The sequence below is a fragment of the Cupressus sempervirens genome, chromosome 8, assembly GCF_028749045.1.
Source record: "Cupressus sempervirens isolate cs-2001-9-10 chromosome 8, ASM2874904v1, whole genome shotgun sequence".
NCBI lineage: Eukaryota > Viridiplantae > Streptophyta > Pinopsida > Cupressales > Cupressaceae > Cupressus > Cupressus sempervirens.
The window spans coordinates 19,381,068-19,453,156 of NC_143125.1; positions in this window are offsets into that span (position 1 = coordinate 19,381,068).

The following is a 72,089-nucleotide window of genomic DNA, read 5'->3' on the forward strand; positions in this document are numbered from 1 at the left end:
AAGTGAAAGATATTATGTTAGGAAAGCCTACACGGGATACATCCTGATAGATGATGAATCTGGGAGTCAAGGAAGTTCTCAGCCATATGGAACAAGATGAGATTGAAATCAGAACACTTCAAAGGTAAGCTAAGATTTTAAAGGAATATTTAGCTGAAGTTATTGGTCCTCTTGATTCTAAATGCCCTGAGGAGAATTTGGATACCATTCTTAGAGAAGGAGAAGGTGTACATCTTAGTCCATTTTTGAGAGCTTGTTAGGATTGGTGGGACAGTCTTGAGGATAAGTGTGTGACTATAATCATAGGAATTCTAAAGTTATTGCATGCTAAACAAGAGAATGTTGATAAGATTGTGGCAATTTTGAGGCAGGACTTCAGTATTATGGATGAGGTACGGGTATGGAGCAAGGATTTATAAACTCTACAGGACGCAAAAGGGAAAATGTACTACATTTTGATTGATGTATATATCAAAGAGGAGTTAGACATGATAGATGATTGGATAGAAAAGATTGCAAATGGAAATAAAGTGATGGAAACATTGCATGATGAGATACTTAGGCTCAAGGACCAAGCCCGAGAGCAAATTCTGGAAGCAAAAAAGTTGTACAATGATGCATGCTTGAACATTTTTGAAGATGAAGAATGACAGAAGCTTTTACTAATTGAGGTAGTTGTGGAAAATTTTAAAAAGACTTTAGAGGTAGCATCCAGTGATGACGGCATCATACAAGCCTTCAAGATAGAGAAAGCATTGTTAGAGTTGGACACCAAACTCAAAGATTTTGTAGAAACTTGAATTGAGGTGGACAACTATAGACAGAAGGTCAAAGACACATATGAGGCTTTGGATCTTCCAGATGTTGCTAAGATTACTAGGATTATAGAGAAATTCAAGGGCAAACATCCAAACATATCTTTAGGATAAAGCTGAGAAAAACTCAGATGTCAAAATTTCAATTTTGTCACTTAGTCAAATTTTGAGATTTTGATCCAGTCGAGATCTATAGGTCCGCAAGTCTGTAGCTCCACAATTCAGAGGTACGCCGACAGTTAATTTCCAGTCCCAAAAATAGCACTTTCCATGCATTGTGAATGCATTTTGATGGCAGTTTAATGTCAACACATGCCTAGTGAAGGGGCAGCTTCTATTTTTGGTGTCTCCATGCACTTCTACTTTGACTGATGGCTTCCTCCTACTTTCTCTCTTATGCTTTCATTATTTTTGACGTGTAAAAGGCTCATGCATCCAATTAATGAATAAAATATGGGTGGAGTTCCTCTAAGCACCAGTTACATTATCAGTTTGTATATATTTAGTTTGTTTTAAATGTTTTAAAAGCATTTTATTGCATTAAGATATCTCTCACTCTCAACACAAATTAAGGAGATGATTTCTTATAAATACCCCATTGTAAAATGTAACAAGGGCCACTGTTATTATGCAATAAAATTATGCTTTTGGTGCTAGCATTTAGAGTGTAGTTATTCTTGCCTAAATTTTTCATTGTTTTGTGGATTTTATTCATGAGATTGTGATTGAGCCAAAGGTTTATTGCATTCTTTCTGGTTGTGAGATCTTTTATTTTTGTTGTTTGCTACATATATATGAATTTAATTGATGTAACGAGCTTGAGAAGAGATCACCTGATTGTATCTACATAGCTTTTTGTCTCGCATGAGCGCACTTTCCATGGCCTTGGAATTTGATGAAAAGTGAAACATCATTCAATTTGTTAAAGATTCTCACTAACGATTGCATCAGTGGATTCTAGGAAGCACTGCTGCTATTTTCATTGGTTTCCTACCAATTTCTTTGAAGGTTTAACTCGCAGGGTGTTGTGTTCTATGGCTTATGTCTATTTAGGAATTTCAATTTCAAGTTATTTGATTTCATTTTATTTGCTCTTAGTTGCATTATTTTCTTTGCTAACCCCCTATTAGAATAGGACCTCATATTAGTTGCATTGTTAGAATTGCATTCATTAAAAAATAGGAAAATATAAAAACATTGTTCTTTTTGGTGTGATATTTTGAGATAGCGAATAGATTTTACTTCAATTCTGAGATAAAAGTGTTTTTAGAACCAGCAAAGGCCTCCTTGTGAACATTCACATTTATCTTCTATTGAGCAGATTTGGGTATGTCACAAGACAAACACTGAACCTTGGAGTGAATCCTTAAAAAGATTTTCTTTTCAAGAGAGGAATTACGCAATGGATTCTTTCCATTGACCTCATGCAAAATGAACACCCAATAGTATGGATCTACGATCCAAATTGAATCTCAAATTCTTGCTTATATTTTGCATTTTTCTTATTGGTTGCATGCCTTCAATATTTTTCTAATTGGTTGCATGCAAATTTCATAGGGAATACGAATGACTCATCCTTATCCTCTTTCTCCTTTGAAATTTCTCTAAGTCGGCTTCAAAAAATGATTCACATCTTAATTTGTGTAGGCACAAATTCTTATGCTGATCCTATGTTGCTCGGCACATGAAGTATTACTGATGCTCAACACATACTATTTCTAGATTGCTCGGCTTTTACTACATTTCTTGGTTTGCTCGACACCTATTGTGCCATGTATCACTTGGCATATATTGTTTTAAGTTGCTCAAAATCTAAATGATTCTATTACTCGGCACCTGAATGATTCTGTTACTTGGCATGTGTCATACTGTAATCTACTCGGCACTAACTATGACTCAGCATCTATTATGTACTCGGCATGTATGATGAAAATGGTTAAGTGTGTTGACACTCATTTGTCAATTCTATTTATTTGACCAATAGGGACATGATGAGGACAGCCTTTGAAACAAGATTCAAAATGGTTGAGGATGAGCAAGTCCTATTAACACAAATGACATCTATTAAAAATAAACCCGCCATGAGTATAATGGATTTCATTGCAACTTTTAATAAGATCACTAGCAGGATCCAATAGCTGATAGACCTACTGTTGGCAATCTAAAAACATTTTTCATAAGTTTAATGCCACCAGTTATCAATTATGATTTGAGGATGGTTCATCCCATAGATTTAATGGATGCACAAAAGAAGGTAGTTGAATTTGAGGATGACTTGATCTCTACAAGAAAATGGAAGTGAGAGCTCCAAACCAAAGGAAGTTCTAGTAACACTACCTCATCTAATGAGATGACTCAAAGTTTGTCAAACAAGTTGGTGGCAATAAAGAGGCAATTACCTAGGTTTAGTCACTCTTACCAATGGAATTATCAAAGTTTGATGGAAAATTTCTATAGCTTATGGGTTCACAACCATGGTTGGTGATTGAAGTGGCACCAAAGAAAGGAAATATGTGTGTGTTTCATCTAACAACAGATCATGATAGTGAAAGCTATCCAAAAATTGATCGCATGATGTAGTTGTTATCCACTAATGAGTTGAACACTACAACTCCTTGCTCTAAGCTAGATTTGTACTCAAATGGTGACTCTAGAAATTTATTTTTGGAGTATGAATTAGACTTAGAGCCAAAGGGTGAAAGCTATTCAACTATTGATGGAACTTCATACATGGTACTAACCCAGAGTCAAAAGTTGAAAAACTAATCCCCCAATCATGTTATAGGAAATGATCCCACATCTTCAAATAGCACTCACATTTATTAAGGAGCATCGACATAGTCCTTTTGATTTATCTAATTTGGTAAAGAGTCAAAGATTCAAATCTCTCCTATAGACTATCTAAAATCTCATACCTTTGAGTTGAAGAGATTAGTAGATCATTGTAAAGGAAGTGCTTCAGATTTAAATCATAATGTTACCACTAAGGAAGAAGATGAACGTTTGACATCTAACCTATTTAATCAAGAGGACTCCACTATCTTGGCGACTTTCCTTGGGCAAAATCTTGACCCTTTTACATCTTTCTATATATCAATGGATGTAAAATAAGTAATTGCCTAATAGATTTAGGTGCTTCAGATAATGTGATTCCTTTTTCTATAGCTAAAGCTTTGGGGCTTACCCTCACTAAAGTTCATGGGAAATATTATTCAATGGATGTTAAAAAATTCTTGTTACTTGGACAAATCAAAGATGCTCAAGTAGCCCTAGCCTCACATCCAAAAAAAAACTATTGTTGACTATTCTGGTTGTGGATATTCCAACAAGCTATGGTTTGGTCTTAAGCAGAATTTTTTATAGAGATTTAAGGGGAGAGATAAAACTTGACTCATCTCAAGAAATTATACCTATAGGGAGTAAGAAAGTGAAGTTGGAACCTGAGGAAAAGGTGAAATTTACTATCTTAAAGTCAGATGATCCTAAAGCATAGATTCTCTATCAAGAACTAGAGTTTGGCAATTATATGTTGTTTAATAAAGATACTCTAAATAAGCAAGAAATCAAAGACCCAGAACTAAAATTCCTCAGTGAATAAAAAGAGTCAACATCTATATGGACATTTGAATTTGATGGAAGCTACTCCTTGTCAAGATCTAGCATAGATGTAGTGTTAATACCTTCTGAAGGAGAACCCAAACCCATGGCTTTTAAATTGGAGTTTGGAAATACTAATAACACTACAAAGTATGAAGCCCTACTACTTGGGATAATAGCTACAGAGAAAAAAATTATAAAGATCTTGAAAGCCTAAGGTGATGCTGAACTCATTGTGAGACAAATTAAAGGGAAATACTTGGTGAAGAATCACAAGTTGAAAAATTATAGAAATAGAGTTTGGGATGAAATAGAATTCCTTGATGCTTTTGCTATTGAATCAGTACCAAGGGAGATGAATACCAAAGTAGATTCATTTGTTTTTTTCACTTCCTTGTTGCTATCTCATCCTAAATTCAAATATAAGAAATATTAGGTCAAAATTATGAAGTCTTCAAAGATTACAAGAGTCTGCAACGTTGCTAGAAAATGACAAAGCTACTTGTAAAAACTCATCAATTGAAGAAAATCATGGAGACCTCAACCATGAGCAAAAAGAAGGCCAAACTAAAGAGGTCCTATTGTGAGGTAATATCATTCCCTCGTATTTTATATCTTTGGAAAAAAAATTTAATAGACATGATGCCTAAATAAGCAAAAGAGGATGGAAAAAGGTCCTACTACTGGTAAGTATGAAGGGGTGAATATTAAAGATGCTCATAATCCCAAAATGATTAACGTTGGAAAGTGTTTCGCCTAAAGAGAAGGAAGCCACCAAACAAATTTTCATAGAATATCAAGACATATTTGCTTGGAATTATGAAGATTTGAAAAGTTATAGAGGTGGGAAATAAAGCATCAAATTTCATTGAAACCTAACATAGTCCCTTTCTGACAAAAAAAGAGAAATTATAATCCAAAAGTGGCAGATGCTATATTCTAGGAAGTGGACAAGATGTTGAAGGTGGGAATCATTTATCCCATCCATCATTCCACCTCGGTAGCTAATATAGTACTAGTTAGGAAGAAAATTGGAGAAATAAGAATCTATATAGATTTTAGGAATTTGAACTAGACATATTTGAAAGACAATTTTTCTCTTCCTAACATGGATTACCTACTATAAATAGTAGCTAGATCTGAAATGATGTCCATGCTCGACAGATTCCCAGGATCCAATCAAGTAGAAATGGAAGAGAAGGATCAACTAAAATGTCTTTCACCACTCCTTGGGGTATGTTTACATATCATAGGATGCCCTTCAAGCTCATTAATGTTGGTGCCACATTTCAAAGATGTATGAGTAAAATGTTTGTTGATCTAAAAGACCATATTATTGTTATATACCTAGACAATCTCATTGAGTTTTCCAAGCAAAGAAAAAACCACATAGAAGATTTGAAGAAAGTATTGCAAAGGTATCAAGAACATGGAATCTCCCTAAATCCTTAAAAAAGTCCATTTTTTGTGTGACAAAAGGAAAGCTTCTTGGTCATATAGTTTCTCAGGAGGGTATCAAAATCAACCTTGAGTGAGTTGAAGCCATTCGAAGGTTAAGCCTACCAATAAACAAAATAGGAGTTAAATCATTCTTCGGGAAAGTGAATTCCTCAAAAGATTAATGCTAGATTTTTTAGAGACTACTAAATTAATTGTAGACATGATGAAAGGAAATTCAAATTTTAAATGGAATGAAGCTGGGAAGCAAGCCTTCCAAAATATGAAGACTATCATTGCTAATGCTCTAGTACTATGTCATCTAGATTATAAATTAGATTTCATCATTTACTATTATGCCTTTGAACACACCTTATCAAAAATCCTTATGCAAGACAACAAAGAAGGGATATAGGCCCCTATAGCCTTCATGAGTATACCTCTAAAAAATAATGAGTTGAAATACTCACAAATTGAAAAAATTCCTTTGCAGTAGTTAAAGTGCTAAAGAATTTTAGATTCTACATCTTGCACTTGCATTCTATGGTTTATGTTTTGGATGTAGCAATAAAAAGTGTTTTAATGCAACAAGATGTAGGGTGTAATGCCAAAGGGAGGTGGATAGTGAAAATGAAAGAGTATGACATTGAAATCAAGCCTACTAAGCTAGTGAGAGGTAATGCCTTGTGCAAAGAAATTGCACAAAATAGAATTTTTCAAGAAACAGAGGAATGAGGAGAAAAGCAGTTAGTATTAGCAATAGGGATGCAATATTCTTGGTTCAAGAATATTACTCACTTACTGACATATGGAGAATGTCCTAAAGGCATGATGGTAAAACAAACAAGAGATCCCAAGATGAAAGTGGCCAAATATGTAATTTGGGATGAAAAATTATTTAAGAAATCTATAGATGGTACTTTTCTCATATGCATAAACAAACAACAACAACAAAAGTTGTTGAAAAATTTTCATGATGAAGCATGCAATGGACATTTCTCATCTTCAATCATGACTTTGAAAATATTGAGACAGTGTTATTACTAGCCTAGAATGTTTAGGGATGCCTACTGCTGGGTGTCAAAATGTGAAAAATGTAAGATGTTCACTAGGAGAGCTTAGCTAGCCACTCTCTACCTCTTAGACTTGTCATCATTCAAGGTCCTTTCCAAAAATGGGGCCTTGATTTCATTGGTCCTATCAACCCAGCGTCTAGTGCTAGCTACTAGTATGTTATAACTATGACTATTACTTCACCAAGTGGGTAGAGGCCAAAGCAACCAAGAAAACCACTTCTTAAGTATTTTGTGAATTCATCAAGAAAAATATATTAGTTAGATTTGGTGTTCCCATCAAACTGGTGGTGGATAATGTGGCATATTTTTCTTCAGTTGAGATCTAGTAACAAAAATCTAATGAATATCGTGAAGAAATTGGTGTTCGATAATCAAAAAACTTGGAACAAGAAAATTTATGAAGCAAGATGAGTAGATAGGGTAACACCTAAAAGGGAAATTGGTATATCTCCTTTCAAACTAGTCTATGGGATCGAAGCCAATCTCCCATTACCCTTAGAATTGGCTATGAGAAAATTGAGAATAGTAATTAAAGATGATATCTATAGAGATGGTTTAGAAAAGAGGATTTTGTACTTGAGAAAACTTGAAGAGGATAGAGAAGAAATCATAGATCATATCACACAACACCAAATGCATGTGAAGAGCCTATTTGATAAAAAGGTAAGACTATAGAAATTCATGGTAGGAGATAGTGTATTATTGTGGGATAAGCAAAGGTATGCATAAGAAATTTGATATCTTGTGGAAGGTCCATTCACTATTCATCAGGCTTTCAAGAACAACTCATTTAAATTGGCCTATCCAAATGGAAAAGTGCTATCCCTAACATACAATGGTCAAGATTTTAAGCTCTACCAGATTTCACATTGAGAACAGGTAACCCCTATATTGTACTATACTTACGTTTAGTTCCTTTTTGTGTTTTCCTTGTTAAGTTTCCCTTGCTTTCCCCTTTCCCTTTTTTGTTCTTCCTTGATTTATATTTGGTGTGTAACCACCTTTTAATTTTGCAAAACTAGGGATTTTAGGTTCCTTGCTTTGCTATGGTTTACCCAAGTCTTTAGATAGAGCTAGTTGTTGCCCCACTTTTCATCCTACACCTAAGTAGTCAGAGTGATTCCTTGTGTCTTAGTAATTTCCTAACTGTGTTCAAGTCTAGGTCTAAGTCCCCTTAGGTGGAAAGAGTTTTCATCAAATTTTTCATTTTCCTCTTCTCTGCACTTCATAGCCAGGTGGTTTTTCCCTTATGTGCAGAGTTTGTGTGGGTAGCTTATTGCCTAATCTGATGGAGATTCATATTCCTTGTGCAAAGATCATCTTAAAAGATTCATCTACTTGCAATCCATAATTTTCTCATGAAAATAGAAGCTTTTGAAAATCCAGACTTTGTCTTCTCATTGGCAAGTTTTAAACCCATAAAGGTAATTTCCCATAAAGAGCACCAAATGATGCAGTTGGATCAAAAAAAGAAAATAATAGGGTATCCCATGGAAAATTAATGCTCCTCTTATGAGTATCTACCTCAAGGAATTTTTAGGATTCATCAAAACTCTTATAATCATCCTAGGTAGAAAACTCAAAATTGGTTTCTCCTCTACGAGTTTTCAACCCATGCAGTCAATTTTCTACATAAGGAAATTTTGAAGGAAAGGAAACAAAAGGTAGGTCCCTAATGAATTTTTACACTCCTTTTAGGAAACAAAAGGTAGGTCTCTTAAATCAAAGGAAATCAAAAGATAGAGTAAAAGGGAAGCCTGGGTGGAGAAATGGAAATTATCTTCTCCTCGACAGGTTTTCAACCCATGAAGACATTTTTTTGGATTTTAAAGAAAATCAAGTTTGCGAATGGATTGGACCCAAAATTTGTGCACAAAACTTCTCAAGATGAGGATAGAAAATATTCTAACTATTGTGGGAAAGTGTTATTAGGAAAAATTCAACTCAGAGGATATTTTCTCATGGAGTACTTTATTTGCAACTTCCCAAAACTTAAAGGGATATGGGAAAGTATGGGAAGATAGAAAGTTACCGTTGGGCCAATGGAATAGTGAAAAGACACTGAGATATCTATTAAAACCATGTATTTACTATTTCAATGGATCTCTCCTTCAATTCATTTGTGTGGTACAAATTCTAAAGATCAACGAATGAATTTAGGTTCCTATATAGATGGAAACATGAACAGTTACAAAAACCACCGCTCTTTCTTGAACTATTATTTTGTTAAAATTGTACAATGTTTTCAAAAATATATTAACTATGAATTTTCTATTCTTTTCATTTATTTTGATTCAAAATTCATTCTCAAATAGAAATGGCAACTAGATTCACAGGCTTCGATGGGTTGAACAGAATTAAGTCTTCACTACAAAATTTCATGGATACTTCTCTTTATTTCTATGATATGCAAGATTTTTAGAAGAGATTGAGATCAAAACCAATAAAGGCCATTACTAAGAAGCTTCAAGGATGAGGGATTGTTGAGGCAGCTAGTTGTCTTGTTATAGTCCAGGCTCCAAAATTAATCTATGAATGCATAAGCCATTACAGCCCAAACACCAAACAGATCGTATTGTGAGATGACAGAGTGTCGATCTCCATTGATGGGAAGACTATGGTGAATTGCCTCCAAGTTCCAGAGTGGGAAGAAATTTCAAATTTGGAGTAGCTCTTTTCTAAGTTCTCTATGAACAAGATGATTTGGAGAAAATGGATCATGCAATCATGGTTCTAGAGACCACAAGACGCCAAGAGTAAGGTTCCTAAAACTCTATTTGGGACTAATCTCAAACCTGAGATTATCGACATCGTGGTCCTCTTACATAGATTGAAAGGTGATGTTGAAGCTTTAAACTTTTTTGAGAAATATTTCTTTTTGGTGCAAGTCATTTTCTCTGATACCCAATATATTAATTGGGGTGAGATTCTATCCAATCTGCTTGCTGCTGCAAAATTCTACAATGCATTCCACGTGTCCTCCTTCCTCATTTACATTTTAGCTTCTTTACAATTATGGACAAGCCTACCAAGGGTGGAAAATTTTATTGATGATGTGAAGTCTTATGAATTCTACCCATGTTTACAATTGGAAAATAGTTATACAAAGTATATAAGAATTAATGATGCATTCACCATGAGAATTTGTAGGGAGCTCTAGGGATGTCTAGAGAGGAGATTTAGTCCCGAAGCTATAGCAACCATTAGCCAATTTGGGATTTATTTCATCTAGTTCTCATCCTTTTCATATTTGTGTCTTGCAGCTTTTGATGGCTTTCCCTTGAAGCTGCCAAGATATCCTAGTAATATGATCGTGTTGATCAAGATCATGCAGCAAGAAATCTAGGTGAACATGTTGAGCGAGACTTTGAAGAAGAAAGGGTACAAGTTTCCTATGAAGGTGGGATCTTTTAGTTGTGAGTCTCATTCAGATGCAAAGAACATGCTAAAGTTGTTTGAATTGAAATATAAATTGGAGATGTATGAGGTCTTAGGACCTATGTTTGATCTGAATGGATATGCAAGGGAGGTGTTACAGATTAGAAGTGTGATCAAACACATCACCACCATTGAAGACTATTGGGTTGATCGCAAGGATGAGTTTGAGATTCATGATCATGCTTTTACCAAACTTATAGTAGATCAAGTGAGGATGTATAAAGTTGATATCAATATTGAGGGAGTAGAAGATGATGGATAGAATATGTACAATAACACCTATCTAAGAGAGCTAAGAAATACTCCTATTAGCTAGGAACCTCATAAAGATACTAGAGAAGAGCTAGAGATCATGATGGCCTATATTATTAAAAGGACTTGGAAGTGGGTCAAATAGACCATAGCTACAAGGAGTCAAAGTAAAAGTACATCTACTCAAGCTTCTCTAGCAGTTGCCATGGCCTCTTCTTCTCAAGGAGGCACATTATGTGTAAGCTTAGCTATCACTCAAAGCCTATCTCAAGCATCAAGTGGAGGTGATCAACCTCCTAACAAGAATATTCCTTTGGCTAAAACTTGTCATGATGGATCCCTCCCAATCATTACAACTCCAAAAAAAGTCAAGAGGAAGAAAGTAGAAGAACCTAAAGATACTATGGCTACTCCAATCCCTTCATATCATAGTAGCCCAATTCTATCTGCAACTATTATACTTCTCTAGCTAAGTAGTCCTCAAGTGTAGGTAGAAGATTTAGGAGATGGAGGAAGAAATGATAGTGTATCCATTAAGTCTAATGAGGCAACCAAGAAGACTTCAAAGGCAGAAAAAGGCCAAGATTATTCAAAGCTCATTTCACAAGCCCAAAAGAATCCCTTCTCTTTGACCATGAAAGCAATCACTCCAGTCAAAAGTAAAATGTTTAGCATAGATTCTCTTGGGATGGCCTCCAAAGTGATAAGCATAGATTCATGGTTGAAGGATACTCTAGATAGGAAAAGAAAGAGGAAAGATGAAGGTGCCCCCAACAAGGATACCTTATCTCTCATGGTTCACTCTAGGTTAGCATTGAGTAAGGTCAAGAAACAAAAGACCTTGTCCATCCTCAAACAAGACCCTAAAATAGGCAATCTAATAATGGAGATAGCAAAGCCTACCAAGGAGGGAAGGATTGAGGATATGTCCACTGATGATTTTACTCTGCATTCATTAGATCTTGGGGAGGCTAAACATGATACCAAAGTTGGCTTATGGAAGTCAACAAATGAGGTGATTGAAGGACAGTTGGAGAGTCTTAAGTTGTCAAAGGTCCAGATGAAAGTAGAAATAGAAGAATTGAATGGCTTTATTAGGTAATTGGTCACCCCATTGGCAAGCATATCTAGGATTCCTATTACTAGTGATCCTACTACTATAGACATTCAAGCACTCATCTCTCAAATCCAAGAAGACAAACATTTTGGGTAGATTGGTAGAGGGTAGAGTGGGAAACTCAAGTTGAAGGGACTCTCCATTATAGAGAAAATTGGCAATGCTATATTGAGGCTAGAAATAGAGAAAGACAATATTTCATCAAATAGAGCCACTTTGGCTGTGGAGAGAATAATGAGTGAAGACTGCATCTCTTTGCTAAGAATGATCATTTATATGAAGACTAAGGAGATTTTAGAAACAAAGATCTTTCCTAAAAAAGATGAGCCTTTATTTGAATGGCTTAAGAGTATAAAATTCAAGTCCAAAATGATCTTAGCAGTAGAAGAATGGCTCAAAGAAATCAAAGTTAAAGTGAAGAAAGATCGAGATAGAGATTATGAACTCCTAAAAGGCTTGCATATAGACTCACAAACTAGCAATCAAGGAAAAGGAATAATTGGAATATCTATCATGCAATCAAACTTCTCTAAGTTCATAGATAGCTTGACAGATATATCTTTTGATCATCAGAACAAAGTTTTCAAACTCTAGAAAATTGGTGGCTATGTACACATGGCCATGGAGGAAATACAAGATCATTTGAGTGATGTCAATGATTTGGCCAAAGAGCATTCTAAGTGGCTCTTGAGATATACAAATGTACACATCCATAGGCATGAAGAACTAATTCCAATCATTGTAGCTGCTAAGACCTATAGGAAAAAAGCAGAAAAGGGAAAGAAGGCAAAGTGACTCATTTTCTGCCTCTTTCATATTTTGTTATAATCATTGTAATAGACAAACTTGCTCCTTGCCATTTGTAATTTTTGAGGAGATGAACCAATTGAACTTCCTTTGTAATGATCATCCTAGAACCCTATATGTATTTTAATGAAAGATTAATAAAATGTTGGCAAATTTTGGTGTGTAATACTAGATGTTGTAGAGTTAATTGAATGGTATTTTGTGTCAATTATTTCCTATTCCATTATGTTAGTTGGTAACTGTTTATTTATTTTTTCTCTTTTATCCAAATTAAAACAAGGAATGAGCAAAGCTTCATTCCCCCTTTTTTGAGGCAACGAACTAAATATGATAAGTATTGTCATCATAGTTTCAAGAGAGATCCTTTAGATGTTCCCTTCTATTTAATCTTTCTTCCTTTATATTTAGTTTCTTACTGAATTAGTTAGCATTAGTTGTTATGCAATATTGAATCTTAAAGTCTTATGAGTTCATAAGATGTGTGAGTTCATAAACTTAGTTTATCTTCTAAAATCTTTTCTTGCCTGAGTTTAGCGGGAGAGAAATATAGCTATATGAGATTTGGAGTTTCATGGAGCTAGGGAATCTTACTACTATGTGACCTATAGAAGGGTTGTGCCTCTAGGATAGGGATTGCTCAACTACTTTGAGAGATCCAAGAGGTTAGAGGGAGTGGTACAACTACCAAATAGGACATGGGTACCACTACCACAACTTCCTCTCATACATGAGGGAGTGAGTCATTCATAGGTCTAAGTCTAGATCTAGATTTTGATTTCCATGTTACATTTGATGTATCATTTTGAGAAACATGTATCTAGATTTTGGTCTCACATTGTACTTGTACTTATTCATCATATATATGAGATATTGGATTTGATATTGCATTGTGTAATTGTCTCTTTCGCACTCGTGTGATGGATGTTCATGTATATGTTAGAATTTGTCTTTATGTTTCCATGTGATGTTGTTATATATGCTCATGTAGGCTCATCTTCTATTTATTTTTACATGCTCATGGATGTATGGGTTTATCTCTCCCATAAATGTGTTAGCTCTCATGTTATGATATAGACTTGTGATTTGAAAACTTAACGTTTGGATAGATTAGATATGATGATGAGATAAACCCCTTATGATCACAAGAATCAAAGAAGTGTCAAGTTGATGAGACTGAAAAGGAGTGAAAGACATTGATCAAGAGGAAGTGAAAGGAGGTGAATGTAGTTTGCTGATGTGTTGATGAAATCTAAAGAGAGAGCTATCTCAACATGCAAAATGCAAAAGCTAAACTAGAATGAGCCCTATAATGCAAGCTAGTATTAAAAAGGTGCAATTACAAGGGACACATAAGCAAGCTCTAAGTTTTCATCATTGAGCCTTATTAGGGACATCAACAAATTATATAATCACCACTACAATAACTATGAGGATATGAATATGATCTATATCAAATAGGTATGTGGGAAGCCAACCTATGCATCAAAGGCATAAAGGTCAAGGTGACTAGTTCAGTTATATTCCCTAAGTTTAATATAGCAAGATTACACATGTATCAAAGCATAAATGCTAGGATAACCCCCAAATGCAATCTTGCAAAAAATAGACAAGGATGACACGTAGATCCCAAATGTCAAGTAGGACAAGCATGAATTCTCATGACATTTGAGATTAAGAAAAGTAGACCCTTAAGTAGAAAACAAGATAAACATGCCTATGCCCCCATTCCTCTATTCCATGACATCCTTGAGAGATTATAAGGGAGGAAACACTCAAAAAAGGAACTATCATAGACAACACACAAAGAAAATAAAGTCAAAAAGTCCCAGTAGGTTTGATGTTTGAGAGAGAGAGAGAGAGTATGTGTGTGTGTAAGTCACATTATTATCTATTGAGGACTTGAATCTACTAGAGAGAAACATTGCAACATCCTAGACTATAGGAAAGGTATCCAATAAGTATTTAGAAACACTCAATGTCAAGGTGAGTGTTGAAAAACATTGTTGAGAAAGTTTCCAAAGGAACACCTATGAAAAAAGAGACCAATAAGCCAAGCAGCTTGTGCTACCTAGACCTAAATGAAAGTTAGTTCAAAGCTAGTTGAGGAAAAGAGAAAATTAATTGAAATAAGAATACAAAAAAATACTAGTAGGCATAGGTACAAGGGTCTCAAGTAGTGTTTGTTTCGAGGTTTTCACCACTTTGCAAATTTGATTTATTTTTTCTTGCTTTGTTTTTTTAGGACTTTTTATGATTTTTTTGTGTTTTGAGATATTTAGTTGTTTTGGGTGATACATCAAAGCACCTATTGCTAGGTTTTCACTATGATGATAATTTTTTTAGAATCATAAGATATGTACAAATTGCTAATATCTACATGAAAAGATCTCGTGTCTTTGGCATTTTTGACAAAGAGGGAGAGTTTACTATAAATTACTACAAGTATGAGAGAAGTTAGTACTAGAAAAGAGAGAGATCAAAAAGAGGAAAAGTTACACTAAATATCTGAAGAAGAAGAGAGATTTTAGCATATATATAAAAAAGATAGATATTGATAGAGGGAGATATTTCAATACAAGGTATTAAGTTTTTTGTTTTTTTGGTATTGTTGTTGGTATTGGTTTTCCATCAATACCAAAGAGGGAGATCGTTGAAATGAAGAATATTGTTGAAGTATAGAAATGACCTATCATGGAAAAGTCATTATTTTGTCACTGATGTCAAACCTTCTACTTGCTAGTGAGACAATTTCTAATTTGGTCTGAATGTTATCATTTGATTGATTGATGAAGAGGATTTGAAAAGAAAGGATAAAAAGAGTACCTATAGAAAGGTTGAGTTATATGGTGTATAAAAGGAGCACTAAGACCAAGTAATACTTTAATAATATAGTATAATTTTTTATCTACTTAAGGCTATAATGCAAGGATACTTGAGCAAAGACAAGAAGAAGGCTAAGCAAGGAAATGTGCCTACTAAGCTTGATCGAGAAAACAAGTGGAACTTGAGAAAGTCAATGCAGGCCAAGCAGAAAGTTAGTTGTAACTGAACAAATTTAGTATGTGTCAAGAAAAGAGAAATCTAGTAGGTTCCAAGTGAAAGAATTTTAATGTGTCAAGCATTAGTAAGGCTTGGTGTATGCCAAGTAACCTAGTGTTCACCAAGCATCAGAAGAAATTTATTTTTGAGTAAACATTTTATTGTCGAGTGCCATTAAAATGAGTTTGATCAAAGATTTGATGAATTTGAGTTGAAAAAGTTGATTTCTTTAACTATGTGAAGTGTGGGAAGATAAGTATGATGAGCTGGTAGCACAAAATTCAAGATAAACCATTTGAAGACAAATTTGAAGAGTATTGTAAGGGAAGTTTCTAGAAGGTAACAAAATGGAATAAAGGGTAGATTCAATGAATCTGACCTAACCCTGAGACAAAGGATGGTGGTGAAGTGGAAAAAGATCTAAATTTTTATATAAAGAGATAACACGCCTGAAGAAAAGTGTAATAGTGCGAACTAGAGACAAACAAGGAGTCTTGAGGTGTTGCTTCATTTGGTGGCCGAAGGAATGAACCTCCAATTGGCATGCTAAGCATGAAGGCTTGAAGGGTGAAAAAGTTGATAGAGATGAAGGAGATTGAATGCCAAGAAGTATAGAGGATTGAATAAGAGATCTATAATCTATAAGTGAGTTTTTTTTTTATCAGAGAAAGTCACGTTGTTGCTTTTTAACAATTGTATCTATCTGGATAAATCCTTTGGATTAAAGTTGACCTAATAGTCATGAGTAAATCCTTTAATAGGGTGAAATTCTAATGGAATGTTCTAAATTCACTTAACAAGGATCATTCCTAATAGGGTGATTGAAATCCTTTAATCAAGGTCACATTTAATAGTGTGCATTGTAACCTTTAAGAGGCTTGGCTCCTCATAATGCTCCATTGAGAAGAGTGAAAATTGGTAGCATGTTACAGGTGGTTTTCCCAAATTGGATTTCCATGTAAAATCCTTGTGTTAAATTGTGTGAATAATTTTGTGGTATTCCATGTTTAGATTTCTATAAAGTTCATTTGACCTAGGATACTAATATACTATGGTTGAGATATTCGATGATCAGTGCATGCACATGTATTTGTTAAGTACTGAAAAGTTTTATCTGTACATTTAGACCTTGGATAACTAATTCATCCCCCCTATTAGTTATACTAAAGTATTCCAATGATTGGTATCAAAGTGTTTGGTGCTTGTGAAAGAAATTTTTTGAAGGTATTTGAAGCTAAAGATCAAGATGTACAAAAAGCAGGTACTCAAGTTAAACAAAGAAAAATTTCTTGCATGGCAAAGTTTGATGAAGTTGCATCTAAGAGGACTTGGAGATTATGTATGGAAAACTATCACCACTAAAAATGTTGAAGTAGTTGGGGCCCTAATTTTTGACCAACTAAAATAGAAGAAAGAACACAATCAAGTTGTTGGGACTCAAAATTGAAGCCCTGATTTTGAGTAAAATCCTAAAAATCAAGCCCTATAAGTGCTTTTTGATGCATGTGTATTGGGTTGTCCATTTTATGCCTAAAAGGTGTTTAATGTTTCTAAAATCTTGAATTCAGTATATCTACTCTTCCTATGAAGATAAGTTGTCATTCCAAGTCATTTTGCGAAGTTCTATTTCGAGCAATGGCCAAATCCAAGCTTTTTTGTCTGTGTCAAACAGTGATAGGAAGTTGTGTTTGAAATTTAATATCTTGCACCCAGTAATTTTTCATGAATCTCCACTTGTTTAATATCCATACCAAAGAACCTATGTTTCAAATTTTGATTTTTTTTATATTTTTTAGCTAGGTTTTGAATCCCTCAAAGTTGGTTGTTTATTGTTGTCGCACTGATGCAAATTGTTCAGAATTCTAGGAGGCTCTGTTTGACTTGTTATAACTTTGACCTAGTTGACCAAAATGAGAAAATTACTTTTTCATTTCAAACTAGAGGTTAGAGGCTTTCTATGTTTCAATTTTGAGCTTATGACGAATCTGTTTGTTTAGTTTTCGAACATGATTCCAAAAGTAATTTGCAAAGTTTTAATGGTGCCAAGAAGTGCAGATTGGTCGGTGCCCCTATTCATGGTATCATATCTCTAAATCCATGATAGGTGAGATCAAATGGATTGCACCGATGTTTTCTACTTTGAAAATAATTTAAGTGTGCCAGTTTGTAAGTCTTGATGAATCTGTCTGCACACTTTCCCAAGTCCATTCTGTTTGTGAAAACTACTTTTCTGTCATTGTTCCCAACTCTGCAATTCTGAGTAGTCCACTTTGACCACTCACCAAATGTGTCTAGTTATTTTTCATGAACCCTAATCCCAGATTTATGTTTTCCTCATGAAAATGAACCAATTCCCTAGTTTTTGTGCCCTCAAGTGTCAATTTTCCCTATTTTTAGAGCCAATTCTGAACACGATTTATAATTTTCTAACATGTTTTCTTGCAAACAATTTTGAGAGAGAAACTTTGATAGTTAATATATTTTGACTAAGAATTTTTCATGAGATGAGATTTGACAAGGTGCAAGAATGCAGAATAAAGAATCAGTGTGTTAGATCCCAAGGCCTAATCAGTTGTTTGGGTCAATTTTTAAAGCTAGTCAAAAGACCACTTGGCATTAAATTGATAGTTGGCAAGAAATTTGTAAATTGAGTTAAAAAATGATGGTTTAGTGATTAAGTTTAGAATTGATCAATAGTGGACGTTAGTCAAAGAAATTTAAGAAGTCAATTGTTTGAAATGCAAAAAAAAAAATAGTTGGACCCATTTTGGGCCCGACTAACTTCATCGGATTGATAAGATGTTGTGGAGATTGGTGATATTACAAGTGATTGTAATAATGGTAACTAAAAAGGAGATCATACATTGGTATTGTGTATTTAAAATTTTCAATATGTTATCATTATACATGTCTAATATTAAATTGAAGTATCCCAATGCAGATTCCATCAGTTGGGATCTCCATAAAGGAATAGAGTAGTTGGCATGGAGAAGATTGATCAAGAGAAAAAAAAATGATGCAATTCCCTATGACATAAATCTATTATTGACAAAAGAAGAAGAACAGAAGACCATTATTAACAAATCATTTTTCATTAGAAAGAGGAGACAAAAATGACCTTAAAAGCTTGTAGAAAATGATGATGCCATCACCAAGGAGTTGGAAGGCATACTAAGCAAGAGTGGAGACCTCCATCTTATCTTGTAGCATGTGCAGTGGTATCATTGTTATACTAAGGCCCAATGTGTTGTTATAAGACTATACAAGCATGTCATAACATTTTATTAATATTTTATAATGACTTATAAATAATATTAATATATTATTTGGGACAACAATGACATAAGCAACTGCAAGGAAGCCGTTGATTTACATGACTGTAACTTAAGCCCCATATTCACAATGAGGAAGATGAAACACCAAAGGCTTGGGGTTAGAAATGGTTAAAAGGGGGCAGTGGCATTTGCAAAGGAAGTTAGAGACATAGAAGCAGGAAGGAGAGGATGGGTTGTGGTAGGTATCCATCAAAATAATAGTATATGAATGAAACAATTTTCTTTCTCTTGTAAAGTATATAAACAAATCTCTTAGAAATGTTCCCCATTATGTATGTAATAACATGCACTATTGATGGACCCAACTTGCAAACAAATAGTAGAGCAACACAAAACTCTTGCCCCACATGAATTGGCCTTTTCATATATTACACCATGCTTAGACTCTAGAAGCACTGACACCCATATTTTAAAGTATATGTGATTGATGGATATAGATATGAGACATTTGGGGCCTTGAAGCAACTTAAGTGACCCTGGGATACTTTGATATCTAGATCTGGGATGACACTTTTTGGTGAATTTTGTTTTGAATGTTTTCCTATAGCACTCTTGAAACATAAGCATAGGAGATCAATAGGACTCAACCACCCTACTTGAACAACATTTTTTGAGGCCCTAATATTCTATTACTAAATGAAAAATATGGGGGTTAGTCAATGAAGTGTTACAGAGACCCCTAATGCACATTTCCATCTGGCATTTGTATGCAATAGTATGCTTTTGAAACAAAAGGCTTTGTATTTTGTCCCACACTCACTAGGGGATTTTCAAAAGTTTAAATACCCAACCACACAATAGACTAAATTTCTTAAAGACACAAAGGTTTTTGAAGCCTCAAACTTGTGCGGGTCCCACCCAACAAGTGGAAGAGTAAGATAGAGTAAATTTTGACCAAACACATCATCCAAGAAGATGACATCAACATGATGTGGGACCTGAGGATGAACCAATAGTTGACACGTGGCAACATGATGACACATGGAAATCCAAGATGAAAGGTACAAGATGGCGACACATGGCACATCTAATGATGCTCACTATATTGCTAAAGGAAAGATGCTCAAATGATAACCATACAACATGGCAACCAGTTGATGTGGAGGTGACATGGTGATGACATGGATCGATGATGTGGTAGGCTAATATGGCATGATGACTAGGTGCTAACATGGACTAAAGTGACATGTGTCATTTGGCTGCTATATCATGATGATGTGGCACAATGCTAAATTATCATGTGACATGGAAAACATGTGGTGGCCACATGGTAGTTGTCAGGTGACTATGTAGGAATCAGCCATTCTAGTGATGGCGTGTGTTAGAAGGTTGGTCATCCAAGTCTAACCTGGATGAAAAATGGAGGGAAATTTTCAAAAATGCAAAATATAATATTTTATTATACTTTCCTCCAAAAATCATGGGTAGGTTAATTTTAAATAAAATTTGATTTAATTCAATAGTTCAGACTTAAGAAAAGGTTAAATATTTGCAAATGAAGTGCAATATGAAGCCATAAGTAGAAGTTGATTTTCAAAACAAGATTTTGAGAGTTCCTAATAAGCCCATATAGGAATATTATATATTTTCAAAATTGAAAGAAAATAAACTTTCTATTTTTGGAGTTTGTTTTTTCACAGGAGGTCACTGGTTCAAGGTATGCAAGGATTTGTCTCAAGTGCCCAATTTTCAATTTATTTTAGTTGAGGCAATTCAAATCTAATTTCTAGTGAAATGATGAATTGAATGAACATAAAAGGTAGCATGAATGCGATTATGGGTGAGTTTTATCATATCTAAGTGAATTAAGTGGAGGTTTATTAGCATTCTAGATGCATTTCAGATATTTTAGTAGCAGGATGGTTTGTATCATTGAGGAAAAGATATTTTGTGTTTGTTACAAAATAATGATGAAAAACAAATTAGATTTCATGGGTAGCAAGATAAGAGAGGTTTTACAATAGTAAAGAATGGAGATTCAAGTGGACAAATGTCACTTTGAGATCAAATCTAGGATTTCATTCTTCCTCTATATCTTTTTCTTTCTCATCCATTGTAAGGGTTGGCAATTTTCAATGTGATACCACATTGTTGGTTCCAGATTTGTCTATGAAACCACATTGTTGCATCCAAAACTATAATTCCACCACATTCTTTGGCATATTTCTCTTGTATGAATAGAAGTAGTGAAGATAATATAGCTAGTTCTAATCTACTTAGTGGTTTTATGAATTGTTTTAAATGCATTTGAATGTATAGTTTCAAAAAAATGAATACAAATGAGTAGGAATTTCTTAGTTTAATTATAATTCTAATCTCCTATCTCTGTAATTTGCAGTCCTATGTGGTTTAGGGAAAAAGAACTAAGACCCATTTACATCCCCTTAAGGTTGAATGTCTAATATATATCTTTTTGTTGGAACAAATGGCCAAGTAAATGCTTGATGTGTTTGATAGGGTTCCTAGTTATTTTGAGAAGGATATTTCATGAGAATAAGGTCTCTATGAACACTAATATCTGATTGACAAAGTAATAAGAAAAATCTCATATCATGATGTATGGAATATGCCATTGGTATCACAGATGTATGTGATTCATTTGTAGAATTGCCTAATAGATAAGGCATTGATTAGCTATAGGATCAACTTGTTCTTACTACTACATATTTGGGGTTTTTCTTAAATCAACATCTTTAATAAAAATCTTTTCCCTTTCATGTTGAATAGCTAAAAAGGATGCCCTCATTCAGCTTGTGGATTTCATAGAGTTGCAATTCGCTACTTCATATCTTTTTCATTGCATAAGTATAGGAGAAATAAGGGTTTTATCTACTTTTTTTAGATTCTATGTATGCTTAGACAACTGGTACCATATAAATAATCTATAGGTCCACTTGCCTCAATTTTGTAGAGCCTGAAGTAGAAGAAGGGTCAAGCCTTATAGTTGGCCTAGTGTCTAAAATGGTATGCTGAAGATGGGAAGTAGTTTCTCCTAGATGTATCTTATTCTGATTGGGGTAATTTGAAACTGATATGTTTCAAAATACCAACATAAGAAATGTTGGAGATTGCATCTACCCTAAGTTATTATGAGTTTGAAGCCATCAAAATATGTATCACTTATAAAGGAATGTAGGATGCCCTACAAAATATCTATGGAGGAGACAAGAATGTTGTTAAGAGCCAAAGAAAAAATTCTACAAGGAAAATTTGATGAAATAAGAATGCAAGAAGGTGAGACTATAGTCTAGTAGTGTGCAAGAATCAAAGATGTTGTAAATTCAATCAAAGGAGAAAATGGAATCATTGAAGATGAGATTGTGAATCACCAAAGTGTTAAGAATCATGTTGCCCATGTAATGTCTTGCCTAGAGATCCTTGGAACAAGGATTCAATACAAACCAAGATTTATTTATTTATCACAATTATAAATGTACATGACAAAAAAATACAGCGATCACAAATATCACAATGGAAGACTTCACCAACAATCCCAGCAACCAATGGATCTCCAAATGCCACTACCTAACTAACATGACCAAACTGAAGAACAAAAACCAAAGATGACATCAGAATACAAAATCTTTGATTTGTTGAAGCATGGAATCACTAGAATTCCTAAAGGGTACTCAAAAGTCCAAATTGAGTAGAGCTAGCATACAAAAATAGAGGGGAACACTAGTTTTTAGCCTCCTAACAAATGGTTACCAAACACAGTAGTAGAAATAGAGCTGAAACAATAAAATAGGAGAGCCCTACCTCATAGCCAAAAGGGAAAAATGGGAATCTAAACCATAAAATTAAAATCTTGTAGAAGTAGCTAAAAATCGTGGCAATCCAAGGTCTCCCTGAGTTGGATCCAATGAGACCGATCTCACAATGATCTCATGCTCATAGCTCCCACAAAAAACAAAAAAGTAAAACCTCATGAACAATATTTTGGCTTTTACTCTCAAACATTCTAATTCAAAAGTGAAAAGTGAAGAATTAAATTTCTTTTTGGATACTTATTTACTTTTTGAGTGAATAATCGATTAGGGTAAATAACCAGCTAACCTAGTTAAACCCTGAATCAACCCAAACAAAAATAGGATATTCCAAGTAATTAGAATTCATCTATGGAAAAGCTACTAGAACTGAAAATTAATTAAAATAAAGCCTGAAAACCTAAGATCACAAAAATTTCCTTAACAACTTTTGTGACAATGCGAACCTCTAAATGCACATACACATTTATAGGTCTAGTCACATAATGCAAATGAGTCTAGATTTATCAAATCACTAGAAGCTTTAATTTAAACATTTAAATAAGATACGTCAACCATATAGGGATGAAAATTGTACATATGAGTAGCTAAATCACTAACTCCATATGCCACTACCAGGGACATAAATCTTGCACACAAAAATATATGATCAAGTGCAATTGCATATAAAAACTTAGCCGAAGCAATAAATGCATTAAATCATCTAATTTAAACATATATTCAATTATACTAAGATTATCTATTTACATCACTCATGCTCACATATGGCATAATGAAGTAAGAATGAAGTAAATAACCATAGCATTAAATCCATCACATAACATAATCAGAGATATGTCCAAATACTGGATAACTAGATATCATCATAAGACACATTGTCATCTCAAAGTGGCATCATCATGAAATATGATCAATTGAACAACATAATAGTCTAACATCTATGATATTGAAATCAAAGTATAACATTTGACCCTAAAATCATCTCAAATGTAAAACATAACATGAGGAACAAGTATCTCTTAGATCAAAATATAACAACATAAATATCTACAGCACATAACTAATGAATCCAACATAGACAATCGATTTCTAATTATTTTAGAATTTAATAATGGTTGTTTAAAAAAAATTAAAAGGCACTTAAAACACATAAGTGAACATAGTCATATACATGACTAACCACTACTATAGGAACCTAGTCCAGTATAGCAGGATAATAATACACAATGCAATCTTTGCACACATCTTAGGGTAATCACAAATTGACATCATGATACCACATTGATCCTGGTAATCACTAGCACAAACCTTAGTGAAACCATATAAGACATCATAATCTTATAGATCAGCCATAAGCATAATCAAAGCAACTAATATAGTAACATAAATCCAACCACCTCAAGGGTGTAGACCACTCATGGTCCCAATCATGATCCCTTCTCAAGGAGAGATCAATAAGGTTACATCCATTAGGATGACTCATAGAAGTCAAATGGGAGAGGCACTACATCATCCCCCGCCCCCTCCCCCCCACAAAAAAAAAAGTCTAGACTTACTTCTAGGAGCCTGTAATCCAAGAATAGAAACAAACACAACAAGTGCAAAATCAAAACTGAGCAATAGGAATGACTCAACAACCTCTTCTTAAGTCAAAAAGAATTCACTCCAACATTCACAAACCTTCTTGTCAACCCCCAAATAGGTCAACCACAAGAGAATAGGTGTCACACTGACATAATGTCTTCTAACAAGGAACTTCTTATGTGCTAGGAAAAACCATCTAGCCATAAAGTCAATAGTACAAGGTAAGGAAAAAGACACTCTACCTTATCCATAGGTGCCCAACAAACATATACACCAATCAAGTGACCAACCAAACAAGGTCAAAACACTATGCACTTCAAACAAGAGTTGAAATCATGGGGAAATAATCATCCCAAAGTTCCCAAGAATATTATCATGCCACACATGAATAGCCTTGAATATGCATAAACTCACCCTTTGAACAAAGAGGATGACAATTTACCAACAAAATTACACACTCTAGGAAGGTCCACTACTATCTACCAAGCATAGGAGCACTTAGTCTCTAGGATATAAAAAGCTCAACTATCACTGAGAACTCAGGTTACATAACCCAACCAAACAAGATATCACCTTTCCACAAGGTTGCAAAGAATTTCATTAGTGGATAAACTCATTAAATAACTCCATACCAACTCATAAGATAGTAACATGTGTCCAACAATACCATGTCCCTCCAGCAACATGCTAAGGAAACTATAACCCCACTTATAGCTAAACTCAATCTCTAGCCTCACGTTAACTATCAATGAGAAACTTGACTTAGATGGTCCACTTGAAGATAAAATATTTTAGAGAAAGGAACTAGACTGTATTAGAGCTAAGAGGGAATCTCTCTCAACCTCTACCCTAAATCATCCCAAGATGCATTAGGGAAACTCACAATTCCACCAACTATCAAAATACTCATCCAACACTAACTAAGCTAAGGGCATAACCACACTAGCCTACTTCCTCAAGAGAGGTAAGGATACAAAGATATGCCAAAGTTAACATCCAAAAGGAGAATATCAACTCACCAACAAGACTAAGTCACTCTCAAAAAACAAGGCAACATCAACCTCAAAGAAGGAATGCTCACAAACCACACTTCACCTCAAAAGGGTAGGCTAGTGCTATAGGGAACACACAAACCCAAGCATGTGTCCCAATAAGTACCAATTAGATTAGGAAAGCTTATTAACTCCTTAATAATAACATGAAGGGTTAAACTTCTCCAACAGCCATAAATATGATATGTCATGATTGAATTGACCTCTACTTGATAAAGGGTACTCAGAACATCAATCAGCATCTTTAGAAGTGCGAAAGAGATGCTTGTTGTTCCCTAGGAGAGATTTTGCATTAGCACAATAAAACATGAAGTTTCTCATCAAATCAAGAAAGATAATGCAATGAACCAAGTGAAAAAACACATGACCGCTTGTTTCTCATGCAAAATTTCAAAACTGCACAAAAATTGCCTTCACTCTAGAGGCCATTACTTTCATGTCTGGACTCTAATTGACTATGTTTGAAAAGTGTCAAAACAATATCGATAAGTATCACAACATGATGGATCTCAAATATTCCTAAGATCTAATAGTTTTAATCACCACCCAAGATAAAACATCATAGGCAAAGTCAAATTGTCTCAGTTACCAAGACAAGCAATGGATGAAACACCCAAAACAACCCAAGAGAACACATGCCCAAAATGAAATAAGACATACAATGGTAGGTAATACATACATTGAAACCATCATTACTTCTCTTTGATAACTTCATCAAATAATCATAACACAAGCATTAATGCACAATGAAACTAAAAGGTTTTCAAAGAAAGGGTTCAAGAGTCACTTACCATAAAACAAGTACATATCTTTGCAAATTTCTTTCCAGAACTATATTATGCTTAATTATCATTAAAATCATCCAATTATGTTGAAAAATTTATATCTATGAAAAACACACAAGTATTTTCCCCATGATATTATCCCTTTTACATACTACTAGAGGTTCGAGATGAACATGATAGAGTCACAACACACAATTATGCAGTAGTAAAACACATTCAGAATAATCATCATGAACCAAAATGAAAAGCCCAAGTGGGGGAATTATCACATTCAATAGTAAGTCACAAAGGAGCTCAATTCAACAATAAATCAAGTGTGACAACAGCCACAAAGAGAGCGATAGAGAAAATTTGATGACTATTCCAAGAAAGGAATAATATTGAAAACCAATGCTCTCCCAATGACATGAGGAAAGTATCTCTAGAAAAATAAAATAAGGCATCAATCAAATCATATTTCATGTGATGACTGGGAACAGTCATAGAAGAGGGATAAACCACCACACAATGCTAAAGGATACATCATCTTAGCAGCATTAGAGAAAACACTCACACACATCAAGCAGTAATCCATCAATAACCTCTTGCATATGCAGACCACAATAATTTCCTTATTTATTTTCTATGCAATGAAAAATTTTGATATCCATCAATTTTAATACAATTTACATAAGCTTTTGAAGCAATCAAATTGGGGACTTAAGTCATTAACCCAAAGGATCTAATCCAAAACCTACTCCTTTGTAATGATTCAGAATAAATATTCATTTCTCAATGAAAGGAACCATTTCATTACTATACTAACATATCATAGAATAAAAAATAAGATTCATTTACTTACATACAAATAGGAGAAAATAGGGAAAAAATGTACCTTACTCCACAAGGAGAAATAAAAAGAGGCACTCAAGGCCCCCACACATGGACACCAATCAGTGGCTCCATCTAATAGCTTCATGCAAGAAATCAACCATAATAAGGTACATCAATACCATCTACAAAATAAGGAAAGACTCACTTCCTTGTCCTCACACTACTCTAGTCACATCTATTGGACAAGCAAGTCCATCACAAGAAGATACCAAAGAAAAAAAACTTGTGAGTTCTCACCAAGACACTTGCACTCACACAACATAGCATCAACCATATGGGAAACATATGCATAGATATCCAATGTTTGAACATGGGTTCTGATACTAGATGTAATGCCCCACCTAGAGATCCTAGGAACAAGGATTCAATACAAGCCAATATATTTTTCTTACAAGTATGAATGTACACAAAAACATCATATAGGGATCACAAAGATCACAACAGAAGACTTCACCAACAATCCTTGCAACCAATAGATCTCCAAATGTCACTACCTAACTAACATGACTAAACTCAAGAACAAAAACCAAAGACAACATCACAACACAAAATCTCTAATCTATCAAAGCATGGAATCACTAGCATTCCTAAAGGGTACTCAAAAATCCAAATTGCATTTTTTTTAAAACAACAGAAATGCCCCCTATTTTTCATGTGAGAGAATAACAACTAATAGTCTTGTGTGAGGAAGTACCTCTTTGCGCGATGAAGTACACTAAGCCACACAAGGAAACACCATCTCACGTGAGGAATGTTGGAACTAGTAGTCAAAAGTACTACACTAGTGCTGAGGTTCACACAAGGAAGTGCCAAGAGCCATGCGAGGAAATGCAAGGCCCTACACAAAACTTCCACAATCTCACATGAGAAAGCACAATCTTGCATGAGGAACCAAAACAACACACCAAAAAAAAAAGGATAAAATGATAGAAAAGATAATTCCTCCACACTAGGGAGTACCAGATTCACAAATCAAGGCTTGCACACTTGAACACAAAAAATACACAACACAATGCAATAGGGAGTAGAATAAAACTATCCATCTAATCCATATCACCATATGAAGGGACATGTAGAAAGAAACAACACAATGTAAAAACATAGTTAGTAAACCAAACATCATATGAAGGAAAGTATAAACACTAAAGCACCAACACAACTAAAATTTGTGTGTGATTCCTCCTAGCTATAATAACATCATGAGACCTCAAAGGTCCTAGCCATCCCCCGTGTGTAATATCCCAAACTATCAACTAGATTATTGGAGTTGTCTTATGAGGACATCACTACTAAAATGTACTACATGACAAGAATAAGTAAATCTAACATGCTAAAAAGAAAAGCATTAGATATTCCAACTAAAAAAATCACATCATCTAATCATATGCTAAACATCATAATAAGGTAATGCATCAATAAAAATAACATCATCTGAATATGATATACAATCATTCCAATGAAAGCATTAATCACAATAAACCATACTATAAAACCTAAGGTACCAAGTGATAACATCTAGAAGCAGTCGCACTAGGACAATAGACCCTCTCTTTATACTAGTCCCTAGTAGTGGTGAATGTAGCTATGCCTCCCAACAACATCAAACATGTAGGTCCACTCCCATCATGTTGATGGAGATAATGATCCAACCATAACCACACATAAAGAAAACATCCATGGCTAACACTTGCTAGATAGTAATGATGATTGAAACCAAGATCATGCAATAATGCAAGTATAATAGGTCCTGGTTAGACACTCTATGGGTAACTATGTAGGGACTCTAGTGGAGAGTTGGTGAACATGCTAACAAACCATACCCCTTGGTACTCCCTTGGAAGTCTAATATGTTTCATCTCCAAATAAACCACAAGGACTAAGAATCATTAACCATACCCCTCGGCACCACCCTCGATGGCCGATAATGTAATTACAATCGTTCCCCTTGGTACACCCTCGAGAGGCTGGCCGATAATGTAATTACAATCATTCCCCTTGGTACACCCTCGAGAGGCTGATAATTATCTAAAAATTAATTAAATTATCACTTATTAGAAACTTCTTAATGCCAACCTAGGGTAGGACACAATGGTTGTGAAAGAAGCCCCTCTACTGACCTTACCCTACATACCCATCCTCATCACACAATGAGTGCCCGTAGGCATGCATATTCCCAACCCAACCCCAAATGAACATAACTCCACCAAAATACAAATGGGAGATTGGGCCTTACAAGTCATGTAACACATGTATGTGCACATGCTCATGTGTGGCACACCACCATCATAAAGATCATAACACAAGGGTTGGATGAGAACACAATGCAAAATAACTCTCAACCAAAAATAAACTTGGGAGGACAGATTCTACATGAATCACAAGAAATAATAAAACCATGGATCATGAACTCACTCAATTGGCTCAATCTAAGAGTATGAATTCTACACAAATCCCAATGATGAAGACCAAACATCATGAACTCATTCAACTGGCCTTAATCTGGGAGTAAGAATTCTAGTTGAATCCTAGGGTCCATGAAATAATAACAAAGATCCAAAAGAAACAACAACAATAGGTATAAAATCACTCAACCAAACACAAACTCAAGAGTATAGATGCAACATGCATCCCAATGCAACATAATAGTGCAACAATGATCTAACTAGCATCCCAATAGATGATCCATGTCTATGACCAACATCATGCCAAGAAAACTTGAGAAAATAGGGTGGCATGCAAAATGACGTTAAAACCCCAAAACTGGAAAACTTTGAAACTAAAACCCATTTTATCATAGGGCACAAAAGCCACAAGTATCTAATAAAATCTAGGTTTGGAGTCTGTATGAAAAAATGGCCAACATAATAGTGTAAAACCCCAAGCCCTCATCCTAAAAAATAGGGAAATGTTCATACCCACACAACCAAGTAGAGCTAGCAGGAAGAAATGGAGGGAAACACTAGTTCTCGACCTCCTAACAAATGGCTACCAAACACAGTAGTAGAAATGAAACTGAAACAATAAAACATGATAACGCTACCTCATAGCCAAAAGGGAAAAACAAGAATCTAAACCATAAAATAAAAATCCCATTGAAGTAGCCAAAAATCTCGATAATCCAAGGTCTCCCTAAGCTAGATCCAATGAGACTGATCTCACAATGATCCCACAACCATAGCTTCCACAAAAAATAGAATAGTAAATCCTCATGAAGAGGATTTTGGGTTTTACTCTCAAAATTTCTAATTCAAAAGTGAGAAGTGAGAAATTAAATTCCTTTTTGGATACTTATTCACTTTTCAAGTGAATAATTGATTAGGGTAAATAACTAGCCAACCTAGTTAAACCTTGAATCAACCCAAATGAAATTAGGCTATTCAAAATAATTGGAATTCATCTATGATAAAGCTACCAGAAATTGAAATTAAGTAAAATAAAGCCTAAAAACTCAAAATCACAAAAATTTCCTTAACAACTTTTGCGACAATGTGAACCACTAAATGACAATAAAAATGAGTTCAGATTTATCAAATCACTAGAAGGTTTAATTTAAACATTTAAATAAGATACATCAACTATATAGGGATGACATTGGTAAATATGAATAGCTAAATCACTAAATCCATATGTCAGTGTCACAGATATAAATTCTATTAAGAGATTAATAATGATGATATTCTTGTTGTCACTTACATTTGCACCCTTCTCCAAAGCCTATGCATGAGGACAACCTAGTGAAACATTTGAAACAACCTCCAAGCTATGGGACTTGAACTATGAGGTTGAGTCTCCGGAGAAGGTCAGCTTCCTCTTACTATCAAGATGCACCTAACTACTCTTGGGGAAGAAAAGGGAGAAGGAGAGCATGAAAGAAAATCTACCTAATCTAATCTAAAGAGGTGATCCACAAAAATAGAGTGTTTAGACCAAAATCTACCCATATATGCACTATTGATCCAGAATGAAACTAAGGATATACACATTCAGACTTGCTTTAATCTAACAATCACATGCAGATCAGAAGACCAAGATGAATGACACAAGGAAAGAGAGATTTTCTTATATTATCATTCATAGGCCAAGGAGATATAATCATGTCGATCATAGATCTCTACAAAACACTAGTGGAGGCAAAGAGTTCTTACACTTCACACCAATGGCTGAAAGAGATAAGGTAGAAATCTTGTAGTTCAGAGGCAAAGGGAATTTTACACTAGAATTGCAGAGCAACAGTAGAGAACAACAGAGAATGATTGACCCCCACAAAATTCACAAAAAATTGCCTTTATAGTTCAGGCATAACTAAGATTTTCCCTCCAAAACTATCCTACAACCACCTCCATGAAGTCCTATAGAGAAAAATCATGGGGATCTAGAAGAAAATCTGATCTGAGTATAGCTTTTCGATACCATGAAATCTGATTGTTAACTAAAATAGGGCCTTGAGAAGATAGAGGTGACACTATTGATTGTCCTAATCAGGTAGATGGATCAACTAGGGGTGGTGGAGTGCTTTTCTGTATTCAACATTCATTCTAGAGTGGGTGGCATTGATCACGAAGATCAAATCGCATAAAAAATTCTAACTCTCTTCATTCCTGAGCACCTGAGCTAGCAGGGTCAGCAAGTCAACTAAACTCTGCATTCAAAATGGGCCACATAGACCAATAACCTCCTTCCTTTTTACCACCTCGCAAGGTCTTCCTGAGTTGGTCACCCCTTTTCATTACTAACTATGCCAACTTCTTAAACTCCAACTGTGATGATCTCATTAACTACCAGTGCTAACCGTCAATGCCTTAATTGGACCCATTGAGACACGTGTCACCAAGGTGCTATGTCACTATGCATATCCTCCGAGCACTTTCCCATAGAAAGATATCACCCACCATGGATCTTGACTAATCTGACGAATGGGAAGAATCGCCAAATTACTGCACTTTGCCCTTAAAATTTTTGGGCCCATGAACCAACGTCAGCACACTGGCAAACACCTAGCACAACTTGGCATCATCCTTGCAGTTCACAAGAGAACATGGCTCCACCTTGCTACATGTCACTAAGGTGCTATGTTGCTATGGGTAAAATTCTCGCAGCTTTCCATAGCAAGATAGCACCCACCATTGACCTCCATGAGATCAACAATCGTGGAAGATCTGTGCTTGCCTCCATAAATTTTATGATCCATGAATCCACTTGGAAACCACCTGGCACAACCTAGTGTCCTCATCTTCGCAAGATCTAGCCCCATTGATCCACCTAGCACAAGGGCACTATGTCACTATGAGTAACATCCTCGCAACTTTCCATAACGAGATAGTGCCTGCCGTGATTTTCTTTAGATCTACAGTGATCAACAAATTTTTACAACTGCACACTAAGCTAGTTGAATGGACCAATAAAATATCACCACCGTACTATGACCCACTTGACAACTGCCACCGAGGGCGAGCTGTAACACCACTTTAGATAAGGGTGAGCCCATTATGTCATCTATGCCAAATGTTACTGAGGTGCTATGTTGCTATGGATAACATCCTCGTAGCTTTCCATAGCAAGATAGTGCCCATCATTGATTTCCTAAGATTTGATGATGAGCAAGACGAATCTGACCCATCAGTGTACCAACCAATAAGAACTGGCCATGTGCCAACCTATCTGACAAGTCTCATTTGTGGCCCGCCAAGTGAAGCAGGACCCACATTCTGCAAATTTATACCTTAGCCAATGAATAGATTGATCAACTGCCAATGTGTCTAACAAATCCTCCTCACTAGTATCTGGTGGGGCATGTTTGGGACCCACATTCCTTTTGATGTCACCATAGTAACACTTTCTGTCTAAGCACTATGTCGCTAATGGCGAGGAACATAGATTTTCCAATAGCGCCATAACACCCACCGTAGATCTGTAAAAACTCAGCACTAGAGAAATAGCAAGGAAAGGGGGGATGCACCTGACATGCAGCCAAAAGGTGCTATGTCGCTATGGCTAATGATCGTACAACTTCCCATAGCAAGATAGCACCAACCATTGATTTTTTGAGATCTAACAATGGGGACTTGCGGGCCCATGAAACAAATCATAAGGTTTGGTCATTTAATATTTTCGATATTCCTAGGATGTTTTAGAATAACATTAAATTAGGAAGTGACCATTAGGCAGGAAAGTATTTAAAATTCAAATATTTGGTAGGAGGCACAATATGTAACATTTCTAGCAACTCATAGGGGATGCTAGCCTGCTACGCATAAGACCAGTGGCCTGAAGCATCCATTGGGCTATAGAGTGATAAAAAATATGTAGATTCTAAGCACTGTGAAACCCTAACCCTACATTTGAGAGGAAAACCCTGAAACCCCTATCTCTGCAACTAAAACTAGAGACCAAAACCTCCTTCTGCAACATTCAAAACTTGTTGTCTTACAAAGACAAAACCTGTGCTCGTGCACTTCTTGGAAAATAGGAGAGCTGAAAAAAAAAACTACTCATATACATGAAATCCTCAACCTTCATCAGAAGCATGGTTTGAGATAGATCCCATTGATTGGGATAGGAAAAAATTCACCACTAGGCCTACTTAACTAAAAAGTATTGGCCCATTTGCAACTGACAATCAAATAGGGGCCACTCCACAATGCATCAAACTTTGAGTGTCTTCATGGTTTTTCCCTATCTGCATCCCATTTCAGAACTAGATCTCCCTCCCTAAAGATTTTGACCCTAGCCTTCCTGTCAAAACTCTTTTTTACCTGCAACTGGTGTGTCTCTAGGGTCTGCATGGCTTTATTTCTCTTCTCTTCTAGCTCCATCAGCTCTACCATTCTTACTGTCATGGCATCATGTTCAATCAACTCTAGCCGATGAGTTAGCTCTAGGGATGGGAACTCCAACGAAATTGGAAGCCTTGCTTCTCTGCCATAGACTAACAGAAATGGTGAATTCCCTATTGACCTTTTAGGCATTATTCTATCAGCCCACAAAGCTGTCTTTAGTTTCTTATGCCAACACCTCTGGTTATCTTCTATTGTCCTTTTTATGATCCTGATTAGGTTCTTGTTGGAGGACTCAGCCAAACCATTAGCCTAAGGATAGGAATTTGAGGATGTGCTCAAATAGATATTATGATCCACTACCCATGCACAAATCTGAGCTCCAACAAAAGACTTTGCATTATCTAAAATAATGGTTGAAGGGGCACCAAACTGGTCACAATTCCATCAAGGAACTCAACAACTGAAGATTCAGTGGCATCCTTCAATGCAACTACCTCTGTCCATCTGGTGAAGTAATCTGTAGTAGCTAAAATCCATATGTGACCTAAATTAGAGGGAGGATTGATAGGGCCTATGAAATCCAATCCTCATTGGGCAAAAGGCTAGTCCACCTAAATAGGATGAAGGGGAAGAGCTACAAGTCTTTGTTTGCCAGAGAAGAAGGCACATTTTTCACACTTCCTCACATACCTATGATAATCATGAAATAGCGATAGCCAATAATAACCAGCCCTCATGATCTTCATTGCAGTTGTCCTTGGTGAGAAATGACCACTATCAAGACCATCATGAAGTTCTTTGATCATTCTTTTAGCCTAGTCTATATCAAGGCATCTTAATAAGGTTCCATTAAAATCTTTTCTAAAGAGGACACCATCAACTATGACATAAGGAATTGACTATAATCTATACTGTCTCCTTTTAGTTCTATCTAATCCTTGAGGGTATCCATTGCCTAATAAGAATTTCATCATATCATCCATCCAACTCCTTGGGTCACTATTTCTTGCCTCTTGTTGCTTTGTTAGTATTATATCAGCTTCCTCATCAGGTTCTTGAGATGATAGCATCTATTTACACACCCCCCTCCCTCTTACCAGCTTGGTGATTTGGATGTCAACATCATATTCCATCACTTTAGTAATCTAGCCAGCTCTTTTCTCACTAATATCTTTGCTCAAAAGGAAATCCTTCACACTGACATGGGGTACTAACAAATGAATCTTATTATGAGACAGGAGGTTTCTAAATTTCTTTAAAGCTCTGATGACTACAAGGGCTTGTTTCTCTACATAGCTATATTTATCTTCATATTCTTTAAGCCCTTCACAAAACGAAGCTATGGGTTGCTCGTCACCTTTGTCATTTCTTTGAGTTGGGATAGCAGAAGTGTAGACACCTAAATTTGATTACATCGCTTTGGTAATCCTATTTAGTTATCTCTAAAGGCATCATTGATTAAATTTCTATTTAATTAATCCTTTTCCATCCCCTAGCTGATTAATTTAATTAATCATCTATAGTCCTAATTGATAAATCAAATAACCTATCATTTATCAATTAAATCTTATTCTTCTATCTAAATCCAAAATCCCCATTTATTAAATAAACTTATTTGATAAATAAAACCCTCAAATCTATAAGCCCCTAACTTATTCCTAAATCCCTCTTTTTAGCCTAATCCACCCCATCCACCCATACTAACTAAGCTTAGTCACTAACTCACCCACCCTCATGAATGCCATCCACTTGCAAATCTCTAACATCCCTAATCTAATCCTAAACCCAAGCCTAATCCACCCCCTAATTTTTTCACATTCCCTAAACAAGCTTAAGACTTTCTTAAGCTAAGGAAAGTCAACAATCTCAACTCCCCTCAAAATATCCCAACCACCCAACAATGAATGCTCTTACAAAATCCATAAAGACTCTTACAAGCTCTTACAAGCCATAATGAAGGGTCTTTATGAAGATATTATCCTTTGAGCCTCCTTTGTTGACTCATCCTTCCCCTTTCCTCCATCCACTCACCTTGTGACATGTGTCACTCCCTGATTGGTGCTAAACAAGCACAATCCATGTGCTCTCTTTTGAGTGCATCCTAGCCCTTCTTAAGCTTTCATCTTTCCTTCCATCTTAGCCCTCCATCCCTCAAGCCCTTAGCCTATAAATTGAATCCCCTCCCAAGCCATATCATCACAATCTTGGAGCTAAAGTTATAATGCCCTTCTGAGAGCCAAAAGCCATCAACCATACCCTTATGATGCCAAATTAAGAGCTCACAAAGCTATCAATTTGCCATTTTCCATCTCCATTGAAGCTAGTTTTTAGAAACCTTGAGCATACATCCCAATCCTTAGACTCATCTACCAAGCAAGGAGTTAAATCCTATTGGGAGAGTCCATTCATTTGGCTCACATTTCCAATTGGGGTTTCCTCTTTAGTCTCTCATTTATGTTATGGTTCATATGCTAGTTAATGCTTTTGTTTTTGAATGGATTAGTATTACTTGCTAACATATTTCCCATATACATTTTGGCACGCCCGGTGGGACCCCACTATGGGTCATTTAATCCTCTATTTCTATTTATATGTTGTTTTTTGCTAATAATCTAATGTTTCTTGTCATTTGAGTGAGTTTTAGGGTTTAATCTTGTTCTTGCAGGTTAAAGGAAGCATTAGGGAGAAAAAACAAAGCTTCAAAAATCAAATTCCAAAATTTTTCTGAAGAAAATCCACATGTTTTAAACCAAATTCTATGTAGTGTCATCTCCGTAGATCGACGTCTCTGACTGGTCGACTGTCGTCTCCGAATTTGAAACTGTCATCTTCGAAGTGAATTCTGTCATCTGTGCAGATCACCGTCTCCACGTTTCAGCATCTCTGCCTCTAACCATCATTTCCACCTGGCCATTTTCTTATTCAAAATCCACTCTGTCGTCTCTGCTGTTGCCATCAGTCAAACTTTCATCTCCGCTGCCGCCAGCAAACAAACTGTCGTCTTCGCCGCCGCCAACTTAATCTGTCATCTTTGCCTCTTCCTCTGTCATCTACGCGGATTAGCATCTCCAAATTCTGGCGTCTGCGCTTGATGAACTATCGTCTTCGCCTATCAGTGTTGCACTTTTTCTTTAAAATCTTTATTTCTGCACTTTGTAGTTAATCAAAATTTTTAATCAAATTTTGACTTTTAGTGGTTTCGTAGGATTTAGACCATTTTAATCATTTTTACGCATAGAAAAAATAGCAAAAAAAGTTTTAAAAAAATTTCCCATAGTTAAGCTTTCCTTTTTTTGAAGATTTTGGTGACTAATCAATTTCTTTTTTGACTTATTGCAGGTTGGAGCAACTTTTTGGGTGACTAATCATGTTTTTTAGATTTTTCATGGAATGAACTTGAATGGTTAAACACATTTTCTATTGAATGAATGTTGCTCAAAAACACACTCTTGAATGTTGTGGGTTAAAATCAAATTTTCTTTGAATGCATGATTAAAACAACAAAATCTGATCTTGAATGCCAAGGATCAATTTATCATTGCAATATCAAACACTTCATTTGGAGCTTCTAAAATTGAACAAAACAAATCTCTTTTCCACATGCAATCTAGGTAAAGTTTGATTTTTGGACATTTAAGAAACTTTGTTAAGTTAAAATACAAATTTGCAAAAATCAATTTGAGTAGTTCCTTGGACTCGCCTCTTTTCTAATCACCCATCAATTCAACCATTGGTTGCAATCTCAGCGCCATTTATGGGGATGAATCTACTTGAAAAAGGTGTTAAATGTTCCACAATCTAACTCACTCACTTGGTCTTTTAACGTTTTCTTTAATTTTATCAAAAAATTTAAATGACCAAAACTCTAGACTAAATTGATCACACTTCATTTGGGCATAAAAATTGGACAAATCTTGACATGGAGGGCCTCCGGGTGCGTGCTTGGCAATCGAGTTTCACACATCTTTGTTTTGAGCTTAAAAAAAACTCACACTCAATCTTGAATGCCTAACAATCAATGAACATTGCATGGTTTGGACGCAGTTTCAATGACGCTCGCATTTCTTATGTTGACGATCTCTTGACTTTCATTATGCTGACAATGCTGTCAAATTGAAATGAACATTGTATGCCATAATCACAAGTGTCTTCAATCATAGCATACAAAATCTAAGTCATCAATTGGAATAAACACGTGTCTTTTAAAGCCCAAGATCATGTATGTGGTCTTGTTTTACACTTTTTAGGAGGCTGCTTGGGGATTTCATCACCCCTTGGGACGACCTCAACTCTAGCGTTACGACGGAGTATAAAAATTGGGAAGTGAATCCAAAGACACCTCTCTTGGAATCAATATTTTGTCACTCGGGCTAAGCCTCAAGGAACTTTATACCCTTGAGAAGTGAAAGAGGAGAAGTGGGTTACCGCTCCTCTCGGTTGTGTGACATCTTTTTGGTTTCATCTACGGATTTGGGCCTCATGTACCTTGGGTATATCGAGGACTCCCTACCTAAACCAACTATCAGCCTTGCAGACAACCATCTAGGATGTTAATGTGTTTGAAGTGACTGATCGAAACATTTGTAGAACACACACACTCCTTGGCGCAAGTATCACATTCTGGGAATCAAAACTGCTATCTGGTTGTTTCTATCTATTGTTTGGTCTTTTACTTATCGAATGCATGTTTGCCAAACTTGGTCAATCCTAGCTTAGGGTACACTTAGCGTAGTCATTGCCTATTTTAGAAGTTGAACAAGTTGAAGCAAAACAACTGAGATCTCTCAAAGCCAAGCAGATTCAAGAATTCATGTCAGAGCAACCTAAACCCAAACAGAAGTTCCACAAAGTTAAACTCAAGCCATCTCAGGCATACCAGGAACTTTCAGCCAAGAGAAAAGAACTAACACCAAGTCCTTGAATTTCCAAACTCCACAAAATAGAGGACCAAACTGCTGACGAAGCCCTTCAAGAGGCCTGGTTAGAGCGCACCATCAAATTTAGCCAAAATCCAGGAGTTAATCCTACTTATGCCTTACCAACCAGGCATGATTTCTATGATTAGACCCTCTTGTTTCTCCACATCTTCTTGGATAAGCTTCACTTTAGAGTCATCTTTATAGAAAAGCCATCCATTTTAGGTTATCCCCTTAAGCATTATTAGCTTATCCATCTCATTTAGAATCAAACCATCTAGCCCACAATCCAAAATCTTCACATCCAAGCCTTCAAAATTTGTTGTCACCTTGCCAAAAGTTTTCCATTCCTAAAAACTTTAAAATCCACCAACCTCACCAAGGTTATCCCTTTGACAAAGCTTTGTCTAGGGTAATCTAGCTTTGTCACTTGTCATCCCTCATCACCTTGAGCTAAAGGTTGGGATCCACAAGTGGTCAATCTCGTGTTCTTCCTAAAGGATCATCAATCTATCCTTAAGTTGACACAATCACCACCAAGCTTGCACATAGGAAAGTAGACCTTTTGTGCTTTGGCAACATATCTTTGAAGTTAGAATCTCAAACCCAATCACTAATACATTAGGGGTCAATTTGCGACGTTAATTTGCGACGGCAAGAAAAGATAATGTGGTTTTGGCTTTTTTTTTTCAATTTTAGCTCGATGGCATCACAATTGCGACGGCAAGCATCACAATTGCGATGCCAGCAGGATATAAGAGAAAAAAAAAAAGCAAAAAACCCTCATTTGAATGAAATTGTGTGACACAGGGTTCTTCTGAAAGGCGCGCGCGGGAGAATATCAGGCATCCTTAAAACTAGTTCCATGGAGTTCATTTTTTGAATGCAATGACCCATTCTATTCTCTATGTTTGGGTGGCAACTTGAGATCTCCATTCACAGGTGAGTCCCAATGACTCAAAAAGATTTTAAGGCACCGGCATTTTGCGCACTTTGAGGCTGCATTTTTTCAAGGCAGGGCACCATTTGCAACCTACGTGGATGTTTTATCAAATGGGAGCAGCTGGTTGAAGGAAGGGTGATTAGTAGGAAGAAGGATCTCACTGCCAATGTCTGGTATGTACATGTAAATGTGATAAATTTGTTTATTATTTCTATGTTTTTTGGATTATTGATTATACAATCTCCTTTAATCTATCCTAAAGACCTGACTGGCAGCCTAGTAGCCCAAAAACCTTTGTATGACTATTTTGGGCCAACACCAACATATTTCTATGGTAGATGCTCTATTTTAATTGCATAAATTCACCAGATTAACAAAGGAACTATATGTAAGACACTTCCTAACACCTTCAACTCTTGGAAAATGCCTACTTATACTATCAAATGGTCAATTCCAAAAGGAATTAGCCCCAAGAATTTTGCAACACCCGAATCCCCAAATCTGGACTCCAAACCCCTATTTTAGGGCCTCCTTGATCTCTTGTCTGCACATACTCTTGTAACCAATTAAAGATGGGTTCACCATCTACTAGACATCACAGAATATTCCCAATCACCACCTATCTCCTTTGCTTGGCAGATTAGCCGCTGCTACAATTTGTCACACCTTTACAACACATGGTCGGACTATTCTCAACAATGATCACCTCTGTCCCAATGAATTCTACATATGCATGGTCAATATTATATAATACATGTTAAATTGATTCATTCCATGAATATCAGGCCTAAATATTCATTGAATGATCACCATTTCTCTTAAAACCCGACTGTGGTAAAAAAAGGTTAAAGAAAATTACTGTTACTTCAACAGGCGCCGCAGCAGTGAATTCAAAACAATATGGAATTCATCAACTAGTAACTGCAATAGTTAAAGAAACTCTTGTCAAATCCTATGAACTCCAATGAATCAATAAAGACTTCCAAAAACCAAAGAATAGTAGAAATCTCAGAGTTTTTTTATTCACCAATGTTACAAACCCGCACACCAGTCTCATTCACTATCGCATAACAGAGACTCCACAAGATTAAATAAGTTAAGAAACTATCTCAACCAACTTGTCATTGAATTGAGAATAATTCATTAAACAAAGCACAACTAAACTCTAACTTCACTCCAATCCCAAACTAGCCGTTTATGTTTAAATATTTGAATATTTAACTAACAAAAGGTTTTATTTGAATATTCACCCTTAATTTTAATGTCTTGGGATTACCTCCTACCCAACCTAGACTTATCAAACATTATTAAACATTACATCCCAATACTTAGTCCTTCTTGGACATGACCAACATTACACAATGAAGAGTACACCTTTAAGGACCTTGTAAATATGCCAATGTAGTGTACTACTTGAAGGTCATGATCGATGCTAGGTTCTTCCAACTGATCCTTGGACTCCGCTTATACATTCCACACCTGTGATTTGCTTGGAGAGTTTTGAAGGTCTTCATGATCCTTAAACCTGACTTGAGTGTTTGAGGTGCTCTTGCACCAGTATATTTATTATTTCCACATATATATTAAATATACAAATATATATTCAAACTCATATCCATTCCAAATAATAACCAATATAGTTCATATAGAATTCAAGATTAATTCTATATTAATCCATTACTGATTTGACTGAAACTATAACACTGACAGCAATATCATAGATTCATGAATTCAAATACAATTGGCCACAAACAATACAGGCTTATAGAACATATAGGTATATACCTATGCTCCACAGTATAATGGCCCGCCTAGGGCAAGACATGAAAAATAGCAAACTACATTTTTTCAACCCAAAAAAGATATAATACACTATACATTGAATGCCCTCAAAAGGCTGTGAAACACTGTGGGAGTTCAAGAAAATGGCATGTTTATTCAAGAAACCCTAGTTCTGGCAGTGAATAGGCTAGTGGGTTTGGAATTTTATTACACAGTGCCAAACTATTCACAAAGATCTACCAAAACATATAGAGCAAGGAATCAAAGCAAACTAACTAAGAATAACAAGAAATTGTGAATTTCAATTCATATTAAGGTAGTTTCTTGAGTTGCAAGCCAAACTGTGACAAAATTGCAGTGTAAATGTTATTGCTTGCTATTAAGGTTTGAGAAAAACGTCAACCAATACATATACCAAGCCTTGGATGACCTTATATATCTCCATATGCCATGTTCCAACTATTGGAACTGACCCATAACCACCTTTGGAGATTTTGTAAAATCTTTCCCAAATGTTGAAGTTAAAATGACAACTTTACAACTTTTCAGCATCTTGACTCCTATCAACCTACCATCACCTCAAATCGATGTAGAATGCCTTCCTCAGCTACATGAACCATGTCTCCATCCATTTCAAAAAATTATGCTAAAAGTGTTAGATGATACTCATCAATGGCAAGTTAAAGCAATGTAAAGTTCTTCTTTGCCTGCAACACATATAACAACAATGTAAACTTATCTTGAAACTTCTTCTTTTCCTGCAACACATATAATAGCAATTATAAGTGCTTGAAAGGTATATAGTGGCTTTTTTTCTTTAGGATACCTTTAGGGGAAGAGTATGTGAATGCCCCCTCGTGTTTGGAGTCCAGTTTAGAGGAGATGGCTATTTACACTGCTAAGGTTTGTTGAATCTAATTCTGAATAACATTGCTTGCTATTGTATCATGATAGAAATGAAAGCAAATGATTTAAGAGTTAAAAGAAAAAAATGGATTTTTTGAAAAGGCTTTAGAAGCTTTCAAGTAAATACTATTGCTAATGATTTATTGCTGCTCTATTTTGGTATTTGATGATTGTCCATGCTTAAACATTTAATGTCATTATGGTTATATGAATGGATTCTTTGCCTTAGAACACTATCATCTTCAAAATCCCATATGAAATCTATATGACCATATCATTTCTTCAATATGCCCTATGGATGTCCCTATCTAACTTTATATCTTTTAATTGCATATAATAACTAATTTATGTACTTTTTCATGACTATGTTTGACTCATATAATTGTGATCTCTCTAGCACTATGTTGTCATTTAATATTTCTTTCTAAAGCTTGTAAATTTTGTTCCTTTTGCCATGTCATGTAATATTTCTTGCCTTGTATCTTATATGTTTTCAAATTTTTGTTAGGCCTTGTAGCTTGTATGATTTGATTGTTGGAGAGCTTCTACAACCAAGCAAGAAGGTCATTGCACGAGTTATAGCCACGCGTTCGGCTATGAAAATTGTATATTTTTTAATCTAATGTATATTTTAACTAGACTTGTAGCTTATATGTTTTGAAATTGTTGTTAGGCCTTGTAGCTTGTATAATTTGATTGCTGGAGAGCTTCTATAGCTAAGCAAGAAGGCTATTGCACGAGTTATAGTCGCGCGCTCGGGTATGAAAATTGTTTTTTTTTATTCTAATGTATGTTTTAACTAGACTTTTAGCTTATATGTTTTGAAATTGCTTTTAGTGGCTTAATGTTGTAAGGTCTCTTGAAATAAGACCTTCAGGCCATTGGTCAAAGTTCTACAAATAATCTTAGGAATAAAGTCAAAGAAAGTATTTTTAAAATATTAAAGTATTTAGCTAGGTCTAAGAAGATTTGTGTACTTTCAACAGTTTTTCTTAGTTTTTGAAAGTTGCAGTAGACCGAAGTTTTCATAGCCCGATTTTTGCTTCCTACAAAGAACGATCATGTCAGATAATATAAGTGAAGAACAAAATAGGGAGACAATCGCTAGATTGTGGTCTAACTTGAAAAGAAAAGGTGATGGAAAATGTTATTGTCCTTGCAATATTTGTAAGGGCTTAAACCGTAGAAGACTGCTAATCAAAACAGTTAAGAGACATTGTAGGGAGAATGGTCACATTGAAGGGGGGCATGACTATCATCCACTGGTAAGTTGTTCATTATATCATTTTAACAATTTATATACATATGAAATCACTTGATGATGAGTTGATGATCATGGTTTATTTATGTTAATCAATTTTATATAGGTTGATCTTCCCAGGGAAGTACATGATATGAACCACAACAATCCGAAGAATATGGTTTTCAAAGTGGAGGAACATGGAGGTGCAAATATCGAAGGTGAAGATAATGATCCCATGGAAGATGATGATCATGCGCCAGAAAACACAATTGAAGAGGATGGTATAAATACATTGATCCATGACACATCTAGTCCAGCGTATCTGATCATGATGATGATGATAGCCTCGATGTACCTCTACTTCAAAAGGCATACAAGCCCCTATACAAAGACTCCCAAACAACTCTTCTCTCTGTTGTATTGTTGTTGTTGAACTTGAAGGTTATGAATGGTTTATCCAATATAACAATGTCACGTATGTTAAGGTATGTCATATATGTCTTTATAGTTAACAAAGGGTGAATAATGTACCACTAATATTGTTTATATTAACAACTTATATTTTTTGTTGTAGATTGATAGGCGAGTTTCTGTTACCATCATCAAATATTCTACCTCGCTCATATCGAGAATTAACTACTGTTATGAAAGATATTGGAATGGAGTATGAAGCAATACATGCTTGTCCCAATGATCATATTATATATTATAAAGAACATGAATTTGCAACACAATGCCCTATATTTCATACGAGTAGATATCAAACAGATCGACTAACAAAAAAGGTGCCTCAAAAGGTTCTTCGTTACATCCCCATTATTCCACGGATGCGACAATTATTCAGGTGTAGTAGCTTGGCTCAATTTATGGATTATCATGCATGCAATAGAAGTCAAGATGACATTATTCGAATCCCTGCAGATGGTTTGGCATTTATGCACATAGAGGAAAAGTGGCAACACTTCAAAGAAGAACCTTGTAATCTCAGGCTTTCAATGGCAGCGGATGGTGTCAATCCATTTGGAGAGATGAGATCTATTTACTTGGTGTCACTATGTATGACGTGTCTAGACCAATACAACAAAGACAATTTCAATTCCATGCAATACTTGCATGGACAATACATGATGCCCCAGGGCTAACACATTTTTGTGGTATGTTATAGTGAATTCAAGTTGCGCACAATAATTCTAATTATAAAAATCAACATATTTAATAATCCAATTACATCATTATCTTGTAGGTCTTCAAACAAAGGGAAAATTTGCATGTCCAGTTTGTGGTCCAAAGATGAAATCTCGTCATTCAAAAAGTTTAGGAAAGCAGGTGTTTGATGAGTGTAGACACTTCCTCCACAGGAATCATAAGTATCGAAGTACGAAAAAACATCTTTTCAATGGGAAAGAAGAGATTACATCAAAGCCATGAAGAATGACACCTCACCTATGGAAGTTGGAATATAATAGAATTAATCATCGAGGTAATGTCGTTCCACCTAATGGTTTATGTTTGTAATTTATATATTTCTATTTTGATTTTTGTTGACTAATTGTGTAATTGATGATCGTGAAGGTCATCAAGGCAATACTGACAACCTTCCAAAGGGACTAAAAAACTATCCCAAACAATTTAGTAGGTTGCCCTACTATGAGCACTTACAAATTATGCATTTGTTTGATACTATGCATATTGGAAAGAATATAATAGAGACATTGTGGGAAATATTGGATGGAAGGCGTGACAAAGAAAAAATTGTCAAAATTTGTAATGACATACATGAATCCAATCATATTGAATTGAAAAATTTCATTCACTCAAATGGCAACAGAGATCAGATTAATATAAGTGCCCTTCCATGGTTATTAACGGAGTAGCAAAGTGATGCCATAAAAGAAGTCATACGAAAAATTTGATTTCCCACAGGATTTTCTGCAAACATAAACAATCTCATATCAAAAAAAAGTGAATTTGGGCCAGGGCTCAAAACGCATGATTGGCATACTTCCGTCAAGGTAAGTTATGTTCTTCTGTATTTACAATATATTCATAAACTACATGAATTGTTCATTATGTTATGTTAGAAAATAATGAAATGATTGGTTTATAATTACTGCAGTACGTGCTTCCTCTATCTCTCCCAGAGCACTTCAACAATAACATTAAACAAGTGATATACGATCTTGAAAAATATATGAGGTAAGCAGTAATGTCTGTTCAATTTGTTGTATATATTTATTATATTCGTGATTTGTTTTTCTTGCTATGTAATCTATTGTATATTATTTTGTAAAGTCTCATTTCTACATATTTTTTGTGACTTGAATCTCTTAATGTAGGTGGTTGTCATCTAAAGAAATCCATAAAGAAGATATAAACTATTGGAAGAGAAGAATTCCTCATTTACTATGTGAAATGCAAAAGTGTCTACCTCCAACTTTTTTCAATGCACAGGAACACTACCTCATACACCTAGTTGAGAAGATTGAATTGTGTGGACCTGTACACACTAGGTCAATGTGGATGGTTGAGAGGCATTTGAAATCTTTGAAGGCTTTGGTTCAAAAAAGATCACATCCTGAGGGTTCTATGGTAGAGGGATATATGGTATACTAGACTATGGTGTACATTACTGAATATCTTCCTAAGTTTGCATCAAATATCCATGTAGATCGCATTTGGGATCTCGAGCCTTTTAAAAAATTAGAAGGCGAGTACTTGATGGGGAAAGGTACATTGAGGAAAGTGAGAGGTAATAAATTATAAGATGTTATTGTAATAAATTATTTCTTAATCTTCAAAATAAATCGGTTGTAAGTTATCTATTTTTTTTTTTGTATAGGTGCTCGAGAGTGGGATGCACTACATTTGTATATTGCAAACAATCTTGATTGGATGACGGTATGGATTGAACGATGTCAACATTCTGGTTGCACATTAACATGGGAAGGTGTATCTTCATTGGTTAAAGAAGCTCATCGTAATGGAGATTCCAATGTTACGCAAAGGGAAATAGATTTAGTACATGGTTCAAGAGATTTTTAGGTACGTACAAATTTATTAATCACCTATATGTTTATCAACTCATGATACAATAATTTTGATATGTTTCACATATTATTGCAGGTTAAACACCACAAGGCTATGTTCTGTAATGCTCAAAAATTTTGCGTCAAAGTGTTGGATGACACGAAGAAAACTTGTGATTCAGGAATAACTGCAGTCTTTCAAGTGACTAATATTTCATCTAGAAATGACTTACATCCTCAAGAGTCTAAAAATCAATACTATGGCATTTTGGATGAGATAATTGAGTGTCACTTTAGTTCCTTCAAATTAGTACTCTTCGTTGTCAAATGGTACAGCCTACGACTTAATCCAAATGATCCTGATAGAACTATTATTGAACATGATAATGGATTTACAATGGTTAATACAAGGTCGTTTGAGCCAGTTGGGGATGAGCCTTATGTTCTTCCAAGCCAATGTGAGCAGGTATTTTACTCAAAGGTTCCACATAAACCAGGTTGGTCATTTGTTGTTAGACATGAACCGAGAGGAAGGCCAATAAAGTATAATGCAATGGAAGAAGAAGATACCAAAGAAGTAGAAGATGATGTAGATGGTGATCATGATCGATAGTTATTGGATGATGTTCCTGACACAAATTTTCATGAAGAAGAAGAAGAAGATGATGACGATGATGCTGCTACTGATGATGATGATGAAAATGATGTTGATGTTGATGATGATGTTGATGATGATGACGACGACAACAACGACAACGATGATGGTGAGGAGGATGATGATGACGACGACGACAACGATGATGACAAGGATGATGATGATCATGATGATGATGATGACGACGATGAGGTTTTGATGATGATGGAATTTAGAGTTATGCCATCAATCCTTAATCTATTTAATATTCATTTCTTGCTAGAAATATATTTGTCTTATATATATGGTTACATAGTTTATTCATTATCTATTTAAAAGCTACAAGTTTCATCTACAAATAGAATACTGCTAATCCATTTTAAAATTATTATAATGGGTTTTGGAAGAAATTATAGTTATCTTAATTAATATAAAATATCTAATTGAATTTCAAAATGTTATGAAAGTTGCTTTAGTCTAGGTGTTTCCTCCACCTCCACACACATCAAACAACTTCAAATAGCATGTCCCCAAGGTGACTAAGCCCTCAACTCATCAGCTGATACAAAAACCCAATTTTAGCCCTTCACTAGGCCTACTTCCCTAGTAGGCTTATAATGTGAGCCTGATTTAAGTGTTTTATTGTGTACCTTTTAATGTTTTTAATTTTTATGTGATTCTAATGATGGATGTGATTATGATTATGATGTGATTATGCTCACAATAATTGAATTACATTTGCAAGAAATTGAACCCCTTTCAGGAGCATCTCGCACAGTCTCATGGATCGATAGGTATAAGTCAATACTCCTTATAGATAGTCTATTTAATACACTTATCAATAGTAAGATTGATGTCTTCTAAGATCTCTCCCATTTGCAGGTACCAATGAATAGGTATTTTTCAGAAGTGTCTTCCTCGAGTGAGGGAAATATAGGAATAGAAGAGGAAAGTGAGACATGCAGTTTATCTAGAATAGGGAGATTAACTAGAGGTCAAAGGACTAGAAGGAAATTCAATAAACGCATGAAATTTTTCCTTGCTCAAGGGGGGTCATGTTCTTATGATGATGAGATGGAAGGTGACATCGAGGTGCCCTTGAGGTACCAACATCTACTGAACCATTGGGTACCCAAGGAACTTCCTCCAATAAACACTAATTTTTGTGTTAACGAGAGGATATATCGCATAGCACCATCATCACTACATGGTTTGGGCCTATTTTCTATGGACGGCATAAAGGTGTCTTACAACAAAGTTTCTGAATTGATGGAGTATGTTGGACCATGTTACGATTACAAAAGTTGGATGCATATTGTTAAATATAAAAAAAGTATGCGTAGGTATGCCCTCTCGGAAAATTATATACAACAGCAAGACAATAATCAAAGTAAAAGTGTGGCTATATACATTGATGGAAGGCCAAAAGCAACAGGGAATATTGCAGGTTTTATAAATAGTACACGACATGGGTCAACTATAAAGCAACCCAATTGCATATTTGAGGTGTGCGAGGGAAATCATGTATTCATCTGTGCAATAAAATCAATACGTGTAGGGGAAGAGCTTCTTATTTATTACAATTTGAACCGCATAGATACAAACGAGGCTACTATCATGGGGGTGGTACATACTATTAAACCAACTTCTAATCAATGACTCCAACATACCATTTAGTCAATAAATTTTTGGCTTACATTTTTATACTTCATCTTTGACACAGGGGCACAATATGGAGCAACCGCCCGGAGGGGATGCTAACGATGCTCCCGGCTCATCTACACATGAGCAGGTAAAACTCATTTGTAATTGTGCAAACTAGATAGAAGCAAAATGTTATTTTTTTAATGTTGTTTTCTTTATTTTTTTGGAGTAATTTTGATAATACTAATACTATTGTTGTCACAGAGGGCTAGTGGTCGGAGGGAGGGAAAGGAACCTACAGTCCCTCAGCAGGCCCCCCTTGAGGAGGACCCTTTCTATATTGATTTAGCAGAGACCGATGACCCAATCGGTTAGATTAAAATTAATTTAAAGAAAATTAGCAAAGAAATTCTACGTTTGGCAACCATAAAGCCTATGACTCAACAAATAAAATATAGGGCATCTAAATTGTTGCACACCTCTGAGTCCTTAAAAGTAAGTATTAATGAAATTCTTAATTATAACAAGAGTTCAATAATGGTTTTTATGTTATTCTCTTTTATGGCATTAATTAAAATATGGATGCGTTGTCTTTACAGAGTTTTTTGCTTGATTTCAAGCCCCGTTCCCATGATGAGGGTGTTGCAGGTGGTTCAGGTAGATCGCATGTTCCATTCGCCACTTCTGTTTTCCACTAAATATATATAGAAATGATCATAATCATTGACAATACATGCTCGAACAATCATTTTTTTTAATGCTCTAATAATCTTGTCCATGCTAGTCCACGCGTTCTATATTTATGCATGCTCTAACAATTTTATTCTTCAGCTTCACATTAATTGAATCCTACAATGACACTGCCTCCATCCAGGACAACCACAAATCTCTTTTCGACTGTTGAGTCAGCAACACACAGCTTACATGCATGGACTGTTGCACCATCTGCTAGTACACAAATCCCTCTTTTTCTCTCTTATGATAGCAACAAACAGTTTCTTTTTTACAACTTTATAACATCAATTATCATTTGTTCTTTTATACTTCGATCATGACAAAGACTTATGAAACTTTTTGCAATAGGACCTGCAACATCATTTCCTGGATGTTCCTATGTTCCTAGTATGGGAACGGTGAAGGATGTCACATTGATCGTCAGCGACGATGAAGGCATTCCATTAAAAGTAGCCAAAGTTCCAGGTACTTTAAAGTTATTATTATTCTATAGTGATATAATAGTAATTTAGTTTTTGATCACTCTTCATCGACTAATGATCCCATGATTGTTTTGTAGGGAATGATCTTTTTTGGAGAAAACTTGGTGATGAGTGTTTGCGAATATTTGGGCCCACCATGCGTACCTGGTGGAACATCATATCCTAACTAAAACCCCAAACCACTATTTTGATTTCATATCATTGCTATAATAGTTTTCCTTTTCATCCATTTCTTGAACTATATTAAAGGTAGCTTCACTTCATTTATGAGTCTATCATGTTTTTTTTTACTTAAAAGGTGGAATCAGCAACGCAAACCGTTGAAGGATTATCTTATAGAGAGCATGACCCAACTCTTTGGACCTCGTGCATTCAAGAGAAACAAGCTCCTTGAAAAAGCTGGTTTATGTTTGAAGTATATTAGGGACTAGTACAGAAAAATTTTACGGGATAACCCCAGGTATGAGCATCCGCCCTATGTTCCTGAGGCTGAGTGGCAAGCTCTAATTTTGGATGGAAAGTATAAAGCTGACAAGAAAAATAATATTACACCAATGGAGAGTACAGAAAGGTATGTGATACTATTGAGAATCTAATTATGTACTAATTAACCTCCATATTTATACTATCTAACATATTTCAAACTTTTCATAGATTGCTTGACACATCAAAGGCAACAAAGGCAAGACTAGAAAAGCACGGGACACACAAGCTTGGCTCTGGTGGTTTTTCAAAACTTCAAGCAAGAGTTGTAAGTATTAGTAAATGAAAAATTGTATCAAATTTTTTATATAATGTGAAGGGAAATTCTAGGACTCCCTTATTTAGCTCATCAATTATAAATAGGTCAATAGAATATAATAACAGTAGTCGATTTTCATATTCAATATAAACAATTCAACAATTGAAGTCAAGACTCTGCAATCTAGATTAGTGAAGAAAACTTGTGATTCACTCTTATGACATTATTTAAAATCTCACCCTTGACTAAATTTTCCTCCAATAGTTGAGAATAAAGGCAGTGATTGAAAGAATGAGGGAATGCAGCAGCACTTGCAGCCATTTTTATTTCCAAAGAGCTGAACTAACTCTTACCCAACTTAAGAATTTGGAGAAAATATGTTGGCACAAGCAAAGCATACAAACACGCAACATTTATATAATAGATTGCTCCATCAAAACTGCTCGATTTTTGTCCTATTATATTGTGATGGATATAGATGATTTGTTGTTGATATTTTAACTACCCTCCATTGGTTGATGAAACAATGCAAGTAAAATTCACCATAGCACGCAAAAATGTAGGGCTCAGAGTTCAAGAGATGCCTCACAGAAGACGATAAGAGAATTGGCTTCCAACAAGGCTATAGAGTCATGGCTGAATGGCTACGAGCTGAAATTAGTGTGGAAGGTTCTAATACTGATGCATCTCAGCCACAGGTAAATAAGCTAAATGAAATTTATTTCAAATTGAATACTTTACCAATTAGTCTATTTGATGTTAAGTTCTAATATAAAGTGAGTATATTTGTTTTAAGCAAGCAATGATAACAATGCGTAGGATGTTGGAATGCAGCCTGACAATCCTTCTACACAATCTATGGATGTCGAAGATTTGCATGATGTGCATCCCAATGGTGCAGGTATACATTTGCTATTAAATTTTTTATATTTAATTGCAATTGGTGTTTGGATTAACGTAACATTTTGTATAGCAGCTGTAGAGGATCAAGGGGTCGATGTTCATGACCGTGTTGATGTTGAGTCCAAACAAAATGATGTGGTCAGATCAGGTAAAGAGACACAGTTATGTTATTTAAAATAATTAAATACTTGTAACAATTATAATAAATTATTTTTAATTTAACTCTTTTATTTGTTATTGCAGAGGACCCCCCTTTGCAACAGCATAGGAATTTGAGATCATCAAGAACAAAGAACAGAACAATTGATGAGGGGGGAATTGATGATGACACTGATGCTCCTCTTAGAGCTTACATAGAAAAAAGAAATAGAAAGAAAAAAAAGAAATGATTGTCACTACATACCTTAATTGATAATGACTATATTTTATGTCTTAATGAATTTAATTATGTGCTAATGAATGTTCATGAATTATGTGTTAATGCAGAATATTGATGAATGTTGCATGTTAACGAATCTAATGTGTTAATGAATGTTATCATGTGATATTGATTGAATGTTATCATGTGATATTGATTGAATGTTACATTTTATTAATGGTTGAAAGAATGAATGAATGTTAGATGTTAACGGGGAATGTAGAGTGATGTTAGGGGGAGGGGGGTGGGGCCAAATGAGCTTCCACCTTCACGTGGTTGGCCCTATTTAGTAGAGAATATTAAACTATTCTCGAAACAAAGTGAAGCTCAATAAGATGTAAGTGAAGCTCAAATTGGCACAAATAGGGAGTCTATATGATGTAAGGGGTCATTTGAAGTCCTAGGGTATCCTAGGAAGAGTTATGGGTGGATGGTAGTGTTTACATGATGTAATAGGCTATTAAAGCCCCTAAATGATGTAAAATGCACTCAAAGTGCAAGATCCTTTATTTCTCACTCCTTCCCCAATATCAAATGCTTTAATTTTGATCTCCCTGAAGTCATGTCAGAGGCTCCCAATTACACTGATACATGGATGCAAGAACACTGGCAACAACCTCATGTGTTAATAGGATATGGCATAAAGCTGCACAAGATAGATATTTTTGTTCTCAATAAGATATCACAGATAGACTTGAGACTTGATACATATTCCAAATTGAAATAAGTCACCATCTTTTCCTGAAGTAACCAAATTGCGTAAATATGTTACCTTGGATATTTTAGTCTTACAATTTATGTACATATTATTTTATAGTATGATTAAGTATTGTTAGCTGCGTATATTTACTATTTAGTTGTATTGGATACTTAATGAAATAAATTAATGTAACTTTTTTGTTTTTTTTTTTTTGTATGGAGTTACCCAGCCCCAAAAAACATTGTTGTATTGGTATATTGTATGCAACTACCCATTCCCAATTATGATTCCAATTTGGCAACTTAGGAGTTGCGAGAGCAGTTCAAATCACTCACTGGGGAAGATGGTTCATAATCATTTCCCCACTTGCTTCCTTGTATTGTCATAATTGGAACATAGGCATCTCTCTCTAATTAATGCTTACCTCTGATTTATTAACTGTATTGTTACTATGGATATAACACAATTAAATTTAAATCTCTTGATATCTGGATCATCAATCCAAGCATGGCTGTAGAGAATCGTAGCTATGTAGACACCAAATTTGAACAGTCCACTTACAATTGAGAAATAGATCATTGGTAGTGTCCTCATCTACTTGACAGATTGAGCATGCAGAAGCTTGGTAGGTGCCTCAAACCTAGCCCTAGTTTCATTGCCAACCATAAATTTGGTGTATAAACGAAAGCTGTTTTGATCTTGTGAGCATTGAATATCAGGATCTCCATTTGACTTCTCGTTATTAATGCCTTGACTCACTACTGCTGGATAAACAACCTAGTTGAAGTCCAGTGCAAAGAGGTTGCTGGCTACCAAAGATTTGATAAGTGTTACAAAAATATTCACCGTAACAATCTCCTTCTAAATTGAACTCCCGATGAATATTAATCTGGAATTCTTTTGGCACCATCTTTTTTATTTGTTTTTTAATATTCTAAATTCCTACTCTAGCCTCATTGCTCTATTTTTTTTTTTATTCTATTTAATTATATATGTAATATTACAATGTGAAATTCAATGTTCAGATGTTTGTGGATGAAGTAATGGAACTTGTGGAGCTCACTTCTTTGAGAGGTGCCTTGGTTGGGCTTCCTGGACTGAATGGCCTATCTACTGAATAGCGTAAGCGGTTAACAATAGCAGTAGAGCTTGTGGCTAATCCTTCAATTATATTCATGGATGAGCCAACTTCAGGCTTGGATGCTTGGGCAGCAGCTATAATTATGAGAACAGTAAGAAATATAGTTGACATGGGGAGAACTATTGTTTGCACAATCCATCAGCCTAGTATTGATATCTTCGAGGTATTTGATGAGGTAAAGATTTGGTTTTCTTAAAATAGCTTTGTGAAGCATTTGAAATTGGCATCTTCTTAAAGCTAAATGATATATGTTGCAGCTATTCTTAATGAAGCGAGGAGGTCAGCTTATCTATGCAGGTCCACTTGGTCACAATTCTAACAAACTTATAGAATATTTTTTGATAAGATGCCATCCACTACGGTTTTATTCTGTTGAGAGATTTAGATCTAAATTTGGTACCTTTTGATGAGTAGTTTGAATTTTGGAGTTGTAAGTAGTCATATTTTATTGTACTAGAACCAATAGGAAGTTGATTTTATATACAAGGAATTGGTCATGCCAGATAGTGTTGACCACTAAGCTTTTAGCAAACATTCTCAATACGTTGAGCTTAAGAGTCAAGCACTAGCTGCAATCATCATATATGTTTCAGCTAATTGAAAATGATTCATGTAGGCCATTGAGGGGGTTCCACAGATCAAGGAAGGTTATAATCTAGCTACGTGGATGCTGGAAGTAACTTCTATGTCAAAAGAGCACCGTCTAGGTGTCAACTTTAGTGAAATCTATAAATCATCAGACCAGCTTAAAGCACGAATTTTTTTTTTTTTTTTTTTTTACTCCTTCTACCGTCGCAATTGCGATGGCGTTTCCGTCGCACCTACAGTAACCCCGTCGCAATTGGAGAGTTGGCGTTGCAATTGCGACGAAAAACATGATAATTGTGACGCGGTTGCCATCACACCTACCCTCCAATTGTGACAGGGTAGCTATAGGTGCGACGAAAAACACAAGAATTGTGATGACGATGACGGGACAACATGGTGGCTGCATAGCGACGGATAGGCATCGCAATTATGACGGTGAGGGTAGACGTCGTAAATTGCGACTAAATAAATACGACGTCTATGTCTGTCGCAGTGGCGACACATTGCTATTGTAATTGCAACACATAGCCATCGCAAATCAATGCCAAATCTATTAGTGAATCCTCCTTAGGTTTTGTCATATAGCTTTGCCTCAACTTAGGAAATAATTTGCATAGAAAAGCCTTCCCCCCTTTTTTGCATCCACCAGCATTTGTTGCATCTCATCCCTAGGAGCATTTTTCATGCCACCCGTCACTCACTTAGCCAAGAAGAAAGAAACAATGGAGCCCTATCATTTGGATCGAACAACCTCACCCCCCTTGAGCACTCAGCCATCCTTCAGCACAGAGAAAGCTATGCCATCACCTACTGACATTGAAGCTTTCATGAACCAACCAAGAAATGCAGTATTGGTAAACGCCATTATAGACAAGAACAAAGAGACAATCATGGCTAATTTTTGAAGGGACAATGTAGGAACCTTTGACTTTGGAAGACCCCCTCCATTATCAGATCCATCTCACCCATTTTTTGGGTAGCTTCCACCACCCATAGGCTCTTATAATCCAAATTATCCTCAATATATGCCAAAAGAAGAGCCTCCAGCCAATCCATATGATCCAACTGACCCAAACATACCAGCCTCCACTCAAGTTGAAATCTCCCTTCCACAAGCCAATCCAGCCACCACCACTCCACCATTGGTCCATACCTCTCCACTCCAAATGCCCTTTACCCAAAACACCTCACCATTCACTCCCTTCACTATTTCTACTGCTGCTCCTCAACCCAGCCTTCCAAGTCCACCCATCTCCCAAATCAGTGCTAGCATCTTTGGCCAACCTCAGCAACATACAATAGGGATGCCACCCATGGGGCTAAGTAATCAACCTTTCATCACCCCCAGCTTGTTCACCACAGCCCAAAGCACAATCCCATCATTTCCATTAGGTCTTGGGAGCTCAGTGCCATCAGCCACAAATCCACAAGCTACTACCCTCACTCCACAAAGCTATCAAACCCCACAAGCTACTACCAATTTTCTACCAAGCTCCCAAGTAACCCCAGCTCCCACCACCACTCTACCAAGCTTTCAAATCTAACCACCAAGCTATCAAACCCCATTAGTTCCATTCTTGAGCTTTCAATGTTATCAATATCCAAGGACCAAATAATGAGTGTGCAGTCACCACTCAAAGAGTGCAATTTAACATCGCAGGCCCACCCGTTCCACCAGCACCATCAGCTCCATCAAAAAACCAGTACAATATCTTGGAACACCTTGGGAACATGCCAGCTCAAATCTCCACTTTAGACCTTCTTTGCACTAGTCCTGTGTGCAAGAACATCCTTGACAGTGCTCTCATAGAATCCTTTGTCCCTTCAGAAATCAATGCTACTAATTTTCGTAATCTTGTTAGACACCTATCCTCCTCATGTGCCCTATCTTTCAAACCCACTGACATACCCATGGTCGAGCCAGATCACACCCTTCTACTTCGCATAGCCATCATGGTATCCAATTTTTCTGTGAAAAGAGTAATGATAGATAATGGATCAGCCTTGAATATTTGCACCCTAAAATTCATAAAACAAGCTGGGTATACTGAGGCAGATATCATCAGTGAGGTTATCACCATCAAAGCTTATGACAACTTGGAAAGAACCACAGAAGGAACTATTTTGCTACCAATCAAGGTTGGGCCAGTCATCCAAGAAACACTCTGCCATGTTATTGATCTAAACCTACCATTCAACATCCTCCTCGATCGCCCATGGATTCATGCCATGAAAGCCGTTCCATCCACTTACCATCAGTGTGTCAAATTTTTGCATCAAGGCACTAAGGTAACCATCCATGCCGATCCAAAACCCTTTGCTTATTGCAATGCGATTGAAGCCTCATATACAAACCATTGCCCTAGAATTGATATCGGCACAGCCATCGCCAGCTCATCCCACACTTGTAATGACCTAGAAACCATCCTCGCCTCCACCCTATCTATTGTGAAGATCAATAACAAAGGCTATGGAGAGTATAGTCTATCAAATGCCTTTGTTTTCAGGGCACTCCCACTTGATCCACATGCCCATGGAAGACTAACATATCACAAAGCTAAGGAGATTCCACCTCCTCGATACAAATAGTTTGGCCCAACAACCTTTGTATCCTCAAAAATCCCTCTTCATGAGGAGCTCACTCCGGATATCAACAATTGGTTACATAAGGATCCACCTCAAAGAAATCAAGCACGCCTTGATCACTTTAGCCAGAAGTATCCCCAAGAACATAAGCTCATCACTGACAAATGGAACTATCAAGGTGGTGGTCTAGGACCAGAAGAAAGAGGCATGCAGTGCCCCATCGACGCACACAAGTGGGAATTGAAGTCAGGTCTTGGCTTTGGCATACCCACAACTGAGGGCACCAATACGGATTGTCACACTTTTTTGAACATTTACCGTGACCTTGTCAAAATTGAAGACATTCTTGAGGAAGTTGAAAAGAGATCCTACGACGATATCCTAGACCAAATCTCCCTTCGAGACTCTGTTCTCCAAGAACTATCAATCCACCTCATTAACCTACCACTCGCCCATCCACAACTCATAGATTGGGACCAACCAAGCGTCATAAAAATTGATGAGTTCACATTAGAGGAAGCACTTCTAAGATTCATGGGAGCTGAAACACCTCACGAGAAAATAAAGCTAGATTCTGCCTATATCTACAAGCTAGATCCCAAGGGGTATTTTGGAGAAAATCCCCAACCTAGTTCTAATACACCCAAAACTAGAACTAAGGTGAATCCAGAACTAGCTAAGGCAACGAAGAGAACCCCTCAGCAAGAAAATCGAGTGCCACAAGAAGAACATGAGGATTTAGCATTGCCTCCTCAAGATAATCGACCAGAGGTGTCTTCTATTCTAATTGAGGATACTCAAGAAGTCAACATTGGTTCTTCAGAGATCCCCAGACTTATTCACATTGCTGCATCCCTATCACAAGACCAAGCTGATCTCCTCTTTGAAGTCTTAAGAGAAAACATTGGTCGATTTGCGTAGTCATATCAAGACATGCCAGGGCTTGATCCAAAGCTTGTAGTTCATCATCTTCCAGTCGATCCAAAGATCAAGCTCGTCAGACAAAAGCTTAGAAAAATGCACTCCAAGGTGGCATTATTGGTCAAAGCTGAATTAGAAAGAATGTTAGCTGCTAAGGTTATCCGACCTATTGACTATTCAGAGTGGATCTCCAACATGGTCCCCGTCACTAAGCCTTCTGGTGACATCAGAATCTGCACTGATTTCAGAGATCTTAACAAAGCTTGTCCAAAAGATGATTTTCCCTTGCCTAACATAGATATGATTGTAGATCTTACAGCTGGACATGAAATTTTGTCCCTCATGGATGGATTTTCTGGGTATAATCAAATCAAGATTGCAAAAGAGGATCAGCATAAGACAGCATTCACTACCCCTTGGGGAACCTTTTGCTACAACATGATGCCTTTTGGCCTAAAGAATGCTGGGGCTACCTATCAAAGAGCTATGACAGCCATTTTTCATGATCTCATCCATAGCATTTTGGAGGATTATGTGGATGATATCTTGGTCAAGTCTCATACCCTCATGGATCATCTTGCTGACCTGGAGAAAGTCTTTGATAGGTTAGCCAAATATCATCTCATGCTGAATCCCAAGAAATGTGTCTTTGGGGTCACATCTGGCAAGCTTCTAGGCTTCATAGTTTCTAAATGAGGTATAGAGATCGACCCCAAGAAGGTCAAGGCTATCTTAGACATTCCTCCTCCCCAGATACTGTGATAGCTTTGCTCTCTTCAAGGAAAGCTCCAATCTGTTCGGCACTTCATCTCCCAGCTTGCAGATAAGTGTACACCATTTTCACATTTACTGAAGAAGGATGAGAACTTCAAGTGAGATCCTTTATGTCAGCGTAGCTTTGACCATCTCAAGCAGTATCTCATCAATCCCCCTATCTTGGTTCCACCAATTCCTGGTTGTCCCCTGATTTTGTACATATCAGCAACACCTACTGCTCTAGGGGCACTTCTAGCACATCTTGATGACTACAGCAGAGAAAGAGCCATCTACTACATCAGTAGAACCCTAGTTGGTTATGAACTCAATTACACTCCTATGTAAAAAGCTTTTTTGGTAGTTGTTTTCTCAACTCAAAAGCTTCACCATTACATGCTAAGTCATACCATCCAACTAGTCTCCAAGATTGACCCTCTCAAGTATATGCTCTCCAGAACAGCACTTACGGGCTGTTTGGCCAAATGGGTTATGCTCCTTACTGAATTTGACATCTAGTATGTGGATATAAAGGAAATCAAAGGGCAAGCTATAGCAGATCACCTAGCTAATGCACCTCTAATAGATGCTTATCCGTTGATCACAGAATTTCCAGATGAGTATATCTGTCTAATTGAAGGACAACCCCCATGGAAACTTTATTTTGATGGCTCATACACATCTCATGGATCAGGGGTAGGAATATTGTTGGTCACACCTCAAGGAGAGTACATTCCAAAAGCCTTCAAGCTACAATTCCCTAGCACCAACAATATAGCTGAATACGAGGCCCTCATAGCAGGATTAAAGATAGCTGCAGAATGGAACATTGCTGAGCTACAAGTCTTTGGCGATTCTTAGCTCATCATCAAGGAAGCCCTAAATTAATATCAAACCAAAGATGAAAAGCTATTAGCCTACAAAGAGCTAGTTGATCAGCTAACCCAGTATTTTACAAGGCTTCAGTTTACACAAGTGCCTTGAACACAGAACAAAGCAGCAGATGCTATGGCTACTATAGGCTTGCTCTTGGAAATTCCCCAAGCAGCTACACAGTATGATTTTTTAGTGGAGCAGCTCCTCACACCCGCCTATGCGAATGAGGATTCAAATTGTGTTTTTATCTTGGTTGGTCCCCAATCCCCTTGGTACCATGAGATTCACGCTTACCCTAACGATGGTATCATATCCCCTCACCTCACACGTACCCAATGCTAGAAACTCATCTGAAAATCATCCCGCTATGTTATCATAGCCAATACCATATATCGTCAGGGTTATCATGATACTCTCTCTCGATGTTTTGACCAAAACGAGGCCATGATGGTGTTAAAGGAAGTACACTCTGGACTTTGCGGTGCCCACATGAGTGGTATTGTCCTAGTGTGACAAATCCTTAGAGCAGGCTACTATTGGCCTACCATTGAAGAAGACTCCTATGACTTTGTCAAAAAGTTTCTCCCATGTCAGCAGCATGCAAATCTTGTGCACGCTCCAGCACAGGATCTACAACCTATTGGACCACCTTAGCCTTTCGCTTGTTGGGGCCTTCATCTAGTTGGAACTATCACACCCCTCTCATCTGATGGACATAAATGGATAATAACAGCTACAAACTATTTCACTAAATGGGTGGAAGTAGTCCCCCTAGTCTCAGCTACAGGAGTTCAGGTCTCCAAGTTCATCTTATACCACATTGTTTGCCGCTTCGGCATCCCATCCACCATCTTCACTGACCACAGAGGTAACTTTGAAAATCTCAACATGGAAGAATTATGCACTTCCCTCCACATCCATCACCACTTTTTTAGCCCATATTTCCCACAAGGTAACGGCCAGGTAGAGGCAACTAACAAAACCCTACTCAAAATCCTAAAGAAAGTTGTCAATGATTTCAGTCGTGATTGGCACCTACAAATAAATCCAGCCCTATGGGCCTATCAAACTTCCTTTTGTACATCCACAAGCACAACTCCATACTCCCTAGTCTATGGTGCCAAAGCAGTACTACCTATAGAGGTTGAACTTCCCTCCTTGCACATATCTTTGCAAGGACAAATATCAGATGAAGAATACAGAGTAGCTCAGCTCACCCAGCTAGATCTCTTAGACGAGAAGCGAGAACAAGCCTATGATCATCTCACAGTCTATCAAACTCATCTCAAAAGGAATTTCAACAAGAAGGTTCTTCCATGACACTTTCAGCCAGGTGACATGGTCCTCAAAGAAAACATGAAATTCCAAGCAGATCGAGAAAAGAAAGGCAAGTTTGAACCTACATGGCTTGGTCCTTATGTTGTCACTGCTTCCTTTGGCTCTGGAGCCTATTAGCTATCTACACTAGAAGGAGAACTCTTGAATGATCCTACTAACATCATTCATCTCAAGAGGTTCTATGGTTGAAGATCCTTGGTATACCCAGCTTTTGAAAAATACAAAAAAAATAGTAAAGAGAAATAAGCGTCCAATGGTGAAATCTTGGCAATTCAAGTGCCTTGGATAGGTACCTTGGTGAAAACCTGGTAATTTAGGCACCTTGTGTACTAAGACTAATCCATTATCTATCACTATCCTATCTCTCATCCATTCACCCACCATCCCATAGAACACCTGCTTGTTCCCTTGGTGTTCCAACCAAATATCCAAAATCTAATGGAGCTTGTAAATACCTCTTGTACAGCTTGTAAAATCTTGTACCTTAGCTTGTAAAATCTTGTACCAAAGCTTGTATTATACCTTGTAAATCTTGTACCATACCTTGTATATCTGAATCTTGTCCAAAGTTTGTACCATATTCCAGCCTATAAATAATCTTATATCCTAGCTTGTATAATATCACGTGCACATACAAAACCCCATTTTCACTTAAGCTTTTCACAAACCATCTACCTATCCACCTATCACCTATTATAGACATCCCATCCTTCACAAAAATTTCCATCTCACAAAAACCAAAACATGAAAAAACTTGTACATTTGTAACATATCTTGGTCTGTCAACTTGTACATCCTCTTTAGCTTAGTACCATTGTATCTATCCAGCATTTGTGTCAGTTTTTCCTTGATCAGCATCTTGCACACATCACACAACCCTTGGTTAGCTATTCCAATGCATCCTTTAGCTAGATCTCATGTCACCAAAGTGTTATCCTTCTTAGTTCAGCTTGCCAGATGCACCACTCATCCTGATCCACCAGCTTAGGTGCTCTCCGATAGGTCCTTGCAGGATATAGCTTTCCTCATGTCTGATCTTGGTCCGTTAGTACCTCGTCCTGCCCATCTTGTTGGCAAATGGCTCTCTTTTGGATTTTCACTTTCTTTTGATTTGGAGTCTTCCCTTTTGGGTCTTGAAGTATCTTTTCCAAGCAATCTCCTTGTTCCCTCCTCAAGGTTGCCACGATCTTCCACATCATGGTATGCTACAAATGGGGCAATTAGAGCGTAAGGTCTTGATCAAGTCTTTCATTTGTTTTTCTTTTCTGCTTGTGGGTTACCCAGTGTCGGTTCCATACTGCTTCCTCTGGGATTCATGTGTGATGCTGGGGCAACCCTTGCGTGTTTTTTTTGAGTCAATTTGTCAGTCCTCTGGATAGTTGGTGAACAGGCCTTGATGTTCTTGGTAACCTTGGCAATTAACCAACAGTCCTATAGCAAATCTATTGCTCAACTACATGGTGGTACTTCTTTTTGAAGTATCCCCCCGCTCAAAAAGCTTCAATGGTTTTCCTTCATCTCCATTATCCCCCATCCATATCCAGCATTCGTCTCTCCTATCCCAACTTGTGCATCAGTACCTCTTTGAATCGCTCCTCACGCTTAGCTTTAGGGATCCACAATCCTAGTCTTAGGAATCCACCAATCAAATCAATCCACCAAGCCTCATCTTTCGAGATCCACAATCCTAGTCCTAGGGATCTCTGAAAACCCATCTTCTGCCAATCTGACTCTTTGAAATCTCGTTGTGTTAGCTTTTTAATCCTCTCATCCATCTCTCCATCCTGGATTCCTTTTATAGCACTCTACTCCTTCATCCTCCCCCCAATCCCAAGAGTCTTAAGCTTGTTTCCTCTTGTGCATCTGATAGCCCTTTATCATTCTCCCGTAGTGAGAGTTTGAGCTAATTCAGCCCCTTCTCTTAGGCCAATCTGAGTCTCCTTGCTCATCTCGAATTCTTGTACTTTTCAAGAAGCCATCAAGCCTCGCTTTCTCTTCCCGCCACCTTCTTGAGGGGGCATCATCTAAGTCTAGTCTCTCCTCTTCTTATCCAAGGCTGGGGCAACCTTGTTGCTAAAACATCTTCCTCGTGTCGTCTTCCTTCGAACTTCTTTGAAATCGTGTTGTCTCAATACTATGTCAAAGAGGGGCAAAATGTAGACACCTAAATTTGATTACATCGCTTTGGTAATCCTATTTAGTTATCTCTAAAGGCATCATTGATTAAATTTCTATTTAATTAATCATTTTCCATCCCCTAGCTGATTAATTTAATTAATCATCTATAGTCCTAATTGATAAATCAAATAACCTATCATTTATCAATTAAATCCTATTCTTCTATCTAAATCCAAAATCCGCATTTATTAAATAAACCTATTTGATAAATAAAACCCTCAAATCTATAAGCCCCTAACTTATTCTTAAATCCCTCTTTTTAGCCTAATCCACCCCATCCACCCATACTAACTAAGCTTAGTCACTAACTCACCCACCCTCATGAATGCCATCCACTTGCAAATCTCTAACATCCCTAATCTAATCCTAAACCCAAGCCTAATCCACCCCCTAATGTTTTCACATTCCCTAAACAAGCTTAAGACTTTCTTAAGCCAAGGAAAGTCAACAATCTCAGCTCCCCTCAAAATATCCCAACCACCCAACAATGAATGCTCTTACAATAGCCATAAAGACTCTTACAAGCTCTTACAAACCATAATGAAAGGTATTTATGAAGATATTATCCTTTGAGCCTCCTTTGTTGACTCATCCTTCCCCTTTCCTCCATCCACTCACCTTGTGACATGTGTCACTCCCTGATTGGTGCTAAACAAGCACAATCCATGTGCTCCCTTTTGAGTGCATCCTAGCCCTCCTTAAGCTTTCATCTTTCCTTCCATCTTAGCCCTCCATCCCTCAAGCCCTTAGCCTATAAATTGAATCCCCTCCCAAGCCATATCATCACAATCTTGGAGCTAAAGTTATAATGCCCTTTTGAGAGCCAAAAGCCATCAACCATACCCTTATGATTGCAAACTGAGAGCTCACAAAGCTACCAATTTTCCATTTTCCATCTCCATTGAAGCTAGTTTTTGGGAACCTTGAGCATACATCCCAATCCTTAGACCCATCTACCAAGCAAGGAGCTAAATCCTATTGGGAGAGTCCATTCATTTGGCTCACATTTCCAATTGGGGTTTCCTCTTTAGTCTCTCATTTATGTTATGGTTCATATGCTAGTTAATGCTTTTTTTTCTAAATGGATTAGTATTACTTTCTAACATATTTCTCATATACAAGAAGTGCTTGACTCACCACCTAGGGTATAAAGGATGAAATCTTTCTCAAATTTTGGATTCATGAGAGTAGGGGCTGAGGCTATGGCTGTCTTGATCTCTTCAAAAATTTCCTTCCCTTCCTTGGTCCATGCAAAGACCATACCTTTCTTGAGCATAATTGTAAGAGGTCTCACCATGGTAGCAAGATTAGGATAAATCTTCTCCCAAAATTTATCCTGCCTAGGAAACTTTGCAGCCCTTTCTTGTGATTAGGAAGAGGGAGGGCAAGTATTGCTTTCATTCTCTCTAGATCAATGGTTAAGCCATCCTTAGATACAATATGTCCTAATAATTTTTCTTGGTTAGTAGCAAAGACACACTTTCTTGGGTTAAGGGAAACCCCAAAATCTCTGCATCTTAAGAATACATGTCTTAGATGATCAAAATTATCTTCTACATCCTTAGAATACACTGTAATATCATCAAGGTAAACTAAGACAAACTTGTCAATCAATCTTTTGAATGCCATCTCCATTGCTTTCTGAAATGTAGCAGTTGCATTGGTTAGCCCAAATGGTATCTTACAATAAGCATAGGTACCCCATTTAGTGGTAAATGCAGTCTTGTACCTATCAGACTCTTTAACTAGCACTTGATTGTAGCCAAAAAATCTATCAAGAAATGAAAATCTCTTTGAACCATTGACCTTGGACAAAATTTGTTCCATAGAAGGGTGAGGATAGTGATCTTTAAGGGAAGCTTGGTTAAGGTCCCTAAAGTTCACACACAATCTAATTTCTCTATTCTTCTTCCTAACAAGGACAAGGTTTGCTACCCATGATGAGTTCTTGATAGGGAAAATTATACGGGCCTCAATCAACTTGGATAGCTCCTTTCTCATTAAGGGTCCAATCTTGGGATTCACTGGCCTCTGTTTTTGTCTTACTAGTTTTACATCATTAATTAAATCTATGGTATGCTGAAACAACCTTGGGTCAAATCCCTTTAAGTCATCATATGTCCAAGCAAATACATCATTAAATTCTTGACATAGATGAATAAAATTTTCTTGTTCAATTTCAGAACATACCTTACCCATGTTCAAGGATTTTCCATCAGCAACCATGATTGAAGTGTAGTCATTTTCATCGGCAGCTAGGTTCATGGCCCTGCCTCTTGCTTGGTCATCAGGATTGAAAACACTCTCTAGAGTAATGAGACCTTTAGGCAGCTTGTTGGAGCTAAGGTTAATAATTTGGTTACCATACTGATCCTGCAGCCTTGACTGATTTCTCTCTAAAAATTATGCCCCATTCTGCAAGAAGCTCACAATTTTCTCATCAGACTCAAAAACTTGCCAATGGGTGTTGTTATCATGGATAGTAGGCCTTACTACCACTCTGATTTGTTGCTTTTTCTCCTCCTCAAGATTCCCTAGCACATCATAAGATGCACCTATTGCTGAAAGTCTATCAGCAAGTCTATTTTCTTTTTTAGGGATGCTTTGAATATTAAATGCATTAAAACCTTCAAGCAAATCCCATACCCTATTTTTATAAGACTTGAGAAAACCATTCTTGGTGGTATTCTAATTTCTCACTTGATTAACCACCAACTCATTGTCTCCATAAACCCTTAAGGCTTGGATTCCTCTTTTTTGAGCAAGTAGGAGACCTTGAATCAAGGATTCATACTCAGCTACATTATTACTGCAACTATATTGGAGCCTAAAGGAGAAGTAGTACCTTACTTTTGCAGGAGAAATCAACATCACACTAGACCCTAACCCAACATTATTCCTTGATCCATCAAAGTACATACTCCATATTCCACTCATATCTTTTTTAGTCTCCACAAGATTTGGAACTAGAGCATCTTTCTCCAATATACAATATGTACTGAGACCTATCTCAAGATTTTCTGATGTAGAATCAAATTGATATGCATCAGCCCGTTCATCCAAGAAAAAATTAGGTATCTCTGCTAGGGAAGTGGTGGGCTCATTCACTATGTCATTCTCATCCATCTCAAGGATAGGGCAATTCATGTTGATGGAATTAGGGGTGTAAGATTTAGTATGATGGAGGGCTAGAGGCTCTACTCTGATTAAAGCATTGGGTCCATATCTCATTTTCAAAGACATATATGACCAATTAGAAGATGTGTAACAACCTATTTGGGTAGTAAATTCTCTTGACAGATAGATGGCAAAATAAGGCTTAACCTCAGCAACAGAGATATCTTGGGTTATAGTATAACAAGGGCATGCATGTAAGGCCATCTCCACATTCCTAAGGATCCCTATAGTCTTGATAGTACTACCATCCAATTGTAATACATCCCTAACAATGGGCTCATATTTCATTCCTAAAGCATCAGCAACACACCTAGGCATCACTGAACTGCTAGCCCCTGAATCAATCATGCAATTATGGACTAGTATGCCCCCTATAATTAGAGAAACATAAAATGGAGGAGGTCTAACCTTTTTACTTGTTTCTACCTCCCTTGATGGTTGTACTAGGCTTGTGGCACTTTCCATGCTGAGTGTCTGATCCTTTGGTTCAATTCTTTCCAATTCTTTCTGCAACAGCCCCTTTTGCATGGGTATAGTAGCAACTGTATATGAGAAATATGTTAGCAAGTAATACTAATCTATCAAGAGAACAAAGCATTAACTAGCATAAAAACCATAACATGTATGAGAGACAAAGTGAAAACCCTCAAATGAGAATATGAGCCATGGAATGGCTCTCTCAATGAGAATGGTCACTTGATTTAGAGATGAGTCTATTATGTGGATGTGGGATGTATGCTCAAGGTTCTCAAAATAGCTTCAATGGAGACTAAAATGGAAAATTGGTAGCTTTGTGAGCTCTCAATTTTGCATTATAAGGGTATGGTTAAGGCTTTTTCTTTTCAAAACTAGCATTATAACTTTAGCTCAAAAAGTTGTGATGAAATGGCTTGGGAGGGGATTCAATTTATAGGCTAAGGGCTTGAGGGATGGAGAGCTAAGATGGAAGGAAAGATGAAAGCTTAAGGAGGGCTAGGATGCACTCAAAGGGGAGCACATGGATTGTGCTTGTTTAGCACCAATCAGGGAGTGACACATGGCATAGGGTGAGTGGATGGAGGAAAGGGGATGGATGAGTCAACAAAGGAGGCTCAAGGGATAATATCTTCATAAAGACCCTTCATTATGGCTTGTAGGAGCTTGTAAGAGTCTTTATGGCTTTTGTAAGAGCATTCATTGTTGGGTGGTTGGGATATTTTGGAGGGAGTCGAGATTGTTGACTTTCCTTGGCTTAGGAAAGTCTTAAGCTTGCTTAGGGAATGTGACAACATTAGGGGGTGGATTAGGCTTGGTTTTAGGATTAGATTAGGGATGTTAGAGATTTTCAAGTGGATGGCATTCATGAGGGTGGGTGAGTTAGTGTCTAAGCTTGGTTAGTATGGGTGGATGGGGTGGATTAGGCTAAAAAGGAGGTTTTAGGATAGGTTAGGGGTTATTAGATTTGAGGGTTTTATTTATCAAATAGATTTATTTAATAAATGGGGATTTTTGAATTAGATAGAAGAATAGGATTTAATTGATAAATAATAAGTTATTTGATTTATCAATTAGGACTATAGATGATTAATTAAATTAATCAGCTAGGGGATGGCAAAGGATTAATTAGATAAGAATTTAATTAATGATGCCTTAAGAGATAACTAAATGGGATTACCAAAGCGGTGTAATCAAATTTAGGTGTCTACAGCAACAGCATCCCACATGGAGATATTCACATTTGTCTTCTTCATTTTCTCTACCACATTGAATGGCATAGAAGGTGTTTTGGTAGAAGCCTTGGGAGATACAATTGTATGAGGTTGAGATGGGATAACCTGAGGATCACTTGCATCCTTTCTACCATGATTTTACCTTTGCTACTGAAAGGTATTTGATTGATTATTTGATGCTTGCTCTTTAGATATTGCATTTGAAGTTGAGGCCTAATTGGGAGGAGGAGGGATAGCATCTTCCATAGCTCTTCTTTTGCTTCTAGTGTTATGAGAAATGGAATCCTGGTTTACATTACAATGCTCCTCCATCTAGTTATTCATAAAAGAGCAATCACCCTGTCTTTGCATCTCTGAGGCATCCTTAAATTGTCATTCTTGATATGATTGTTTTGTTGTAGGTTCTTGTACTTTCAAAGACATAAAAGATTCAGCCTTCTAACACATACAATAGGTATAGGAGTAGTTACATGAGGGACAAAAATCTTGATCTTGAGCCATATTGTTTTGAGGGACTATGGCCCTACCTTGGTTTACATTTGCGGTTGAAGCATGGTCATCCTGCCTACTATGATCAAAAGAATTGTTTCAATGATTAGTATTTGGAGGCCTACCACTACTTTGAGTTTGATATTGTAATTTATGAGGTTTACTACCTTGAGCTTGTTGTCTTTCTAAAGTCACAACCTTGTTGCTTACTTTTTGCATATAGAGGAGTTATCCTCCAGCTTCTTCCCATGATCTTGCAATCTTTTCTCTAGGTTCTTTTCTCTTTTATCCATGTTCTACATCAAAGATTGCATCATCTCTTTGATTTCATCTATCCCATTTGAAGATGTTGAAGCTTGAGGGACTAGGACAAGGTATTGTGATGTAGAAGTTGTGGGAAGAGGAGCCATTGATGGTTGATGATTTGGAACATCAGGAAAGAAAGGCATAGGATGCCTTGGAGCTAGCTGACCTCCTTGTATCAATATATTTTCTACCCTTATTTCTATGTCATAAGCATTAGGCAAGGTATCTCCTCCCATAGTTTGGATTGTAGTGGCAATATCACTATTAAAAGCTCTAAGGTAATGCAAGAAGGCATTACCTGGGGTAGGCTTCACTGAAGTAGGTATTCTATTCCATGTCTTCTGAAATCTATAATTAAAATCAGTCATACATTCATGGGGGGCTCTTTTTATAGTAGTCAATTGCTCTAAAAGTGACAAGTAGTCACTTTTATCCTCAAAATGTTTGCACAATCTTGCTCCTAATCCATCCCAATCTATTATAGAACCATGAGCTAAACCTCTATACCAGTGTAATGCTTTTCCTTTCAAGGATGAGGCTAGGAGCCTAACTGCAACATCATCCTCTATAATACCATGAATATTGTAGACATTTGCAACCTCTTGAATGTGTTCTGAGGGGCAGATAGAAGTTTCACCAGTAAACTCTGGTATACTTTTAAGGGCAACTACTTGTATGTCATGTCTTTGGGCTAACAAGAGAGGGCTTCCACCATTAAAGGTGGAAAAAGTATGAGCTCTAGGCAATGCCATATAGACAAGTGATCTATTGATATGTATTGATGGTAGTCTAGGCTAAGATCTAACAGCAGGAGGAGTAGAGATAGATCTTGTAGGTGTATTTTTTACTACTGCACTTCTAATCGGTGATAAAGATATTCTAGTCTTCCTTCTTCTAAGGTTTGAAAATTAAAGCTCTTAATACTAAAACTTACCTCTAGAAGATGCCCTTTTTTTAGCTCTAGGCATGAATCACTACAACTTCAATCTAGAACTAGATATGTATTTGAAGCTTAGAATTGCCAAGTACTTGAAGAATGAGCCTCTTGAAGGCTTAAACACCGAAGCTAGTACTATCTCCTCAGTATTGATCTTGAAATCTTCCCTTTTGACACTAGTAGGCTTGAAATTTTCTAAAAAGTTGTCCCATCAGGCATGCCAAAAACTGTTGTCACTTAGGTTTGCACCCTTGTCCAAAGCCTATGCATGAGGACAACCTAGTGAAACATGGAAACAACCTCCAAGTTGTGGGACTTGAACTATGAGGTTGAGTCTCTGAAGAACGTTGGCTTCATCTTACTATCAAGATGCACCTAACTACTCTTGGGGAAGAAAAGGGAGAAGGAGAGCATGAAAGAAAATCTACCTAATCTAATCTAAAGAGGTGATGCACCAAAACAGAGTGTTCAGACCAAACTCTACCCATATATGCACTAATTAACCAGAATGAAACTAAGGATATACACATTCAGACTTGCTTTAATCTAATAATCACATGCAGATCAAAAGACCAAGATGAATGACACAAGGAAAGAGAGATTTTCTTATATTATCATTCATAGGCCAAGGAGATACAATCATGCAGATCATAGATCTCTAAAAAACACTAGTGGTGACAAAGAGTTCTTGCACTTCACACCAACGGCTGAAAGAGATAAGGCAGAAATCATGCAGTTTAGAGGCAAAGGGAATTTTACACTGGAATCATAGAGCAATAGTAGAGAACAATAGAGAATGATCGACCCCCAAAAAATTCACAAAAATTGCCTTTATATTTCAAGCATAACTGAGATTTTCCCTCCAAAACTGTCCTGCAACCACCACCATTAAGTCATGCAAAGAACAATCATGGGGATCCAGAAGAAAATTTGATCTGAATATAGCTTTTTGGTACCATGAAATTTGATTGTTAACTAAAATAGGGCCTTGAGAAGATAGAGGCAGTGCTATTGATTGTCTTGATCAGGTAGATGGATCAACTAGGGGTGGTGGAGTGCTTTTCTATATTCAACATTCATTCTAGAGTGGGTGGCATTGATCACGAAGATCAAATCACATAAAAAATCCTGACTCTCTTCATTCTTGAGCACCTAAGTCAGAAGGGTCAGCGAGTCAACTAAACTCTGCATCTAGAATGGGCCACGTGGACCAATAACCTCCTTCCTTTCTACCACCTTGCAAGGTCTTCCTGATTTGACCACCCCTTTTCATTACTAACTACACCAACTTCTCAAACTCCAACTGCGATGATCTCATTAACTGCCAGTGCTAACCATCAATGCCTTAACTGGACCCACTAGGACACGTGTCACCAAGGTGCTATGTCGCTATGCATATCCTCCAAGCACTTTCCCATAGTGAGATAGTGCCCACCGTAGATCTAGACTGATCTGATGATTGGGAAGACTCGCCGAATTACTGCACTTTGCCCTTAAAATTTTTGGGCCCATAAACCAACGTTAGCACACTGGAAAACACTTGGCACAACCTGGCATCATCCCTGCAGTTCACAAGAGAACATGGGTCCACCTCACTACATGTCACTAAGGCGCTATGTCACTATGGGTAAAATTCTCATAGCTTTCCATAGCAAGATAGTGCCCATTGTTGATCTCCATGAGATCAACAATCACGGAAGATTTGCGGTTGCCTCCATAAAGTTTATGATCCATGAATCCACTTGGCAACCACCTGACACAACTTTGCATCCTCATCTTGGTGAGATCTAGCCCCATTGATACATGTGGCACAATGGCGCTATGTCGCTATGAGTAACATCCTCATAGCTTTCCATAGCAAGATAGCACCTACCATGGATTTTCTTTAGATCTACAGTGATCAAAAAAATTGTACAACTACACACTGAGCTGGCTGAATGGACTAATGAAATATCACCATCGTACTATGACCCACCTAAAAATTGCCACCAAGGATGAGTCGTAACACCACATTGGAGAAGGGTGGGCCCATTAAGTCATTTGTGTCATGCGTTGCCGAGGCGCTATTTTGCTATGGATAACATCCTCATAGCTTTCCATAGCAAGATAATGCCCACTGTCAATTTCCTGAGATTTGACGATGAGAAAGACAAATCTAACCCATCAATGTACTAACCAATAAGAACTGGTCATGTGCCAACCTATCTGACAAGTCTTGTTTGCAGCCTGCCAAGTGAAGCAGGACCCACATTCTGCATAGTTATAC